The sequence below is a fragment of the Manis pentadactyla genome, chromosome 3, assembly GCF_030020395.1.
Source record: "Manis pentadactyla isolate mManPen7 chromosome 3, mManPen7.hap1, whole genome shotgun sequence".
Taxonomy (NCBI): Eukaryota; Metazoa; Chordata; class Mammalia; order Pholidota; family Manidae; genus Manis; species Manis pentadactyla.
In genome coordinates, this window is record NC_080021.1 from 115,671,001 (window position 1) to 115,743,089 (window position 72,089).

The 72,089-nt window shown below is 36.7% G+C and overlaps 1 protein-coding gene across 4 annotated transcripts; it reads left to right on the top strand.

Moving 5' to 3' along the window:
• The first annotated feature begins 3,511 nt into the window (after window positions 1–3,511).
• MTPAP (mitochondrial poly(A) polymerase) lies at window positions 3,512–48,401 on the top strand. 4 transcript variants are annotated; one of them, XM_036912257.2, is made up of 9 exons: window positions 3,543–3,730; window positions 15,769–15,941; window positions 16,684–16,917; window positions 17,954–18,178; window positions 29,729–29,940; window positions 30,541–30,767; window positions 45,797–45,889; window positions 45,975–46,048; window positions 47,677–48,401. In XM_036912257.2, exons 1-9 carry the CDS (start codon window positions 3,577–3,579, stop codon window positions 48,037–48,039), a joined length of 1,755 nt encoding a protein of 584 aa, XP_036768152.1. In that variant the 5' UTR covers window positions 3,543–3,576; the 3' UTR covers window positions 48,040–48,401. The 4 variants fall into 4 exon arrangements, with proteins under 4 accessions (XP_036768153.2, XP_057354323.1, XP_036768154.1 ...); XM_036912258.2 differs by lacking the exon at window positions 15,769–15,941 and having other exon boundaries at window positions 3,512–3,730; XM_036912259.2 differs by lacking the exon at window positions 17,954–18,178 and having other exon boundaries at window positions 3,542–3,730.
• The last annotated feature ends 23,688 nt before the right edge of the window (window positions 48,402–72,089 follow it).

A 72,089-nucleotide genomic window follows, 5' to 3' on the forward strand; every position in this document is an offset into this window, starting at 1 on the left:
TTAAATAAGATGATGCAATTGGACACAGCACAATACTGGCCCAAAGTAAGTTCAAAATCAATGTAAGCTATTTTCATTAGGATAATGAGACACCAGCAGCATTGTACGGCTTCACGGTGGCTTTGCATGAGTGCTTTGCACCATGTAAAACCACCAGTTTTCAGCAGTGACCCCGTGTGGCCATAGTAGAAACAGCATCAGCAGAAAATGGGTGTATGTTTGTCAGAACATCAGATACATGTTTCCCTCCTCTGGTGTTTGTTGACAGGATTGTGCTGGGAATTCTTGAATGATCTGAGATAGACAACTCAGGAAAGGGACAATGGATGATGTCAATCTGAATATGGGGCCAAGCTATTGCTCTGAATATTGAAAGAGGATCTCCTTTACATCTCATAGATATTTATGAACTGGTGAAACAGTTCCACCATTTCTATGGAAACAGCACAGGACCAGTTGATCTCTCTACATAATATAGCCATGTGAAATCACTTTGGCAATTTTATAGTACCTTTAAATCCTGGCAAACTTCAAGACTGAATTTTTTTTAGTGAATGGTTGGGATTGGCATGTTGTTGATATCTTAACTGTAATACATTGAAGGCCTCCTTACTTGGAATTCTGGAGAAGTTGGGGGGCCTATGGTTTAGAAATAAAACTGAAGGGATTACATAACGAGCACATTGTTTGTACAACTTGCTTGCCAGATGATGATTGTACATATTTCATAAGTTTCATTTTAGAGATCATGTCAACCTTAATTCCATGTTTTCTACAATCTAGTCATAAAGATTAAATAAAATGTAATTTTAAAATAAGCTTTTACTTTCTTAGGTGAAGGAATATCTAGAACTATAAAGCTACAAGTAACAGTTGTAAATTACTATCAGTAGCAAAAGCATAAAGACCCAAATATATGGATGTGAATGGTCAATTTGAGGTATAATAAATTTATAATATATAATTATAAATCTTTATATGATTTTTAAATAGTTTGAGCATATTTAAGAATTTACATAATAGCATCATTAACAAGTTGTATAGAATATCTAAAGCATTTCTCACCAGAAAAAAGTACTTCCTTTTTTCCTCTATATGTACATGGTACAAAATTTAAAAGGTACAAGAGGTAGACAGTGAAAAATCTTTCTTTTTCTCCTGATTACTAGACACTCAGTTCAAATCCTCTGATGCAAACTATAGATCTGATGGCATCTTACATTTTAATCAAAGTTGAATTACATTTTACTAAAATCTCTAAAATAAAATTTGGGATTATATTTTTAAATGTTTAAAATTTTAAAGGTACAAATGGTATAAACAATCTTCTTCTCATACTTGTTTTCCAGTCTTTTAGTTCCATCTCTAAAATCAACCAGGTTTTTGGCTATCTTTCCAGAGATCATCTGTACACATACAAGCAAATGTATGTGTGCATGCATATGTGTGTGTGTGTGTGTGTGTGTGTGTGTGTGTGTGGTGTTCTGACTCTTGATTGTTTTACTTAGCAATTTTAGCAATGTATCTTGAAGAGAGTTACAGGTAAGGAAATAGAAAGTCTCCAGATTCATTAATGTTCTAATCTCTTGCTATAAGAAATCAGCTGGAAGATTGAACAAGAGTAGCTATACAATGAATTTCTAGAAGTAGAATCGCTGGATCAAAGGTTAAATGCACTTGTAATTCTATATTACAATACTAAAATAGTACTGCTGAATTATCTGAAGAGCGTTTTTAAGAGGTTGTTGTTAAAGTAGTTCAAAGGAGCTCAGACATAGTTTTTATTTTAATTTCCATTGCAAATCTTGCTCTCATCAATAATGGAAAGAAACTTTAGTCTAATCTCAGTCCAGATTATCTCAATTCCAAATTAGTAGAATACTAATTAATTCTTTAAGTCTTAAAACATGTGAAATTGTAATGTCTGTTTTCTTTAAGGGAGCAAGTGGAAGAAAATGACTATCAAACCAAGTTGAAATGAAAAGTGATAAGTTTATGAATATATGCCCTATTCCTGGACAAGAAATTTTATTTTGTTGATAATTCAATATATTGTAAACCTACTCTTTTTTACTGCTGGGGAGACAAGGATGACTGAGGCACAGTCTCTCACATCAAACAGCTCACCATCTTGAATGCACGGTGCAGGTATTTATCACTCTTACCATTTACAGTGTCCCCCTCCTTCTCTCACATTGCACCACGCCTTTATGGGAACATCTGCCTTATACTTCTTTTCCTCTTTTAGCATTTATCACTACACTGAACTTCTCCATTGATTGGTCTGTTCTCTTCAGCAGAGAATGGACTCCCTGAGAGCAGAAACACTATTTACTCTTGATATATACCTTATGTAACCTTAAGGTACTGGAGCATAATTTTAATGGACTATGTCTTAATTGAATTCTAAGTCTGTGTTATGGTGAAAAAAAGAGCTGTAAAGTAGGTAAGTGGTTACTTAGGACTGGGGGGGAGTGTCACGATGAGAAGGTCATGGCTAATGGGCACAAGGTTTCTTCTGAAAGTGATGAAAATGTAGTAAAAATGATTACTTGTGATGTGAGAAATAATAAGGGAACCCTTACTTGAGTGGAGTTAGGGAACTGGAAGGGGGAGCAGGGTACAACTTCATGTCAGTTACAGGAAGGAATCATCAACTACAGGCCCCAACTGGGATGTACATTGCATCTCCTATAAGAAACTGACCCCTGCAACTCAGCCAATGAGAAACCTTCATCATCCTGAACTCTTACTTTTGTCAAGTGGACTGTCATTCAAAACAACTCCTCCCAACTTCCTCCCTCTCCATAAAATTATGTTCCTCTCCTTTGTTAGTAGGATTTGTCTATGGTTTTCCTGTAGCTTGAATGCTCTAAATGGCAATTCTCTGCTATTCCTGAATAAACCAATTTTCTTCTGGTAAAATAACTGATAGTTTTGTTTTTAAGGTTAACAGTGAAAATACTAAAAACATTGAATGGCACACCTAAAGGTGTGAATTGTTCAGTATATTAATTAAATCTCAATACACTTGTACCAGGGAAAAGAAAAACTCTGTTATCTTGGAACCTAGTTTAACTCCTATCTCTGCCCTTCACTGACTGTGTACCTTCAGGAAGGTTACTTTATGAATGTTTAGAAATGCTCTGTATGTTTAGTCTCCCCATTAATAAACGAAGATAATACTAGTTACTACAACACAGGGTTGTTGTAAGGGTCATTACATGTAAAGCACTTAGAACAGTATCTGATAAAAACTATCCTTCATTAGTTTATAGATTGCCATGTATTCCTTCCTCATGACCTTTGCTCTCTGGTTCTATTTTCATGACTATTTAAAGACTGGTGACATGCTTGTTCTATTGGAGGTCTTCTTTTAAAGAACTGTGGGAGACTGGGGATAAAACATGTTTGAAAGCTCAGGCATTTGTATTGGGAACTCAATTGATTTTCTTCTAGTATAAACGACCGCTTCTTTCGCCTAGTTTGACCCTCTTGGCTTTCCATTCGTTTCGCCTCAGCGCGCATGTGCAGAAGTCTGGTGCCCTTTCTCCTCGCGCTGCTTCTCCTTTCACAATGGCTGCTCGCGGTGTGGGCCTGTTCACCCGTTTACCCCTATGTGCTCAGAGAAGTCAAGTCCTGCGTCCTGTGCAAAGGTTTTCTACTTGCCCAGGAACAGTGGCCGCAGACGTCAGGAGAGAAGAGCGGTCCTCAGGGAGCTTGGAGACAGGTGATGGCGCTGTGTCCTCAGTTTGCTGAGCGGCCGGTACCCAGCGCGGGCGGGGGGAGGGGAAAGAGTGGGACCGCGGGCGAACTCGTGGCCCGTGGAGACAGCCAGAGGACCTTCGGCCAGAGGGTGCCGCTGTGGCCCGCCCTCCTCTGATCTCGCTAGGGGATCCTAGGGCTGCCCCTCTTGCTCCTGGTGGTGGTGGCGTGTGTGACGTTTCTTTCTTCGGTGGCTTCTGTGTGTGATAATAGATTTGTTTTAAATCTTAGTGAAGTTCGCCAAGAACATAATTTGCTAGTATTTTACAATTTGGCAAAATAATGTTCCCAATTGTAATAGTGATGCCACAGGTCAGTCAGTTCACGTTTCCAAATGCATCTTTATACTCAAACGTTGTTGGTACAGGCCGAAGGCTTTTTATGAATAACAGGTTTTCTGGCTCTCAAATGTAGGGTTCAGTCTGAAGTTAGTGTCGTTTACTTTATGCTTTTGTCCATTTTGAGCAAAATCAATCTGGTAACAGGTTGCATCCACTGGAGCAGGTTGTTGTCTGACAGATGTTTTAAATTTGTATGCTGCTTTGTGTATTGAGAAACCCACTGTCACTGAACCCCTCTCTGGCTCCAAGAGTTGTGTGTGCCCCTTGTTCACTATTATTAAAAACAATTGAGCAAGAAATGTATCATTGCCTGCATTTTAAAGATGTAGAAAGAGGCTCAAAGAGCTAAATACCTTGTGTAAGGTCACATAGCTGAGCTAATTTAGACCTCGTGTCAAGCTATTAAGCAAAAGGTATTGATATCTACCATTTCTTGGGGCATAGTTTTAAGAGATGAAATTATTTCTGGGAGCAGGTCTAAAGTAGGCTAAACAAGTAAAGTATTTCCCCTAAAATGAATATTAGGGTTGCTTTCCTCATCAGTCTGTATAAATAAAGACTCACTCACATTGACAAGGAGTGAGAAAAGTTACTTAACATGACATTTCATTGAAATACTGACTGGTTTGTATTTAGTAGCTTTTAAAAATTCTAAAGTTGCTCTGCCAAAGAAGCTATTGTAATTTAGCATCCATACAGTGGTTTAAATTTGAGAGTCTTTCATATGCTCTTTGAGAAACAAAGCTCTGTGAAGTAACTAGATACGGAAGGGGGAATTGTTAATACTGAATTTTATAGGTGAGTAAACAGCCTAGTCCAAGGGGAACAGCTAGTTCAAACTTAATCAACTATTGAGTGGCAAAGATAAGAATAAAACCTTCTGATTCCAGGGCTATACTTGTCACTTTAGTAGAGCTGTTTTTTTCTTAGGTAATGTGTTTCATTTTGTAAAATTAGGATAATATAACTAGCTAAATATAAAGGGATTTCTAAGGGGCCTAACAAGTAGCATAATCTTCACTGGAAGTTCTTTTCCATTTTTAAAAGGAGAAAGAAAAATGTTCTCCATTTTTATGCATATATATTATTTATATATTTATGCATATGTTTTAAGCATATAATTTTGTAATTGGAAGGAACTTGAGAAATACCTATTTTGGTTTTTCACTCAGTGTAAGAACTCAATGCTAAACATTCCTAGTAACATTTTCAATTAACACACTATTTAATAAATTGGCCAGTTCCATTTTTTGGTCAGGCTCTAATGGTTGAAAAATGTTTTCATCTACTAATTTCCCATTTCCATGTTAGTCTTAGTTTTGACATAGCTTTCATATGAGTAGTGGAAAAAACCCTGATTTAACAATAAGAATATGGAGTGTATTATTCAGGACTTTGGTGCAGGTGGCAGAAATGAACTCAAATGAGCTTAAGCGGGAAAGGGAGGATATACCAACCCATGTAACCAAACTCCAGAAAGACAGAGCTGCTTTAAAGTCCACGGATGCTTGTGGTCATTGTGAGATATTGCTTTCCTCAGTTATTGTTTGGTGGCCTCATTACAAATTCTTCTGCACAGGGGTGTTGATGGTAGGGGTGTGGCCATCAGCAGCTCCATGTGCACATGCTTGTAGCCTTCTCCAAAAGGCAAGAGTGAAATAAATCTTTTAGCTGAATTTGAAAAGTTCTAAGAAAGAGCTTTTGATTGATCACATCCCTGCCCTTTGGACAAGAGGGGCTGTCCAAAATAGTCTGATAATCTTGTCCCATCTGATGGAGTGAGGGCAAGTGTGCCAGGTAGGATACCTGTATTGACAGCCCCACCACAACCAGACAGAGTAGTTCTCTACAGGCAGGGGTGGGCTGTCCCCAGAACCAGCGGGGAGTGAGGGTGATGGCAGGCAACTAGACAGCAGCTAATCTCTACAGGAGGCTACCCAGCTTTTTAGATGGTTGACTCTGCAGTTTTTTCTCCAACAATCTGCTGTCTGTCTCAAAGATGTGGAAGAGAGTGTATATGTGAAGGTGCTTGGAAGACTGTAAAGTGCTGCTCAAGTAGGAAGTTCTCTCTTAGATTTGAAGACAGCTTGCAGGTTCTCAGTAGCTTTTTTTTCCAGGCTATAACTCTCCACTTTATCTACAGTGATTCTCTATCAGAGTTTCTAGACCTTTTATCACTCCACTCTGGATGCTCTCTGGTTCATTAATCTCTCTCATATCCATTATGTCCAGAGCAGAACATACACTCTATATGTGGCATGACCGGTAAATCGTAGAGAAGTGAGTGCTCTTGCCCTCTGAATTTGGATTTTTATGAACATTTGTTTTAATAAAGTCTGAAATTTTATATATATATATATATATATATATTTTTTGTATCATTAATATACATTTATATGAGCAACGTTGTTACTAGATTCCCCCCATTAGCAGTCCCCACCACATACCCCATTACAGTCACTGTACATCAGCGTAGTAAGATGCTATAGAATCACTACTTGTCCTCTCTGTGCTATACTGCCTTCCTCCCCCACCCCCACATTATGTGTACTAATCATAATGCCCCTTTATCCCCTTACCCCTCCCTTCCCACCCATCCTCCCCAGTCCCTTTCCCTTTGGTAACTGTTAGTCCATTCTTGGGTTCTGTGTGTCTGCTCCTGTTTTGTTACTTCAGTTTTTCTTTGTTCTTACACTCCACAGATGAGTGAAATCATTTGGTACTTGTCTTTCTCTGCCTCGCTTATTTTGCTAAGCATAATACCCTCTAGTTGTATCCATATTTATGCAAATGGTAGGATTACTTTTCTTCTTATGGCCGAATAATATTCCATTGTGTATAGGTACCACATCTTTGTCCATTCATCTACTGATGGACACTTAGGTTGCTTCCATTTCTTGGCTATTGTAAATAGTGCTGTGATAAACATGGGGGTGCATATGTCTTTTTCAAACTGGGCTCCTGCATTCTTAGGATAAATTCCTAGGAGTGGAATTCCTGGGTCAAATGGTATTTCTATTTTGAGTTTTTTGAGGAACCTCCATACTGCTTTCCACAATGGTTGAACTAATTTACATTCCCACCAGCAGTATAGGAGGGTTCCCCTTTCTCCACATCCTCGCCAACATTTGTTGTTGTTTGTGTTTTGGATGTTGCCCTTTCTAAGTAGTGTGAGGTGATATCTCAATGTGGTTTTAATTTGCATTTCTCTGATGATTAGCGATGTGGAGCATCTTTTCATGTGCCTGTTGACCATCTGAATTTCTTTTTTGGAGAAGTGTCTGTTCAGATCCTCTGCCCATTTTTTAATTGGATTATTTGCCTTTTGTTTGTTGAGGTGTGTGAGCTCTTTGTATATTTTGGATGTCAACCGCTTATCGGATATGTTATTTATGAATATATTCTCCAATACTGTAGGATGCCTTTTTGTTCTACTGCTGGTGTCCTTTGCTGTACAGAAGCTTTTTAGTTTAATATAGTCTCACCTCTTCATTTTTGCTTTTGTTTCCTTTGCCTGTGGAGATATGAAGAGGTTGTTCATGTTTATATTCAAGAGAGTTTTGCCTATGTTTTCTTCCAACAGTTTTATGGTTTCATGACTTACATTCAGGTCTTTGATCCATTTCAAGTTGACTTTTGTGTATGGAGTTAGACAGTAATCCAGTTTTATTCTCTTACATGTATCTGTCCAGTTTTGCCAACACCAACTGTTGAAGAGGCTGTCATTTCCCAATTGTACATCCATGGCTCCTTTATCATATACTAATTGACCATATATGCTTGGGTTAATATCTGGACTCTCTATTCTGTTCCACTGGTCTGTGGGTCTGTTCTTGTGCAAGTACCAAATTGTCTTGATTACTGTGGTTTGTAGTAGTGCTTGAAGTCAGGGAGCTTAATCCCCCCAGCTTTATTCTTCCTTCTCAGGATTGCTTTGGCTATTCGGGGTCTTTTGTGGTTCCATATGAATTTTAGAATTATTTGCTCTAGTTCATTGAAGAATCCTGTTGGTATTTTGATAGGGATTGCATTGAATCTGTAGATTGCTTTAGGCAGGATAGCCAATTTGACAATATTAATTCTTCCTACCCAAGAGCATGAGATGAATTTCCATTTATTAGTGTCCTCTTTAATTTCTCTTAAGAGTGTCTTGTACTTTTCAGGGTATAGGTCTTTCACTTCCTTGGTTAGGTTTATTCCTAGGTATTTTAATCTTTTTGATTCAATTGTGAATGGAATTGTTTTCCTAATTTCTCTTCCTGCTAGTTCATCGTTAGTGTATATGAAGCAACAGATTTCTGTGTGTTAATTTTGTATCCTGCAACTTTGCTGAATGCAGATATTAGTTCTAGTAGTTTTAGAGTGGATTCTTTAGGGTTTTTTACATACAATATCATGTCATCTGCAAACAGGGACAGTTTAACTTCTTTCTTACCAATTTGGATGCCTTTTATTACTTTGTGTTGTCTGATTGCTATCTAGGACCTCCAGTACTATGTTGAATAGAAGTGGGGAGAGTGGGCATCCTTGTCTTGTTCCTGACCTTAGAGGAAAAGCTTTCAGCTTCTCGCTGTTAAATATGATGTTGGCTGTGGGTTTATCAAATATGACCTTTATTATGTTGAGGTACTTGCCCTCTATACCCATTTTGTTGAGAGTTTTTATCATGAATGGATGTTGAATTTTGTCAAATGCTTTTTCAGCATCTATGGACATGCTCATGTGATTTTTGTCCTCCTTTTTGTTGATGTGGTGTATGATGTTGATGGACTTTCTAATGTACCATCATTGCACCCCAGTGATGAATTCCACTTGATCATGGTGTATGATCCTCTTGATGTATTTTTGAATTCAGTTTGCTATTATTTTGTTGAGTATTTTTGCATCTGTGTTCATTAGGGATATTGATCTGTAGTTTTCTTTTTTTGCGGTGTCTTTGCCTGGTTTTGATACTGGAGTGATGCTGGCTTCATAGAATGAGTTTGGAAGTATTCCCTCCTCTTCTATTTTTTGGGAAACTTTAAAGAGAATGGGTATTATGTCTTCTCTAAATGTCTGATGAAATTCAGTGGTGAATCCATCTGGTTCAGAGGTTTTGTTCTTGGGTAGTTTTTTGATTACCGATTCATTTTCATTGCTAGTTATTGGTCTGTTTAGATTTTCTGTTTCTTCCTTGGTCAGTCTTGGAAGGTTGTATTTTTCTAGGAAGTTGTCCATTTCTTCTAGGTATCCAGTTTGTCAGCATATGGATTTTCATAGTATTCTTTAATAAATATTTGTATTTCTGTGGTGTCTGCTGGATTTTTCCTTTCTCATTTCTGATTCTGTTTATGTGTGTAGGTTCTCTTTTTTTCTTAATAAGTCTGGCTAAGCGTTTATCTATTTTGTTTATTTTCTCCAAGAACCAGCTCTTGGTTTTATTAATTTTTTCTTCTGTTTTATTCTTCAGAGTATATTTATTTCTTCTCTGATCTTTATTATGTCCCTTCTTCTGCTGACTTTGGGCCTCATTTGTTCTTCTTTTTCCAGTTTCAGTAATTGTGAATTTAGACTATTCATTTGGAATTGTACTTATGTTTTTAAATAGGCCTGGATTGCTATATACTTTCCTCTTAGAACTGCCTTTGCTCCATCCTACAGAAGTTGAGGCGTTGTGCTGTCATTTTCATTTGTCTCCATATATAGCTTGATCTCTGTTTTAATTTGGTCATTGATCCATTGATTATTTAGGAGCATGTTGTTAAGCCTCTATGTGTTTGTGAGCCTTTTTGTTTTCTTTGTACAATTTATTTCTAGTTTTATACCTTTGTGATCTAAGAAGTTGGTTGGTTCAATTTCAATCTTTTTGAATTTACTGAGGCTCTTTTTGTGGCCTAGTATGTGGTCTATTCTGGAAAATGTTCCATGTGCACTTGAGAGGAATGTGTATCCTGTTGCTTTTGGGTGTAAAGTTCTGTAGATATCTGTTAAGTCCATCTTTTCTATTGTGTTGTTCAGTGCCTCTGTGTCCGCACTTATTTGCTGTCTGGTGGATCTGTCCTTTGGAGTGAGTGGTGTGTTGACATCTCCTAGAACGAATGCATTGCATTCTATTTCCCCCTTTAATTCTGTTAGTATTTGTTTTACATATGTAGGTGCTCCTGTGTTGGGTGCATAGATGGTTATATCTTCTTGTTGTACTAACCCCTTTATAATTACGTAATGTCCTTCTTTGTCTCTTGTTACTTCCCTTGTTTTCAAGTCTATTTTGTCTGATACAAGTACTGCAATACCTGCTTTTTTCTCTGTATTGTTTGCATGAAATATCTTTTTCCATCCTTTCACTTTTAGTCTGTGTATATCTTTAGTTTTGAGGTGAATCTCTTGTAGGCAGCATATAGATGGGTCTTGCTTTTTTATCCATTCTATTACTCATTGTCTTTTGATTGTTGCATTCAGTCCATATACATTTAGGGTGATTGTCAGTAGGTAAGTACTTATTGCCATTGCAGGCTTTGGATTCGTGGTTATTAAAGGTTTAAGGGAAGCTTCTTTACTATCTAACCGTCTAACTTAACTCAGCTTCTTTACTATCTAACCGTCTAACTTGACTCAGCTTCTTTACTATCTAACCGTCTAATTTAACTCACTTATTACGCTATTATAAACACAGTCTGATGATTCTTTATTTTTGTCCTTTTTCTTCCTCCTCTACTCTATATGTTAGGTGTTTTATTCTGTCCTCTTTGCATTTCCCTTGACTGAGTTTGTGGATAGCTGATTTCATTTTACCTTTAGTTAGTATTTGGTTGGTCTACTTTCTTTGCTGTGGTCTTATTTTCTCTGGTGACAGCTATTTAGCTTTTGGAATATTTTCATCTAGAGCAGTTCCTTTAAAATATATTGTAGAGATGGTTTGTGGGTCCCTCAACTTTTGCTTATCTGGGAATTGTTTAATCCCTCCTTCAAATTTAAATTATAATCTTGCTGGTTACAGTGTTCTTGGTTTGAGGCCCTTCTGTTTCATTGCATTGAATATATCATGCTATTCCCTTCTGGCCTGTAAGGTTTCTTCTGAGAAGTCTGATGATAGCCCGATGGGTTTTCCTTTGTAGGTGATCTTTTTTCTCTGTCTGGCTGCTTTTACTACTCTGTCCTTGTCTTTGATCTTTGCCATTTTAATTATTATATGTCTTGGTGTTGTCTTCCTTGGGTCCCTTGTGTTGGGTGACCTGTGGACTTTCATGGTCTGAAAGACTATTTCCTTACCCAGATTGGGGAAGTTTTCAGCAATTATTTCTTCAAAGACACTTTGTAGCCATTTTTCTCTGTGTTCTTCTTCTGGTACCCCTATAATGCAAATATTGTTCCATTTGGATTGGTCACACAGTTCTCTTAATATTCTTTCATTCTTAGATATACTTTTCTCTTTCTCTGTCTCAGCTTCTCTGTATTCCTGTTCTCTGATTTCTATTCCACTTACAGTCTCTTTCACCTCATCCATTCTGCTCTTAAATCGTTCCATTGTTTGTTTCATTTCTGTTATCTCCCTATTGAATTCATCCCTTCTCTTGAATATTTCTCTGTAGCTTCATCAACATGCTTATGACTTTTATTTTGAATTCTTTTTCAGGATCATTGGTGATTACAGCCTCACCGAACCCTCTCTCTGGTGTTTGAGGGATTTTGGACTAAACAAGGTTCTTCTGCCTTTTCATGGCGATGAGAGTAGTCGTCGGCAAGTGGTGCATATGTCAGCTGGGAGAACAAAGTCCCTTCCTGCTTGCTGGTCTCTTTGCCTATCTCCGCTGTCTGTGCCGGTTTACCGCACTCAGGGAGCAGCCTCTGGGTTAATCCCCTAAGCTGCTGTGGGCGGGGTGGCCTTTGAGAAGGCCTAGGACAATGGCGGAGGTCGCAGGCCAGCAACACATGTTCTGCTACAAGAGCAAAGCCCTTTTGTGCTTCCCAGTCTCTGTGCCCATCTCCTCTGTCTGTGCTGATCAACCACACTCAGGGAGCAGCCTCTGGGTTAATCCCCTGAGCTGCTGTGGGCGGGGTGGCCCTCAGGATGGCTTAGGGCACTAGCGGGGGTCGCAGGCAAGTGGCGTATGTTCTGCTGCAAGAACCAAGCCCCTTCGTGCCTCCTGGACTCTGCGCCGGTCTCCTCTGTTTGTGCTGGTCAACCGCACACAGGGAGCAGCCTCTGGGTCTCGGCTGGTTATCCATGCACAAGGAGAAACCTCTGTGCTAAGCTGTGTGGTTGCTGTAGGCAGGACTGCTCCCTGGCTGTTCTGCAGCAATGGTGGGTCAGCCAGTTTGCTTGCAGCGTTGGTGGGGGTGAAGGAACAGCAGGCTGCTTATTGCCGTGAGGGGATTTGAAGCTGCGTTGCCACCCAGGGGTTAGGGCGCCTGGAGTTCCTTAGTTTCCCGCCTGCTGGGCTGAGTGTGCCAGGACAGTTTTGTCCACCTGTTAAACCCTTTAAAGACTTTTAAAGCGCCCACTTTTCTTTTGTCCCAGCGCAGCTGGCTGTCGGAACCTGTTTGCAGTCTCAGTCTCAGACCTTGCTTTTCCTCTCCTCCAATATCCAGTGCACCATGCAATGTGTGTCTGTGCTCCCGGGGCAGATCCCCAGGGCTAGTTATTTAGCAGTCCTGTGCTTCCACCCCCTCCCCACTCTGATTCCCTTCCTCCTACCAGTGGAAGGTCCTACTTGGGTCCTACTGGGTCACAGCTTTGTATCCAACCCTTTTTTGTGAGATGTTGGGCTCTCGCAGATGTAGCCTGGCTCGTGTCCTGTATCTTCTGGTCACTCTTTTAGGAATAGTTGTATTTGCTGTATTTTCAAAATATATATGGTTTTGGGAGGAGATTTCCGCCACCCTACTCATGCCGCCATCTTGAGAATCCAGTCTGAAATTTTATGTATTTTATATATATATTTGTTTTCTCCTTATCCTCATCCCAGATGTTAAGACATTCCTTTGACTCATTGTGAACTTTCATCAAATCAAACTTTAGGCCTCTTTTATACAGCTAATGCTGGGTTAATTTTTCTATCATGTGCTTGTGTCTTTGATGTTTTTAATTCTAAATTCAGGATGGTATTTAGTCTTATTTTTTTGTGTTGGTTTATGCTTACCAGATGACACTATGAAGAGCATTGGCAGATTTTGAGTCTGTCATTAAATACTAGCACTTACTAGTTTTTACCTTCAACTTCGTGTCATTTGTAGATTGATAAGCCTTTATGAGATAATAAACTTAAACCACCTAAACTTTTTGTCCCCTCCTTCACCACTGTCATGTCCATATCATTCTTACCTACTGTTTGTTGTTCAAGGCCAGAGCTGTTAATGCTTTAAATTCTACCTGTCTCATCTCCTTGAGCAGAATTCTCCATCTTTTATCAAATTTCTGTATTTTGTTCTCAAATTTAGTCCCTCCTCTTCCCCAGGAATCTTATTGCAGGCATATACTTGCATAAAAGTGGTATTTGCTTACAGACAATATTACATTATTGTTTGTAATAGTGAAAAAAGGTAAATCACTTCAGTACTTACCAGTAGCAGATGAGCTAAACTATGATTAATATGCAAGAATACTTACATAGTTACTTAATGAGGTAAATATATACTGACTTGGAAAGATATCCCCAATGTCTTAAATTTTTTAAAGTGTATAATAAAAGAGAATTTGTAGTATGATTTCAGTAATTTCAATTGTGTAAAAAAAATTAAAAAGGCTTATCTATGGAGAAGTGCAAACATATGTTTATATAAGCCTTGAAAATGTCTGGAAAGGTACACACCAAACTTAATGGTTGGGTATTAGAGGGAGAGAACTGGGGAAGGATTTATACTTTATATAATTTAGCAGTTTGACTTTACTTTCACAATAAACAGTTGGACAGAAGTCTAGACTCAGTAATAATCGGAGACAAGATGTATATGGTGGTTACAACTGAAGAGTGGGTGAGATGGTCTAGGCAGATCCTATACCATTAATAAGTAAGGAAATAGGGACTAATTGGAAGGTCTCTCAGATTGGGATCAAAGTGAATAATAATAGTTCCGGTACTCAATATGGAAGACAGATATTCTCCCATATTGGTAAGTAAATGAAACACTGTGAATTAGATTCATTCTGGTAATACAGGGTGCTGTGGAGTTTAGACTTGGTCTTGAATGCAATAGGGAAGCTATTGAAGAGTTTTAAGCAGGAAAGTCAAAGAATAAGGCTTTTAAAGACAGACTTTTATGAAGATCACTTTGGCAGCAGTGTACAGAGTAGCTTGAGAAAGAAAAGACTAGAGTGGATGAGACCAGTTTAGGAATCAGGTTATTGCAGTGATAGAGGCCTTGAAATGAGAGACTGATGTTAAAGGGGTGCATCGGAAGAGAGATGTGGACACATATTTACAAGAAGTACTTTCAGCATCTAGTACAGTGAATGTGGAAAAGATACCCATTTGTTTGATTAATTGTTAGAAATGTGGAGCAGGTAAGGGCCAGTAGTTCTCTGATGTGTCATTAGAGACTTGCCTCTGGGTTGGTGCTACTGAGCAGAATTTAGGGTTCAGAGGGCTCTTGCTGTCATTAACCTACGTTTCTCTAATTTGTCCATGAGGATGTCATGAGTTTGCTGTAAACAAGATACAGTGTATTTGCAATTTTTCCTTGATCCTCAGTTTTATAACCTTTGGAAAGAAAATGAGGCCAAGAGCCTTCATTGATTTCCTTATATCAGCTACATTTTCTATTCTATTTAACCTTTTCGGAATTTTGTTGAGGGTATTGGTGTCAGACATGGTAGTTTATAATCTCCAGAATCCACTATTTGACCTTTAAAAAAAGCACTTTTAAGCCACTCAAGTAGACGTTAAATATCTTGGAGGAAAAAATGAGTTGCTAACATCAGTTGGGCATTAATCTCTCTTAGAACTTGAATGCTTTTCTTTTTCTGTATAGTTAGTTTTCCTTTCCTTTGTGGTCAGTGGCTTATTAATATTTCATTCTTGACTGTCACACCTCTTGTCTTCATTTCCTGTGATTGTAAAACTCCTAACCCCCTGGTTCAGTTTTTAATGAAAAAAAATTACTGTTTCTTCAGTGAAATTGTCGTGAGCTCTTTATGGACAGCAACGAGGTTTTAAATTCTTTGATTTCCTTGAGATACAGAGCACATGATAGTTGGTAATTTATTGTTAATTGTTTGGGTCAGATGAAGGCCCTTGACAAAGTAGAACTGTAACAACTAATACTTTAACACATTAAACTTCTAAACCCATTGTCTCATTACACTCAGGCTTATAAAAATTTCTTCTAGGCTTTGGAATGTTATAGCTTGCACAGATTTTGTATGTGTGTATTTGAGAGAGTGTTAAATGAGTGATTTTACTTTCTTGGTTTTGCTTTTACAGTTTCGTAGAGCAAGCTCTTTTCAGCTCTGTGTGTTTACTATAGTGAATCAAAACAGCAAAAGTGACAGTGTTAATGAGAGTTATAGATGAATGGTAAAGCGAAAATTGGAAGAGTATAGTGTGACCCTTAAAAAGGAAGAGAAGGAAGATGATGAGATTTGGATAAAGTTAGTTTTAGTCAGCTATAGAATCTTTATTTACTTATCAAAATAGGCTTTAAATTTTACATGTGTGTGTGAGAAATGTTTTTGTCTCATTCAAAGGCTCTGAAGACAGGACTCCCAAAAAGAGATTCTCTGAGGTGCAAAAAGAAAGACGAGAACAGGCTCAGCGAACTGTTTTAATACATTGTCCAAATAAATTCAGTGAAAAAAAGTTTCTCAAATATTTATCTCAACATGGACATATTAAGAGTCATTTCTTCTATGAAAGCTTTGTAAGTATTTGAAACACAATCTAACTTAACATTCTTGATTCTGAAGGATAGAGGACCCATTAGTTATTTACAATATGGTAAAGTTAGATTGTCTTTTGGTGTACTACATCTTTCTTTATCTAAATTTCCTTAATAGTTTTTTTTGATATAACAAATCCTTATAGCAGTATTACAGAATGCTAAGTAATTTAGATTTAGAACATTTTAAATAGTTCCGTTATCTTAGGGATAAAGGCAAGTGTGAGGGAATTTTTGTTTGTGTTTTAATTTTCTATTTCAGCTTCTTAACTAATTTGACTTTATTAATAGTGTTCTTTTTCTTAATCTGCTTATAATGATTAAAACCAATGCTTGTGAAGATTAAAGATGGCGGCATGAGAGGTAAGACAGAGAACTCCTCCCAAAACCACATATAATATGAAAATACAGTTAATGCAACTAATCCTAAAAGAGTAACGGGACAGAAGTCTGTGCCAGACTGCATACATGTGGAGAAAGTGCAGACCTCACGAAACAGGACTGTACATCAATGATACCTTAATTAAAAATAAATAAATAAAGTGTTGAAGACTAAAAAAATAAATAAAATAAAACCAATGCTTGTGGTAGAAGCATATCATTTGTAAAATTTTTAAATAATTATTTTTAGCATATGGCAATTGTTTTGAAATAGCAACTAAAATACTATATTAAATATATCATTCTGAGATATGTTCTGCTTTTTCTTATGTTTTTGATATAGGGTCTTTATGCTGTTGTAGAATTTTGTCAAAAGGAAAGTGTAGCTTCACTGCAGAATGTCACTCGTACTCCAAGCGTGGACAGAGAGTGTGCAATTCCATTCAGATCGCGTTTCTTCAATTTAAAGCTGAAGAATCCATCAAGCCAGACTTCTGAACAGCCATGTGTACAGTGCAGTAATCAATCACCTCCTTCAAGCAGGAAACTCTTTGAATTACTTTGTTGTGCAGAAAGTGTAAGTTTATAGGTATACTTACCCAACTTCTCAACTTCCACAACTAAAAATAGTGTGTGTATGTATGACATTATTTTATATAAGTTCTTATTATAAAATATTCACATAACAGAATATGTTGAGTGAAAAGTGAAAGTTATCTTCCCCACTCCCTGCCCCCATGCCCTGTCTGCACTCATGAGTAGTGACCACATTCTTCCCAAGTTTTGGGCCTTTGGACTATTCTGGTTTCCTTTTTCTTGTCAACATATTGATATACAGTTGTACCTGGCATTCTTCTGTAAATTTGAAATACCTTTTTTCTGGTTTTCTCTCTTCTTTCTGCTCTAATACTGTTTATATTAGTTTGGGTTTTTCTTACTCAGACTTGTCAAAGGTTTAGCTAGTTGAGTCATCCTTCCAAAGAGTCGGTTCTTTGTCTTATTTACCAGAGTACTGTTTTTTGGTTTGATTTCTAATGTACGTTTCCTTTCGTTTTACTTAGTTTTCTTGAGCTGATTGCTTGAGTTCATGTATTTTCAATATTATTTCCAAACCTGGTCATTTGAAACTATGGTTTTTATCTTTAATATTCCAGTGCACAGTTCTAAAACGTGATGACTTGAACACAAGTCTTCTGGTGAATATACAGGCTTGTTTTTCTGAGGAACATTTCTTGAAGCATTGCTTATTTCTAGTGTTTCTTGCCTTTAACATTGGTTCATATCTTCCCCCAAATCCATTTAAAACGTCTAGCTTTGTGGTTGTTTAGACCTCTTCTGGAGCATTTTAGTATTTTCATTTTCCCAAAACAATACTTTATACTCTTGCTTGAGAAAAGTAGTTTTAATTCTAGCTACCTTTTATTTTGCTTGTGTCATCATTCCTCATGTTTTTTTAAAGGGTATGTCTAAAAATCTACTTTGAAGGCTGAAGGGAAAGAACTGTATTTTTAAAGTGGGTCTCCAAAGCGTCGAATCTCTAAAAGTCAAATGACATTTATTTTATATGACTTGTACATTTTCTATATTTTGTTGTTTTTGTTTTGGCCAGCTAGGTAGATGATCAGCTAAACACTCTCTTGAAGGAATCCCAGTTAACAGAGGAGAACACTAAGCTCCGGTATCTCACCTGTTCTTTTATTGAAGATATAGCAGCTGTGTATTTTGCGGACTGTGCAGTCAGACCCTTTGGCTCTTCGGTGAACAGTTTTGGAAAATTAGGATGTGATTTGGACATGTTTTTGGATCTAGATGAAATTGGAAAATTCAACACTCACAAGGTAATTATATTTCTTTAGATCACTAAAGTTAAGATATAAAAGAAAACGAAGTGTTTATAGACTTAAATTTGTGATCATTTTTTGTCAGTATTCTATACAGATATGATAAAATGATTGTTCTTATCAGGAGTTCAGAAGTTTTTCATTTAGGCCAGGGTTACTTATTGTGTTATTCAAGTAATCTGTATCTTAACTAACTTTCCTTAGCATTTTAGAAAAATTTTTTTAAGTTTTTTATATTGAGGTACATATAATACAATCCACATATTTTAGTGTACAATTTGATGAATTTTGACGTGTGTACTGTTCAACTAATTTTTAAATTTGTGATCTGGTTATTGAAATACTTTTAAAAATCTCATGATTTTTGGTTTTGTTAATTTCTCAGAATTCTTTTGATTTTTGTTTTATTCAAAGGCCATATTAGCTACATACTGTATGATTATTATGTCTTCTTACTGGGTTGTTCATTTATCATTAAGCTATGTCCTTCAGCTTTGTTAGTGATTTTTCCTCAAATTCTTTTCTGTTTGTTAAGATAGCCACTTGTTATTTTCCTCACATACCTTCTTCTGTATGTTCATTTTTAGTCTTACACATTGCTCTATTTTGGGTATATCTCTTATAAATAGCCAGTCACTGAATTTTGTGCTTTAATTCCAATCTGTGAGTCTTTGAGTTCAAATATTTATTTACTACTGATAATTTTTGGTTCATTTCTACTTATCTTCTATTTCCTATTTTCTATACTTTAACTTTTCTTTCTTTCCCTCCTTCTATTGGATTAATGCTTTCCTTATTCCTTCCCTTTTCTCTCCACTTTTCTCCTCTTATAGTTTGGAAGTTATATATTCCACTTCGGTTCTTGTTAACGTGCTGTCCAACAGAGTAAAGTTAACCAGTATCTCTTCCATCCTCCCAAACAATATTAGGGATGCTTTTATCAGTGTTGAAAGGCTTCTGTGTGTTGATAAAATGTTAGGTTTTTATGACAGTTTTTTCTTGTATATTTCAAACTAGTTATCAGTCATCTCTGTGGATTTCCACTTGACACTTCAAGGTTAACGTTTTGAAAACAAAACTTACCCTCATTTTGCAAAAATGCTTTGTAAGTTTTTATCAAAAGCCTTATGTATGTTTCATATGTCAACTAGCGGTATTGTAGCACTTCTGATGTTTACTATCTTCTTTAATTCTGTTTCTAAGTTATCTTTTGTATCTACCCTTCATTTACATCCTCAAAACTATAGCTACACTGTCCCTTGTTAACTCTTGCTTAGGTTATTGGAAGTATCCTGCTTTCTGCTTATTTCTTGTCACATACATGCCTTGGTTTCCAACCTTCAGTGTGTGCTGGAGTTGTCTTAAAACACAGGTTGGGTCTTCTTACAAACTTAGAATTTTCTCTTCAGCATAGCGTTGAAATGATCTGACTCTTGATTAATTTTAGTGATTGTTTCTCATTATGTATCCTCATACATGCAGTTTCCTAATCACATCACTTAATTATCAAATTATAGGGCACTTTTAGAGTATGGATAATGACTAAACATTGTTCTGTTTCTTCAGTGAGGAGTCTCTTTACCATCATCCCCTGATCATCACTCCTGTGCAGCTTTGAAGGCTTAGTTCTGATTCCAGCTTCTTGAAACTATCCTTGATTTTCTTTCTCTCCACGCTGGTCAGAATTAATTGCTTCTTTTTTTGTAGTATCTTGCTTGTATTTCTGTTTCCACATTCTTCCTCTGTTATGTTTAGTCATTGTATGTGTCTTCCCTCCACGCCAGTCAGAATTAATCGCTTCTTTTTTTGTAGTATCTTGCTTGTATTTCTGTTTCCACATTCTTCCTCTGTTATGTTTAGTCATTGTATGTGTCTTCCATTATATCTAAGCTTGGGAAGGGCAGGAACCATACCTGTTCTTTTTCTTACCCCATATAGTGTCTAGCATACTTAAAATGTTCATATAATTGCTGAATTAAATCTGGCTAAGAAATACAAAGCACATCAAAGGGAAATGAATCATTCTTACTAAGATAACGTACTTGAAATTTTGTTAAATTCTTGGTAGGGACACTTAAACTGTGTCAGGCTATTTTTATTTTAAGTAAGAGACTTGGCTGAGTAATCAAGGAGCATAATAATGTATTGTAATGGTTAAAGCGTAGCTCTGGAGCCAAAGTTCAGAGTAGTAATTTTTCTACTTACCTGTGTGAGCCAGAGTAATACTTGCCTTCTCTGTCAAGTATGTTACTTACCTTCTCAAATTTCCTAGCTAGAAAGTTGGGCTTGTACTCTAATTCCCATCTCATAGAGGACTGATGGAGCTAATATACATGAAACACTCAGAACAGTGTTTGGCACATACTAAGTGCTCATATGATGGCTGCCATCAGAAACAATAGTATTAGTTATTTTATTATTATTATTATTATTTTATTTACAATTTTTAAAATTAAGGTATTATTGAGATACATTCTTATGGAGGTTTCACATGAAAAACGATTTGGTTACTACAGTCACCCCTATTGTCAAGTCCCCCACCATACCCCATTGCAGTCACTGTCTATCAGTGGAGTAAGATGCCACAGAGTCACTACTTGTCTTCTCTGTGCTACAGTGTCTTCCCCATGGTCCCCCCCACACCATGTGTACTAATCATAATACCCCTCAATCCCCTTCTCCCTCGCTCCCCACCTGCCCTCTCCCACCCCTCCCCTTTGGTAACCGCTAGTCCCTTTTTGGAGTTTGTGAGTCTCCTGCTGTTTTGTTCCTTCAGTTTTGCTTCGTTGTTATACTCCACAGATGAGGGAAATCATTTGGTACTTGTCTTTCTCTGCCTGGCTTATTTCACTGAGCATAATACCCTCTCTGCTCCATCTATGTTGCTGTAAATGGTAGGATTTGATTTCTTCTTATGGCTGAATAATATTCCATTGTGTATATGTACCACCTCTTCTTTATCCATTCATCTACTGATGGACACTTAGGTTACTTCCGTATCTTGGCTATTGTAGATAGTGCTGCAATAAACATAAGGGTGCATATGTATTTTTGAATCTGAGAACTTGTATTCTTTGGGTAAATTCCTAGGAGTGGAATTCCTGGGTCAAAAGGTATTTCTACTTTTAGTTTTTGATGAACCTCCATATTGCTTTCCACTTCCCATGAGAGGTGGAGGAGGGTTCCCCTTTCTCCTCATCCTTGCCAGCATTTGTTGTTCTTAGTCTTTTTGATGCTGCCCATCCTAAGTGGTGTGAGATGATATCTCATTGTGGTTTTAATTTGCATTTCTCTGATGATTAGCAGTGTGGAGCATCTTTTCATGTGCCTGTTGGCTATCTGAATTTCTTCTTCGGAGAAGTGTTGTTATCTACCACCCATTTTATAATTGGGTTATTTGTTTCTTGGTTGTTGAGGCATGAGCTCTTTATATATTTTGGATGTTAACCCCCTGTCAGATATGTCATTTACAAATATATTCTCCCATACTGTAGGATGCCTTTTGTTCTGCTGATGGTGTCCTTTGCTGTGCAGAAGATTTTAGTTTGATGTAGTCCCATTTGTTCATTTTTGCTTTTATTTCCCTTGCCCAAAGAGATCCATTCAGGAAAAAGTTGCTCATGTTTATATTCAGGAGATTTTTGCCTATATTTTCTTCTAAGAGTTTTATGGTTTCATGACTTACCTTCAGGTCTTTGATCCATTGCAAGTTTACTTTTGTGTATGGGGTTATCCATCCAGTTTCATTCTCTTGCATGTAGCTGTCCAGTTTTGCCAACACCAGTTGTTGGAGATGCTGTCATTTCCTCTTTGTATGTCTGTGGTTCCTTTATCATATATTAATTGACCATATATGATTGGGTTTATATCTGGGCTCTCTAGTCTGTTCCATTGGTCTATGTGTTTGTTCTTGTGCCAGTACCAAATTGTCTTGATTATTGTGGCTTTGTAGTAGAGCTCTAAGTCAGGGAGCATAATACCCCCAGCTTTATTCTTCCTTCTCAGAATTGCTTTGGCTATTCGGGTCGTTTGTGGTTCCATATGAGTTTTAGAACTACTTGCTCTAGTTTGTTGAAGAATACTGTTAGTATTTTGATAGGGATTGCATTGAATCTGTAGATTGCTTTAGGCAGGATGGCCAATTTGACAATATTAATTATTCCTATCCATGAGCACAGAATGTATATCCATTTATTGGTATCTTCTTTAATTTGTCTTATGAGTGTCTTGTAGTTTTCAAGGTATAGGTCTTTCACTTCCTTGGTTAGGATTATTCCTAGGTATTTTATTCTTTTTGATAAAATTGTGAATGGAGTTGTTTTCCTAATTTCTCTTTCTGCTAGTTCATTGTTAGTATATAAGAATGCAATGGATTTCTGTGTATTAATTTTGTATTCTGCAACTTTGCTGAATGCAGATATTAGTTCTAGTAGTTTTGGAGTGGATTCTTTAGGGTTTTTTATGTGCAATATGTCATCTGCAAATGGGGACAGTTTAACTTCTTCCTTGCCAATATGGATGCCTTTTATTTCTTTGTGCTGTCTGATTGCTGTGGCTAGGACCTCCAGAATATGTTGAATAACAGTGAGGAGAGGGCATTCTTTTCTTGTTCCCGATCTTAAAGGAAAAGCTTTCAGCTTTTTGCTGTTAGATATAATGTTGGCTGTGGGTTTGTCATATATGGCCTTTATTATGTTGAGGTACTTGCCCTCTATACCCATTTTATTGAGAGGTTTTTTCATGAACGGATGTTGAATTTTGTCAAATGCTTTTTCAGCATCTATGGAGATGATCATGTGATTTTTGTCCTTCTTTTTGTTGATGTGGTAGATGATAATGGATTTTCTAATGTTGTACCATCCTTGCATTCCTGAAATAAATCCTACTTGATCATGATGAGTGATCTTTTTGATGTATTTTTGAATTCAGTTTGCTAATATTTTGTTGAGTATTTTTACATTTATGTTCATCAGGGATATTGGTCTGTAATTTTCTTTTTTTATGGTGTCTTTACCTAGTTTTGGTATTAGACTGATGCTGGCCTCGTGGAATGAGTTTGGGAGTATTTCCTCCTCTTCTGCCTTTCAGAAAACTTTTAGGAGGATGGGTATTAGGTCTTCACTAAATGTCTGATAAAATTCAGTGGTGAAGCCATCTGGTCCAGGTGTTTTGTTCTTATGTAGTTTTTTGATTACCAATTCAGTTTCCTTGCTGGTAATTGGTCTATTCAGATTCTCTGTTTCTTCCTTGGTCAGCCTTGGAAGGTTGTATTTTTCTAGAAAGTTGTCCATTTCTTCTAGGTTATCCAGTTTGTTATCATATAAGTTTTCATAATATTCTTTAATAATTCTTTGTATTTCTATAGTATGTGTCATGATTTTTCCTTTCTCATTTCTGATTCTGTTTATGTGTGTAGACTCTTTTCTTCTTGATAAGTCTGGCTAGGGGTTTATTTATTTTGTTTATTTTCTTGAAGAACCAGCTCCTCCTGTTGTTTATTCTTTCTATTGTTTTATTCTTCTTGCTTTTATTTATTTCTTCTCTAATCTTTATTATGTTCCTCCTTGTACTGACTTTGGGTCTCATTTGATCTTCCTTTTCTAGTTTCATTAATTGTGAGTTTAGACTGTTCACCATGGGATTGTTCTTCTTTCCTGAGGTAGGCCTGTATTGCAATATACTTCCCTCTTAACACGGCCTTCGCTGTGTCCCACAGATTTTGCAGTGTTGAATTATTGTTGTCATTTGTCTCCATATATTGCTGATCTCTGTTTTTATTTGGTTATTGATCCATTGATTATTTAGGAACATGTTGTTAAGCTTCCATGTGTTTGTGGTCTTTTTAGTTTTCTTTGTGTAATTTATTTCTAGGTTCATACCTTTGTGATCTGAGAAGCTGGTTGGTACAATTTCAGTGTTTTTGAATTTACTGAGGTTATTTTTGTGGCCTAGTATATGATGTATTCTTGAAAATGTTCCATGTGCACTTGAGAAGAATGTGTATCCTGTTGCCTTTGGGTGGTGTTCTGTAGATATCCGTTAGGTCCATCTCTTCTAATACGTTGTTCAGTGCCTCTGTCACCTTACTTATTTTCTGTCTGGGTGATCTGTCCTTTGGAGTGAGTGGAGTGTTGAAGTCTCCTAAAATGAATGCATTGCATTCTATTTACCCCTTTAATTCTGTTAGTATTTGTTTCACATATGTAGGTGATCCTCTTTTGGGTGCATACATATTTATAATAGTTATATCCTCTTGTTGGACTGACCCTTTTATTGGTATGTAATGTCCTTCTTTGTCTCTTGTTACTTTCCTTGTTTTCAAATCTATTTTGTCTGGTACAAGTACTGCAACTCCTGCTTTTTTCTCCCTATTAGTTGCATGAAATATCTTTTTCCATCCCTTTACTTTCAGTCTGTGTATGTGTTTGGGTTTGAAGTGAGTCTCTTGTAGTCAGCATATAGACGGGTCTTGTTTTTTAATCCATTCAGTGACTGTCTTTTGATTGGTGTATTCGTACTGTTTACCTTTACGATAATTATCGATAGGTATGTACTTATTGGTATTGCAGGCTTTAGATTCATGGTTGCCGAAGGTTCAAGGGTAATTCCCTTACTATCTAAGAGTCTAATTTAACTCACTTAGTATTCTAATAAAAACACAACCTAAAGCTTTTTTTTTCCTCCTTTTTCTTCCTCCTCCATTCTTTATATCTTAGATATCATATTCTGTACTCTTTTTCTATCTCTTGATTGACTTTGGGAGTAGTTGATTTGATTTTGCATCTGCTTAGTAATTAATTGTTCTACTTTGTGTGGTTTTATTTTCCCTGGTGACAGCTATTTAGCCTTAGGAATATTTTCATCTATAGCAGTCCCTCCAAAATGCACTGTAGAGGTGTTTTGTGGGAGGAAAATTTTCTCAGCTTTTGCTTATCTGTAAATTGTTTAATCCCTCCTTCAAATTTAAATGATAATCTTGCTGGGTAAAGTATTCTTGGTTCGAGGCCCTTCTGTTTCATTGCATTGAATACATCACGCCATTACCTTCTGGCCTGTAAGGTTTCTGTTGAGAAGTCCAATGATAGCCTGATGGGTTTTCCTTTGTATGTGATCTTTTTTCTCTTTCTGGCTGCTTTTAATAGTGTGTCCTTGTCCTTGATCTTTGCCATTTTAATTATTATATGTCTTGTTGTTGTCTTCCTTGGGTCCTCTGTGCACCTCCATGGCTTGAGAGACTATCTCCCTCTGCAGATTGGGGAAGTTTTAAGTGATTACCTCTTCAAAGACACTCTCCCTTTTCTTCTGGTACCCCTATAATGCAAATATTGTTTTGTTTGGATTGGTTGCACAGTTCTCTCAATATTCTTTCATCCTTAGAGATCTTTTTTTTTCTCTCTATGCCTCAGTGTCTTTGTATTCCTCTTCTCTAATTTCTATTCCATTTACGGTCTCCTCCACTATATCTAATCTTCTTTTAAATCCCTCCATTGTATGTTTCATTTCTGATACTGTATTCTGTAATGATTGAATCTGTGCCTGGAATTCTTCCCTGAGTTCTTGAATATTTTTCTGTACCTCCATGAGCATGTTTGTGATTTTTATTTTGAAATCTCTGTCTGGAAGATTGATGAGTTCAGTTTCACTGGACCCTTTTTCTGGTTGTGGGATTTGGGTTTGATCCAGGTTCCTTTGATGTTTCATATTTGTATGTGATGCCCTCTAGTGCTCAGAACTCTACTTTCTGGAGCTGCTCAGTCCCCCTGGAGTGATGTCAGGTGTCGCGGGGGAGCCGCGCTGGTGCCCTCTTCCATGAGGTCTGTTCTCTTCTCCAGTTGTATACAGTCTGGCACAGCCTTCTTTCCTGTTGCTCTTTCAGGATTAGTTGTATTAATTATATTTTCGTATTATATGTGGTTTTAGGAGGAGGCCTCTGTCTCACCTCTCATGCTGCCATCTTTAATCAAATGGATTTTCCATGCCACTATTAACCAGTTTAAGGTGAAGCGGTACAGTTTCTGCCTCCCCGGCCGCCAGGCTGCAGTCGGGAGGAGTTATTTTAATACTATACAAATAGGAAACACAATGTTTTTTCTCTTCGATATCAGGAGCAGTTGGAAACTTAGTTGGGTCATAGATGTTTAGAAAATATAGAGTTATTTAGAATAGATATTTTAATATAACAATGTTCTATTCTCACTGAACTATCTGCATTTATTTTGTATACAGGCTTAGCATGTGAAGTGTTATAAACATGTAATTGAAATGTGTGCATGTTTAAAATTATATAATAGTTTTGCTTATAGAAACAATAAAAATGAAACAATGAAAAATGAAGGGTCTTTTTAAATTCATCTAATTCATAAAACTGTTTCTTTGACTACTTTGTGCAGTCTCAATGCTCCTTCCTCTACCTCCTAGTACTCTGTGTGTATGTCTGGTTTCTACCTTGGTTTATAGTTCTGCATGCTTATTTATCATCCCAGGTTGAGGGGAGTTAGCAAGAGTGTTAGAATTTTTTTTTGCCTTACAGTGCTGTTTGGCAGAGCCTGTGTACCACAGGCACTAAACAGATGATTTGCTAATAAATAAATGGAAGTTATTTATAAACCAAAATCATAAATTTTCATAAGTTTTTTAATGTGTGAAGGATGCTTACATGTGAAATGTGTCATATAACTTGTAACAATATCATTTTAGCGCAAAATCCTAAGCTGAAATCTGACTGCTCTTTCTTCTGGTTTTCCTTTTTCTAATAAGGGTCTATATCTTAGAAGATTGGTGTAATAGAAGTAAAAATTGGTTGCTAAGCCCTGTTTTATCAAAATTGTTACTATGGGCTCAACATGCTTAACTCATGTTTTGTCTGTATTAGATATTGGTATAATACTAGAGTGATTAGGAGGAATGTGCAGTAATAGTTTAAAAATCTATCTGAAACTAAGTACTATAGGTATAGCAAAATTAATAAAAATTTTTATTGATTTAGCTATCTGAAGAGTTTTTCTACATTTTGTTTGATAGCAGAGAGTATTTTTGTGAGGGACTTTTGCTCATAATAGATGTGTTTTTCATGACCTGCATCTTCCATACCTATAGTGTTTTAGTTCTCTGCAGATTCCATTTATCTAATCCTCTGATGTGGTTCTCAATCTCTTGCTTCTTGGGTAAGATGGAATTAGGCTCAGTTATCCTATTTCTCTATTAAGGAACTCCATGCTTTATATTCATTGGTTGCCCTTGTTTGCATTCACCCTTTTCATATAAATTGGTGTGTATTTAAATTAAATTGGAATGGACTAGGGAGCCAAAAGTTATAAAGATGTTTAACAAATGGGCAAAGCTTGATTTTTTTGAAGTTTTAATGTTGTACAGGAAGTTCATGTTTGTACTCCCATCAATTGAACAGTTAATTAGTAAATACAAATCTGTCTAGATGACAGACATCACTAGAGAAAATACAATGTGTTTATTTGTGGGGATTGTTTGTATATAAAAAAATATTTTTAAACGCATTTTTTTCTGATTATAAAGTAACAAAAATGGGTAATGTAAGTCTCTCTGATGGTCCTACCACCTCCAGAGATAAGTACAGTGAATAGTTTAATGTATTTTTTTGTGTATTTTTTCCAAAAAAACCTTTATAGGTTATAACTTAACCTGTGCAGATTATAACTTGATATTTTTTCCCAGTTAATAGTGTCCTGGCAATTCAGTCTGTTATATCCTCTCTGCAATCGCTGCAGAATAAATAGTCCGTTGAATAAATGTGCCATCATTTATTTAACCAGTCCTTATTTGTTAAACAATTAAGGTGATAATTGCACCTATCCCTTCTACTGTCAACTACATTAGTTAATATTCTTTGGTTGCACATGACAGAAGGCAACCCAACTAGCTTAAAATAAAAAAGTGGAGGAAGCATCATAGAACCCAGGGTCAGAAATGTGGACAAGTCTTAGGAAAGGACTAGAATGAGGAAGTGTGAGCTGTCAAGTACCCGTGAACTGTTCTGTTTTCTCTCTGAATACTTGCTTTATCTTTGTCCTCTTACTCCCTTTTCCCCACCCGCATTGATTTCCTTTACATTTTTGTCCTTGTGGTGTGGAATGTGCCTGTCCCCAAGCTTCTGAGTTATACATTTCAGCCTAACAGCTGCCTCTGAGCCTCAGTTCCAGCTCCCAGTGGAGAGCTCTGGATGACTAAGTGGCACACTCCCGCAGTGCTGACACCCCCCATCCAGCCCCACCCTGAGACACTCAGCTGGGAGTAACGGTGTGGCTCTCCACCATCACCGGTGGTATTGGTGTCTGGATCCTCACAGTACGAGTGAGTTCTGAGAAAGGCTGAGGGTAGGGGCCCTTACTAAGCTAGACAGAGCTTCCCAAAGGTGCGTACCGCACAAATAATACTGCAGTGAATGAAACAGCTTTGTAAATATGCTCAGTTATGCAAGTACTCCTTTAGGATAATTCCCTAGAATTTTAGTAGCTAGTCAGAGTGTTATACCTTTAAAGTTTCAGTAGTTTTAAAGTTATCCACAAAGTTTGTCCCACTTTACACTTCCAGTGACACTATATACATGTTCCCCTATACCCACCAATGCTTATTCTGTCAGCCATTTTGTCTTTGACAGGCAGATAAATGAAAAATTTTATTGCTGTTTTATTAATTTCTTCAATTTTTAGAATTGGGTGGGTTTTCCTCCCTTTCATTTTTGCATATCCTTCATAAATTAGGGGAATTTGCCCTTTGTGTGACATAAGTATTATTGCCTTACTTTGTCTTTTATTTAGTAGTGAATATATGCTTTTCCTCAAGATGGTTTTAATTTTTATGGAGTCATATTTCTCTATTGTGCCTTCTGGAATTTTGTATCTTGCTTAAAGAATCTTTACTCTTAAGACTGTAAAAACCTTCATCTATTGTTTTCTGGTACTTCACTGATTAAACGTTTTACATTTAAAATCTTTGATCCAGGTTGAATGTACTTTATAGTTTTAGGATTAGAGTAAGGATCCAGTTTATTTTTCTAATGATCACATGACTCATTCATTGAATAGTGATTTTCCCCCATGAATTTGCTGAGTTCATGTTATTAAATATTAAATTCCTATATATAATTAAGTCTGTTTATACCATCCAATTTTCTTCCATTGATTTGCTGTTCTTAGACATGTACTCCCCTATTCTAATTACTGTGGGTTTATAGCATCTATTAGAATGGAATGGCTAACGAGGAAGGGGAAAGTGTATATGTTCACTCAGTTTATAGTCAGTGGCTCTACATGTAATGCTTTACGATTGATATATATATATGTTCATTATTAAAAAACCAGGGATTTTTCAAGTTAGTGCTTTATATCCTGGAGAAACAAAAGACCCCTGAAGATTTCTGAAATCTGCTTTTGTCTGTGATTGCATGAAAATCTCTTTGGCTTTTTTTTTTTTAATGGGGGGACAGAAACGATTTAGGCATCATTTTAGAAGTTTATTTAAGAAATTTATTTTTATAGAAAGCTCCTATTTATGAATGTTTTTATTATTCAGACCTCAGGAAATTTTCTGATGGAATTTCAAGTGAAAAATGTTCCTTCAGAAAGAAATGCAACTCAGAAGATCCTGTCTGTTTTAGGAGAATGCCTTGACCACTTTGGCCCTGGTTGTGTGGGTATACAGAAAATACTAAATGCTCGGTGTCCTCTTGTGAGGTTCTCACACCAGGCCTCTGGATTTCAGTGTGATTTGACTATGAACAATAGGTATGATGTCTTAAGTTTATCATTTTAAATATGAATATTGTAAGGCATTAGCAGTTTTTCTTGTACAGAAACAGTGGCTTTGGACTCCTAGAATTACTTTAATAATAATTAAAAAAATTTTTTTACAATGTTAATTTTTAAAAGTTAAAAAATATTAAAAAAAAATAAGTAGAATGTTTTCCTCATCTGCCAAAGGACTAGATAACTAAGGTGTGAAACTGAGGTGTAAAGCCTTTCATTTACAAATGCATTGTAAACTTTATTGACAGTTACCAAAAGAGCACTTACTTTTATGTAAGTGTGTTTCACTTTTATTTAAGTCATGTTAAGGAATGTTGATTTAAAAATTCTAAGTTTAAGAACTACATTGTGACTACCAACATTTAAAAGGACATTTAAAGATAATGAATTTGATATTCAGCTATTCTCATTAAATTTTATATTGCAAATAATTAATGCTTTTGATTATCTGATTATGGTGTTCTGAATACATTTAGATATAGTAAGATATTTAGATATGTTTCCATGTATGTGTTTTATTTTATCCTAGGGTCATAATTTTGGGGTTTTGAAGTTATTTTTTATTTTTATTTTTTGAAGGATTGCTCTGAAAAGTTCTGAACTCCTTTATATCTATGGTGCCCTGGACTCACGAGTGAGAGCCTTGGTGTTCAGTGTCCGATGTTGGGCTCGAATACATTCATTAACGAGTAGTATCCCTGGTGCTTGGATTACAAATTTCTCCCTTACAATGATGGTCATCTTTTTTCTTCAGACAAGATCACCCCCTATACTTCCAACCCTAGACTACCTAAAAACCCTAGCAGGTAAGCCTAGAAGCAGTCTATTTTCTCTTTATGATGTTTTGAACGAACATAATTGCCATGTGTTATGAAAGCCATGTGTATTTGTTTAATAGTCAGATATGTCTTCTGTATTTTAAAAAGCTTTGTGAATCTAAAATTTAAGTGCTTTGTATTTTGTTAATGTCCACTAGAGGTCATGAGAGGGGCCTTCAGAATCTTCTGAGACGGTCGTCCTTGTGTCAGTTGGCTAGGTTGTTTATAACTGTCATGACAGTTGGAGCCTCTCCCTTAGTTGGCCAAGCCTGGAATGACCTTGAAAAAAAGATGTATCCCAGATACAGCCTTTGATTGGTTCAGTTTTGGAGTTGGCTTTCCAAATCTGTATTTCCAGATTTCTAATGGAGGTGCTAATAAAAACTTTTATAATGGTCTGAAGATCCTAAGTGTGTGCTTTTGTTAAATGTTTATAAGCAATGTTAGGTAAATTATTTTAAAATTTGTGCATATTTAAATTTATATTGTAAATAAATGACATTTTGGTAGACTGCTGGAGGAGATACTAAAATAATACAGTTCTAATAAAAGATAATAAGGGATACCCTAAAAATGCAAATACATTCTATTTTCTACCCATCCTATACATTGCTGCCAGATAATTCTTTTAAAGTACATCCCTAATTCTTCACTCTTTAAAATAATCTTTAAAGAGATTTTATTCTCTATGGAATAAACCTCAAATGGTTTGCTTAGCTTGGTGTTTCAGAGGGTCACTTCAACCACTATTCCTCTTCACATTGTTTTTTCATGTGAAACCTTCTTAAGAGTGTGTATCAATAATACCATTAAATAAATAAATAAATAAATGAACACACATACACAAATAAATGTAAGTAAGTAAGTAAAAGATACTAAATTTGCTGGTTTAACATAGCCAGTGTTATTTTTTAAACATGGTAAAAAGAAATTTTCAGGCTTTTTTGCAGTTGCTTCTCTGCACATAACATGGTGTAGGTATGAATTGCCAATAAACACAAAGCAAATTTGATAGAATTGTTTCTGCTTTTTAATCTTTGGTTTTTGACGTTCTAGTGATATCTCAGATTTGCTATACAAGAATTTTTCATAGATGAATGTGCATTAAGGATGTACAGATTATTTTGAGGAGAATTTATCAAAATATTTTTTTCCTAATTTTTGTATTTTTGAAAATTTATGTTTTTTTATATTTCATGTTTTCACAAGTGGTCCCATGTTGATGTATATGCAGCAATATGTGGCTAAGAGTAAAAACACTGTTAAGCTGTGAAACAGCCCCAGCAGTCTTATCACTAAGACTGAGTCCATGTTCACTAGCTAAGTGACTTCATCTTGTGGAGATTTTATTTCTTCTGACTGTGAATATAACTTCTCAGATTCAAGAAGACATATGCATATAGATGCTATCAGCTTGTATATTTTTAGAAAGAAAAGTACTATTTTGTTTGTTAATAAAAAGCAGCATGAATTTCAGGATACCTCCTAGCAGTTCTAGGACTTTGTCACCCAGGTTTGGAGTAGTGTTTTGTTTAGGGCCTCTGATCTTTTTCTTTCTCTCTTCTTGCATTCACTCCTGTGTGCAAATGAGGAGCTTCAGCAAACTCCTTGTTGTCCCTCAGATATTTGGTACTTCTTCACACCTGAAATGGCCTTCTTCCTGTCTTCTCTGTTTACATAGAGAATAAGACTAAGGCAGGGAAGAGAGACAGCAAACAGCTCACAGGCTCGTTTGTTAGGTCTTGCCTCGCTATTCTGCTGCCTTCTTCCCAGGAGGTTGGTGCTCTGTTGACTTCCAAGCAGCTGGCACACACACTGCATTGTAACAGCCCTTAGATTGCTGTAGTTCTTTTATCTACCTGCCTGGGCCAAGCTTTTCTAGGGCAGGCTGTCTTTGATTATCAGTCTCTGCAACTTCCATTCTGGCATAGTACTGGGTCCATAGGCCAAGTTCAGTAAATAGATGTCAGATGATTGGATGACCATTTTGAAACTGAAGTCTATTTGTACTGAACATTGTGGCAACTTTGGTTGTTCTTGAATTTCTGTTTCTGTGTGTTTTCTGGTAATTGTCACTACTATGCCTTACGTATCTCTTACTTTCTTGTGTGTTCTCTCCTTTTTTGGCTATGCTACCTTTATTGTATTTACTTCTTTGCTCAGTGCGTTTATATAGCACTTTTTCTTACAAACGGTTGTTTGATTAGAATTTTTTCAGAATCCCTGTACTTCCCTATGACAAAGTAGAGGTTAGAGGAAGAAATGACTAGGGAACATATTAGCACTCATGCAGAGACTCCAGCATGGAAGAGAGCTTTAATTGGTAGCTCACTGTGACCCACTGACAATTCATTGAGTGCTAAGTATGTGCCAGGCACTTGGCTACAAATCTTATGCTACATCTCAATTCAGTTCTTCCAGTAAATCTGAAGAGACAGAACAGCTATTTTCATTTTATAGGAGATGAAATTGAGGCTTTGAGAGGTTATCTAAATTTCCTGAGGTAACTGAAATATAATACACATGGAAGTGCACATGTATGTATATGCACAGACTGAACACACCCATGAAAGCACCACCCAGATTGAAGGGTGCCAGCTGTACCCTTCCGGTCACAGAGTACTCCAGAGATACTCTTGTAACACCAGAGACTAATTTTACCTGTATGTCTCTTAGGTAAAAGATATATATAGTGTATACTGTTTTGTGTCTGGCTTTTTTCCTTTCAACATTATGTTTAGGAAATTAATTTGTATTATTAGAGTATTTGTGGACCATTTGTTTTCATTGCCACATGGTACTGTTATATGAATATACCAAAGATTTTTTTTTTAATTCTATTTTTGAGAGATATTTGTGTAAAATGTAGTTTCTGACTATTACAACCAGTTGCTAGTATGATGATTCTAGCACATTTCTTTCGATGAACATTGGTACTCATTTCTGTCAAGTATAATGTAGGGTTTGGGTTTTTCAGCTTTTACAGACATTGCATCTTTCAACGTGTGAACTCCCACAGGCATTATATACAAGTCCTAATTGCTCTCTGTTTTTGCTAACATGTGGTACTATCTTTTCTCATGAGAGCAAATCTAAATGCATGTGTTATGGCGGCATATCATGGGGTGTTATGGGTTTTCCTTCCCCAATGATTAGTGAAGTTGACCACCTTTTCATATACTTATTAGCCATTTCAGTATCTCTTTTGAAATTTCTGTCAGTCTTTCCTACTTTCGTACTGAATTATCTGTCTTTTCCATATTCATTTGTAGTAATTATTTATATATTCTGTATGAGTCCCTTGTCACATTATGTATGATTGTATATGTACATCTTTACAGCTTAAGTAGATGGACACTGTGGTTCCTTTTTCACTTCTGTTAAATTTTTTATTAAGGTATTATTGATATACACTCTTATGAAGGTTTCACATGAAAAAACAATGTGGTTACTACATTAACCCATATTATCAAGTCCCCACCCATACCCCAGTGCAGTTACTGTCCATCAGAGTAGTAAGATGCCACAGATTCACTATTTGCCTTCTCTGTGCTACACTGTTTTTCCCATGACCCCCCACACCATGTGTACTAAACATAATACCCCTCAATTCCCTTCTCCCTCCCTACCCACCTGACCTCCCATACCCCTCCCCTTTGGTAACGACTAGTCACGTCTTGGAGTCTGTGAGTCTGCTGCTATTTTCTTCCTTCAGTTTTGCTTCATTGTTATACTCCACAAATGAGGGAAATCATTTGGCACTTGTCTTTCTCTGCCTGGCTTATTTCACTGAGCATAATATCCTCCAGGTCCATCCATATTGTTGCAAGTGGTAGGATTTGTTTCTTTCTTATGGCTGAATAGTATTCCATTGTGTATATGTACCATATCTTTATCCATTCATATACTGATGGACACTTAGGTTGCTTCCATATCTTAGGTATTGTAAATAGTGCTGCAATAAACATAGAGATGCATATGTCTTTTTGAATCTGAGAAGTTGTATTTGTTGGGTAAATTCCAAGGAGTGGGATTCCCTGGTCAAATGGTATTTCTGTTTTTAGTTTTTTGAGGAACCTTCATATTGCTCTCCACTGTGGGTGAACTAGCTTACCTTCCCACCAGCAGTGTAGGAGGGTTCTCCTTCCTCCACATCCTCACCAGCATTTGTTGTTCTTAGTCTTTCCAATGCTGGCCATCCTTACTGGTGTGAGGTGATGTCTCATTGTGGTTTTAATTTGCATTTCCCTGATGATTAGTGATCTCCCTTTTTCACTTACTTAAGGGTGCCTGATAAAAACTGTGATTTTTAAAGTTCAGTTCTATCATATTACATATACACATAGTTGAAGAGCAAAATACTCGATAAACTTAGTAACAATAAGTCACCCTCTGAGCCTGTGCCTTCCACTTCTTTTGCTTCTCCTTGTTGGCAACCACTTATAATTCTCAGCCGACCTTTTTGATATTTAAAATCATATTTCTAAAATGTTTTAGTTTCTGTTTCTTGATTTTAATTTTATTTTATTGAATGTAATTGACATACAACATCATGTAAACTTCAATTGAATAGCGTAATGATTCCATATTTGTATATATTGATAAGTAAGTGATCACTGTGTTTCTTGATTTTTAGTTTCAGGCACTGTCTGTGACTTCCCTTAACAGAACAGAAGAACTCTTCTTCCTGTAGCCTCTATCCCACACACCTCTCTTCCATCCGTCATATTGTGACTATAGCTGCACATAATTTTGCTGTGCATTCTCACACTATTATGGCTATGTGGATGCTGTTCATATCCAACCCATGGAGTAAACAAAAATTAAATTTCTTGCAATTTTTAATATTATTTTCTTTTTGCTTAGTTTTTTATGTACTTAAAATTAATTGAATCTTGAAGTTGCTTCTAGTTGTCTAAATAAATCTTTTGTAAAAATGCTAAGAATCATCAAATATTCCATTAGCTCATTCTTCTTAACCTAGCCTGTGTTTCCTCCAGTTTTTCATTTTATTTCATATTTTTCATTTTATTCATGAGTTTAGTCTAATGTTAGAGACCTTCTTTCAGGTATCTGATAATCTTTGATTTTTCTGTTCATGTTTGAATTAAAAACTAAAAGGCTAATCTGAATGTCTGCCCTTGGGTGGGCTTGTTGACTGTGAGTTTCATTGTGGCGTAATTTGGCTGGATTGTTTCATTGTGGAGAACGTTAGCTGTCCTTATGTGTGGATCATCCCTGTTGAGCTGGTCAGATTCCCCAGAGATGACTGAGTCTTGAAGGAGAGGCCTAGTTACCAGCATGCTGTAACTCCGGTGTTTATTATGCTTGTGTCCACTTCTTACTGTTTTTAGAGCAGTTTTCCCACCCTCAGCTGCGTCTCTTATCTCCCAGTCTAGAGATCCTTTCTTTTGCCTTCTCCAGTGTAAAATGAAAGTTTTCTGTTAGGAAAGAAGAGATCTGGGGAAAGACTTGCTTGTTTAACCACCAAGTTCCCATCTTGGTGCTTCTAGTTCCTGAGCCATCCGGAGCTCTGCCTTGAATACCTCTTTTCTTCTTGGCTTTCTTTGCTGCTGGTTTAGGGTTCAGTGTTTTCAGATCTCCTGAGTCTTTGCTAATTATCTATCTGTTTTTCAGTTAAAAAATTTTTGGTTGCTTTTATTTCTTCTGTTCTCCACCTTAAGCTTTTATATCATTTAGTGTCATTTTAGTGGTGTTTTGGTAGGGGGTGAAGTGAATGCTTGTGTCCATTTCACCCGCTTGACCATCTTTGCCCCGTAGCATGCGTTCTTCACCAGTATATATATAGTCTGCTTCCCGAGAGGCTGAGTGGTAGTGGAGCATATGGCATGGTGGGAGGAGCAGGTAGGGCTTCCTTTGTCCATTGATTAGCATAGGTATCAATAGTTAATAGTCTGTAAGATGTGCACGTGTCAAGAATAGAATCTAAATGTGAGTCACATATGAATTCAGTGAGCTACCAGGAAATAAAGCTACTCTGAAGCATGAATATAACTGTGACACTCAGGTTTTTCACAGGGTGGGACCCAAGTACTTGCGAAGCAGTTTCTTGGATGTGCATTTTCAAAAATCCTTATGGCTGAGTAGATTAGAAGGAAGGAAAATGGTGGTGTGTCTAAGTGTGCAAGGCACCCCTAGTCTGCATAGTATTCAGTCAGCCTGCATTAATTGGTAGAGCAGAGTTGGCTATTAGCTTCTCTCGTTTAATTAAACCTACTGGAAGGTTTGGGTCTGTTAGTACTCAAATAGCAGCTGAGTGTAGTTAGTTACATTATTTGTAGCTCTTCAAGTTTCATTCCCATAAACTCATCTTAAAAAAGGTAGAACATTTTAAAGGATTTGTTACCAAAGAGAAAAATAATAGGCCTTCATATGAACTTGATGCCTCTTTTGCCCTTTTGCTCTTTTGCTCTTTTGCCCTTGTTATACCCATCTACTTAAAGTTGCTTATTAGAAATGCATGTGGCTGTGACAGTGTTGATCTGTTCTTTTGCCCAGAAACCTAAATGACTCTATAACCTATAGATATGATTATACTGTAGCCCGAGTAGTTTACTAATATCAACTATTGCCAATAGTGATCTCTGTGATAAATTATGAGTTATTCTAGTACAGTATTAGTTCCTTTGAAAATGTGGGTAACCTTATCAAGGACAGACCTGTGAAAACATTACTCAGTGACTTTCATCTGTTACATACATTGTGCTGGAAACAGTAATTGCTGTACCAATCAATGAGGCTATGAAGGCTTCCAAAGGAAGCAAGGAAATCAAATTTAGTAAATACATGAACTTAACTTTTCATACAGTTTTAAAATTCACTTTTAAGGTGAAGGAAAGTGTGATCAAATTTCTATTACGAGTTAAGTAAGGTGTTTACATGGCTGTTTTCCTCACAGCAGAGATTTGTATTTATATGAATGTTTGCTGATGTTTCAGTCAATACTTTTAAGAAGAAAGTCAGTGGCACAGGATTAAACTAACAATTACAGGTTGAGAGTCATTTTTCCCAGGTGGCTCTCCAATAGAACCTCCTGTGATGGTGGTAATGTTCTGTGTAGCACTGTCACTTCTGGCTGGTAGGTACTTGAAATCTGATTAGTGTGACTGAGGAACTGAATTTTTTTTTCTTTTTTTCTTTTGTTTTTATTCATTTTATTATCATTAATCTACAATTACATGAAGAACATTATGGTTACTAGACTCCCCCCTTCACCAAGTCCCCCCGCCACAATCCCCATTAGAGTCACTGTCCATCAGCATAGTAAGATGTTGTAGACTCACTACTTGTCTTCTCTGTGTTGCACATCCCTCCTTATGCCCCCGCACATTATACATGCTAATCATAAGGCCCCCTTTCTTTTTCCCTGTCCTTAAGCCTTCCATCCCACCCCTCCTCCCCAGTCCCTTTCCCTTTGGTAACCGTTAGTCCATTCTTGGGTTCTGTGATTCTTCTGCTATTTTGTTCCTTTAGTTTTTCTTTGTTCTTATACTGCACATATGAGTGAAATCATTTGGTACTTGTCTTTCTCCGCCTGGCTTATTTCACTGAGCATAATACCCTCTAGCTCCATCCATGTTGTTGCAAATGGTAGGATCTGTTTTTTTCTTATGGCTGAATAATATTCCATTGTGTATATGTACCACATCTTCTTTATCCATTCATCTACTGATGGACATTTAGGTTGCTTCCATTTCTTGGCTATTGTAAATAGTGCAGCGATAAACATAGGGGTGCACCTGTCTTTTTCAAACTGGAGTGCTGCATTCTTAGGGTAAATTCCTAGAAGTGGAATTCCTGGGTCAAATGGGATTTCTATTTTGAGCTTTCTGAGGAACCTCCATACTGCTTTCCACAATAGTTGAACTGATTTACATTCCCAACAGCAGTGTAGGAGGGTTCCCCTTTCTCCGCAACCTCGCCAACATTTCTTGTTGTTTGTCTTTTGGATGGTAGTGATCCTTACTGGTGTGAGGTGATATCTCATTGTGGTTTTAATTTGCATTTCTCTGATGACAAGTGATGTGGAGCATCATTTCATGTGTCTGTTGGCCATCTGAATTTCTTCTTTGGAGAACTGTGTGTTCAGCTCCTTTGCCCATTTTTTTTTTTTTTTGGAGGGACCTGCAGTGACTTTTTTTTTTGAGAGGGCATCTCTCATATTTATTGATCAAATGGTTGTTAACAACAGTAAAATTCTGTATAGGGGATTCAATGCACAATCATTAATCAACCCCAAGCCTAATTCTCAACAGTCTCCAATCTTCTGAAGCATAATGAACAAGTTCTTACATGGTGAACAAGTTCTTACATAGTGAATAAGTTCTTACATGGTGAACAGTGCAAGCCTCTACCCATTTTTTAATTGGATTATTTGCTTTTTGTTTGTTGAGGTGCGTGAGCTCTTTATATATTTTGGATGTCATTTTATTGGATCTGTCATTTATGAATATATTCTCCCATACTGTAGGGTACCTTTTTGTTCTATTGATGGTGTCTTTTGCTGTACAGAAACTTTTCAGCTTGATGTAGTCCCACTTGTTCATTTTTGCCTTTGTTTTCCTTGCCCGGGGAGATATGTTCATGAAGAAGTCGCTCATGTTTATGTCCAAGAGATTTTGCCTATGTTTTTTTCTAAGAGTTTTATGGTTTCATGACTTACATTCAGGTCTTTGATCCATTTTGAATTTACTTTTGTGTATGGGGTTAGACAGTGATCCAGTTTCATTCTCTTACATGTAGCTGTCCAGTTTTGCCAGCACCATCTGTTGAAGAGACTGTCATTTCCCCATTGTATGTCCATGGCTCCTTTATCATATATTAATTGACCATAAATGTTTGGGTTAATATCTGGGGTCTCTATTCTGTTCCACTGGTCTGTGGCTCTGTTCTTGTGCGAGTACCAAACTGTCTTGATTACTGTGGCTTTGTAGTATAGCTTGAAGTTGGGGAGCGAGATCCCCCAAACTTTATTCTTCCTTCTCAGGATTGCTTTGGCTAGTCAGGGTCTTTGGTGTTTCCATATGAATTTTTCAACTATTTGTTCTAGTTCATTGAAGAATGTTTTAGTAATTTGATAGGGATTGCATCGAATCTGTATATTGCTTTGGGCAGGATGGCCATTTTGATGATATTAATTCTTTCTAGCCAAGAGCATGGGATGAGTTTCCATTTGTTAGTGTTCTCTTTAATTTCTCTTAAGAGTGTCTTATAATTTTCAGGGTATAGGTCTTTCACTTCCTTGGTAAGGTTTATTCCTAGGTATTTTATTCTTTTTGATGCAATTGTGAATGGAATTGTTTTCCTGATTTCTCTTTCTATTAGTTCATTGTTAGTGTATAGGAAAGCCACAGATTTCTGTGTGTTAATTTTGTATCCTGCAACTTTGCTGTACTCCAATATCAGTTCTAGTAGTTTTGGAGTGAAGTCTTTAGGATTTTTTATGTACAATATCATGTCATCCGCAAATAGTGACAGTTTAACTTCTTCTTTACCAATCTGGATTCCTTGTATTTCTTTGTTTTGTCTAATTGCCGTGGCTAGGACCTCCTGTACTATGTTGAATAACAGTGGGGAGAGTGGGCATCCCTGTCTTTTTCCCAATCTCAGAGGAAAAGCTTTCAGCTTTTCACTGTTCAGTATGATGTTGGCTGTGGGTTTATCATATATGGCCTTTATGATGTTGAGGTACCTGCCCTCTATACCCATTTTGTTGAGAGTTTTTATCATGAATGGATGTTGAATTTTGTCGAATGCTTTTTCAGCATCTATGGAGATGATCATGTCGTTTTTGTCCTTCTTTTTGTTTATGTGGTGGATGATGTTGATGGATTTTCAAATGTTGTACCATCCTTGCATCCCTGGGATGAATCCCACTTGGTCATGGTGTATGATCCTTTTGATGTATTTTTGAACTCAGTTTGCTAATATTTTGTTGAATATTTTTGCATCTACGTTCCTCTGGGATATTGGTCTGTAATTTTCTTTTTTGGTGGGGTCTTTGCCTGGTTTTGGTATTAGGGTGATGTTGGCTTCATAGAATGAGTTTGGGAGTATTCCCTCCTCCTCTATTTTTTGGAAAACTTCCAGGAGAATAGGTATTATATCTTCTCTGTATGTCTGATAAATTCCAAGGTAAATCCATCTGGCCCGGAGGTTTTGTTCTTTGGTAGTTTTTTTAATACCACTTCAATTTCTTTATTGGTAATTGGTTTGTTTAGATTTTGTGTTTCTTCCTTGGTCAGTCTTGGAAGGTTGTATTTTTCTAGGAAGTTGTCCATTTCTTCTAGGTTTTCCAGCTTCTTAGCATATGTTTTCATAGTAATCTCTAATAATTCTTTGTATTTCTGTTGGGTCCATCGTGATGTTTCCTTTCTCGTTTCTGATTCTGTTGATGTGTGTTGATTCTCTTTTTCTCTTAATAAGTCTGGCTAGAGGCTTATCTATTTTGTTTATTTTCTCAAAGAACCAGCTCTTAGTTTCATTGATTTTTTTCTATTGTTTTATTCTTCTCAATTATATTTATTTCTTCTCTGATCTTTATTATGTCTCTCCTTCTGCTGACTTTAGGCCTCATTTGTTCTTCTTTTTCCAGTTTTGATAAATTGTGACGTTAGACTATTCATTTGGGTTTGTTCTTCCTTCTTTAAATATGCCTGGATTGCTATATACTTTCCTCTTAAGACTGCTTTCGCTGCATCCCACAGAAGTTGGGGCTTTGTGTTGTTGTTGTCATTTATTTCCATATATTGCTGGATCTCCATTTTAATTTGGTCATTGATCCATTGACTATTTAGGAACGTGTTGTTAAGCCTCCATGTGTTTGTCAGCCTTTTTGCTTTCTTTGTACAATTTATTTCTAGTTTTATACCTTTGTGGTCTGAAAAGTTGGTTGGTAGAATTTCAATGTTTTTGAATTTGCTGAGGCTCTTTTTGTGGCCTAGTATGTGGTCTATTCTGGAGAATGTTCCATGTGCACTTGAGAAGAATGTGTATCCTGTTGCTTTTGGGTGTAGAGTTCTATAGATGTCTATTAGGTCCATCTTTTCTATTGTGTTGTTCAGTGCCTCTGTGTCCTTACTTATTTTCTGTCTGGTGGATCTGTCCTTTGGAGTGAATGGTGTGTTGAAGTCTCCTAAAATGAATGCATTACATTCTGTTTCCTCCTTTAGTTCTGTTAGTATTTGTTTCACAGATGCTGGTGCTCCTGTGTTGTGTGCATATATATTTATAATGGTTATATCCTCTTGTTGGACTGAGCCCTTTATCATTATGTAATGTCCTTCTTTATCTCTTGTTACTTTCTTTGTTTTGAAGTCTATTTTGTCTGATACTAGTACTGCAACACCTGCTTTTTTCTCCCTATTGTTTACATGAAATATCTTTTTCCATCCCTTGACTTTTAGTCTGTGCATATCTTTGGGTTTAAGGTGAGTCTCTTGTAAGCAGCATATAGATGGGTCTTGTTTTTTTGTCCATTCAGTGACTCTGTGTCTTTTGATTGATGTATTCAGTCCATTTACATTTAGGGCGATTATTGATAGGTACGTACTTATTGCCATTTGAGGCTTTAGATTCGTGGTTACCAAAGGTTCCAGGTTACTTTCCTTACTATCTAAGAGTCTAACTTAACTCACTTAGTATGCTGTTACAAACACAATCTAAAGATTCTTTTCTTTTTCTCCTCCTTTTTCTTCCTCCTTCATTCTTTATATATTAGGTATCAAATTCTGTACTTTTTGTCTATCCCTTGATTGACTTTGAGGATGGTTAATTTAATTTTGTATTTGCTTCGTAATTAGCTGTTCTACTTTCTTTACTGTGGTTATTACCTCTGGTGACAGCTATTCAACCTTAGGAACACTTCTATCTATAGCAGTCCCTCCAAAATAGACTGTAGAGATGCTTTGTGTGAGGTAGATTCTCTCAGCTTTTGCTTATCTGGAAATTGTTTAATCCCTACTTCAAATGTAAATGATAATCTTGCCAGATAAAGTAATCTTGGTTCCAGGCCCTTCTGCTTCATGGCATTAAATACATCATGCCACTCCCTTCTGGCCTGTAAGGTTTCTGCTGAGAAGTCTGATGTTAGCCTGATGGGCTTTCCTTTTTTATGTGATCTTATTTCTCTCTCTGGCTGCTTTTAGCAGTCTGTACTAATCCTTGATCTTTCCCATTTTAATTACTATGTGTCTTGGTGTTGTCTTCCTTGGGTCCCTTGTGTTGGGAGATCTGTGGATCTCCATGCCCTGAGAGACTATGTCCTTCCCCAGATAGGGGAAGTTTTCAGCAACTACCTCCTCAAAGACACTTTCTATCCCTTTCTCCCTCTCTCCTTCTTCTTCTTCTGGTATCCCTATAATGTAAATATTGTTCCTCTTGGATTGGTCACACAGTTCTCTCAATATTCTTTCATTCTTAGAGATCCTGTTTTCTCTCTGTGCCTCAGCTTCTTTGTATTCCTCTTCTCTAGTTTCTATTTCATTTATTGTCTCCTCCACCGTATCCGACCTCCTTTTAATACCCTCCATTGTGCTCTTCAACGATTGGATCTCCAACCTGAATTCATTCCTGAGATCTTGGATGTCTTTCCGTACCTCCAATATAATGTTGATGATTTTTATTTTGAACTCCCTTTCAGGAAGAGTCACGAGGTCCCTATCATTTAAATCTTTCTCGGGAGTTGTATTAATAATTTTACTCTGGACAAGGTTCCTTTGGCGTTTCATGTTTGTAGATGCACCTTCTAGTGTCCAGAAGCTCTGTTCTGTCACTGCTCGGCCCTTGAAGCAATGTTGGGGGTCACAGTGGTGCGGTACTGGTGCCTGGGGTAAGGAAAGAGCTGTTCCTCACCTCCCGGCTGCTGTGCCTGTCTCCACTGCCTGAGCCAGTGGGCCCGGCACACAGGTATGTTTTTGTCCCAGAGCAGCCGAATATGGATCCCTGCGTTCCACAAGCGGCCGGAATCCCAGTCTCCCCAGGAACTCTGCCTATATTAACTTTCCAACCCGGTAGTCATGGGAGTCTCATGAAAGCACCATGAAATGTAGGTTTGTGCTCCCAGCGCAGATCTCCGGAGCTAGGTATTAAGCAGTCCCAAGCCTTCCATTCCCTCCCTGCTCCGTTTATCTTCCTCCTGTCGGTGAGCTGGGGTGGGGGAGGGTCTCGGGTCACGCGGAGCCACAGCTCTGGTACGTTACCCCGCTGAGGTCTGCTCTTTTCTCCAGATTATGCAGTCTGGCGCTGTCCTCCTTCCTGTTGCTCTCTCAGGATTAGTTGCGTCAATTAAATTTTCTAATTGTATCCAGTTTTAGGAGGAAGCCTCTGTCTCTCCTCTCATGCCGCCATCCTTAATCCCTCCTGAATTTTTAATCTTAGTAACCCCATGTCAGTAGTGGCTCTTAAAGTGGACTGCGTAGGTGTTTCCTGCAGATATAGGAGAAAAACGGGGTGAGAGAGGAGGAGGAGAAAGACTTGACATCTGAACTGTTTGTTAGGTTTGAATACCTTAGGGATTTTGAAAAAACAAAGATCTGTTTTTCTTCAGAGGATCTTTTTTCCCTTCAAGTTTCAATACTTTCTGTACAAAATCTTTTCAGTGAAGAATAAGACATAGAGTTGCAGTGTTCCTTCGCTGTACATTCCTAGAACTAATGTGAGTCTCTTTTTTCCATGGTAGTAATACTTTAATTGGAAATATGTTTCTGGAAAAAGACACAGCACACAGCAGGTAAAAGAGCATCAACGTATGTGACTGGCACTGTGTCAGAAAAAATATAATCTTGATAATTTAAAATATTAAGCATGTGCCCATGTCCCATTAAAAGATAGGTCTAAGTGGAACTTACTGTATATAAATTATCACAGTACTATAAATTATATAGTAGAGCACATAAAATTTGATAGTAAAATTAATGTTAGAATCTAGAATAATTTTTGAGAAATTGTATCAGTAACACAGATTTTAATAAAAAATACCAAAAATTTTTAAAAAGGTGGGGGGAAGAAGTTTGAAGGAACCTTCCTTATCTCTTTCTAATTTCTATATTTAATCCTCCTGCTGGGGATTGTAGGCATTGAAAATCAAATATCAGTGATTATTCGAGTTGTTGGTTATATGCCTGCTTTTAGCTAGTCACAGCTACTGTGGGCTAGACCAGGGGAAGGGGCAGTAATGTGTAGGACAGTGACCTTTGTAGTCCCAGACTGGGGTATGGAAATAGGCAGCATGCATATGATCAAAATGCAGTCAGGTGAGTACTAATGGAGCATGGAGCAAAAAGGACAGAGCCCCAGCTTGGAGTCATGAAATGCTTTCAGGTGAAGTGGCCCTTGACTAGATTTTTGAAGACTGAAACTTTGCCTGTGTCTTGTATGGTGGAGATAGTTTAGAATGGGCAAGAATTTCATGTGGCTGTGTATTTATCAATAATTAGTGAAATTACTTCTAAAGATACAAATACTGTTAGAAAAGGTAAATGTTTTAAGTGCAGTGTGCTGTTAAATTTGTTCTGAATTCCAGTCAGTACAGAGTACTCCATTTTAGAAATTACTTGAAGTTTTTCAAAACTCTTAGAGCATTCAGTTTGTGTCATAGAAGAATTACTGAAAATATATGCATAAAAGGATGGTAAGAGTGGAAGTGGAGATCCAAATTAAATATTATTCATAAAATTACTGCTGCAATTTGAGTTGGTGAAAGTTGGGAACTATCTATATTTTCATTTATAATTAGAAAACTGATTACCTCAAAAGATAGATTAGGAATCATTGGGTTGTTGATAGACAATTCTGGTATTGCACAGTAAATGTAATGCTTATTTCACTGAGCTATAATTTATCTCAAATCTTTTTTAATGGAGTTTTAAATCCTAATAACCACATATATAATAATACAGTAATAGGACACATTAACCTTTAATTATAGTTTCCTTTACTGAAGTAGGGAATATCTTTAAAATATCATATGAAATATTTTCCATTTCTGTTTATGTAAGATGCAGAAGATAAATGTGTCATAGAAGGTCACAACTGTACTTTTATTCATGACTTGAATAGAATTAAACCTTCAGAAAACACAGAAACACTAGGTAAGTATTTTCTTTCTTCTTTTTTTGTTCCTTTTTGGATTGAATCAGGCTTTTTTCTTATTTTCCTTGTTTTATTTTCTTGCAGAATTACTCCTGAAAGAATTTTTTGAATATTTTGGAAATTTCACTTTCAATAAAAATTCCATAAATATTCGACAGGTAAATAATGTTTTAATATTTGATGATTATCTGGTCCTCTACCATATTAATATTTAATTAATTTTCAAAGCAATATAATAAATGTTACTACATTAAACTCTGCAGTAATACATACTAATAAGGACATTGATGCCTAGAGGAGCTATAGAATTTCTCTAAGATTAATTACTAGTTATGGAAGAGGAAAAGCCAACTCTTTCAGTATCTAATACTGTATCCTTCAAAATGTGAAATAAATCCTGAAAAGTTTTCTGGAAAGCATAAGTTCACCTGCAGTTCTTTTTAAACTGCTTTTGTGTTCCTATGGAAGAAATCAGATACATGGTTCCAGAGACAGGTTTTAGTGATTCCCTCCATTTGAGCCCTAGGATTTAATTTAGGCAAGTGAATTTATGATTTTGATTCGTCTGAGTAGCTGGAAAAGTAGATACTTCTCTAAAAAAAATTAGAGTATAACTCTAGGCAAAAATTGTTTATAAGTGGGATATATATGAGATAGCTGTCTGTTTGGGTTTATTCTGTTTAGCATTTAGATACTTGGTGACAACCTTTATAAAATTGGCTTCATAAAACACATATCTTTTTTTTTGTTTCTTCACCTCTTCTTGTTCATTCTTCTCTAACATCCTACTCAGGGAGATTTTGTTTAAAACAAAACAGTATAGGGAAGGGAGAAGGAAGGGACACAGAGCTCTGGAATGTAGTCTAATAAAGAATTACATTTCATATTAGTGAAAGATGACTGAACATGTGAAGTTGTTTATCCTCTTTGAACTTATTCCCCTATGGCTCAGAGATGATGGACAGGCACGACCCTTGCTGGACTGTGGCATGAAAGAAGTTAGGGAATAAACAGGTGCTGCTCGTATGGAGAATCTTGGCCATTTGTCTTGTAATATTTAAGTAATATTTGTGATATCGTTTGAAAAAGGAAAAGGTTATGTAGGCTAATGGATCACTGCTGTTCATATGAGTCATAGCTTGAGCTGTTTATTTCTATGAGATGTTTGTTGTCTTACCTGGCAAAATCTTACTTAAGTGGATCTTTAGAAATGTAATAGGGAACTTTTAATTTAAAGTTTTGAAATGAATACTGAGTAATCCTTTGTCTCTTCTCTTCCTTGCTGATCTTATTCTTGGAAACATTACTTACTACATCTAACTTAAGTATTCTAACTTTGGGTGCTTCTATTCCCACTGTATATATTTAGTAAGTCTTAAAAAGAAATGTATTTTCATCTTATTTTCTGCTGGTTTTCTTTTTCATTTTTTTTCCCCTTCCCAGCTCCATCCTGTTAGGTAAAAGTTTCATTATTTTAAAAATACTTTTATTAGTTGATTTAGTCCAGACACCTCTCATCTGAGCATCATCATCCATAGCTCATAAATGTAATTTATTTGTCTCTACAGAATACTCATAAAACTACAAGGGAAAAGAACCAAGTATATGCACACTTGCATACAAATGAACAGTATGCATATATATCTGATTCCCTTGTGAAAGAAATTCTTTACTCTGTAAAGTTAATGTTAATATCTTACATGTTTTTGACATTATTAAACCAACTGTTCTTATACCTGAGCCCTTCATATATTTATGTTTTTTTCTTCCTTGTAATAATCTATAGGGAAAGGAACAAAACAAACCTGAATCTTCTCCACTGCACATTCAGAATCCTTTTGAAACTTCTCTCAACATCAGCAAAAACGTAAGTCAAAGCCAACTGCAAAAATTTGTAGATTTGGCCAGAGAAAGTGCCTGGATTTTACATCAGGAAGATCAAGATGGCCTTTCCCCATCAAGGAATCAGCCCTGGGGGCTGGCAGCCTTGTTGTTGCCTTCTGTAGCAGGTAATATGTCTTTTGCCAAGATGAAAAGGAAGAAGCCTGCAAGTGAAAGAATTAAAAGCTTGTTGGAATCTTTAAAAGGAGGCAGTACAGAAAATTCCACAAACACCAATGGGAAAGGAACAGTTACTACTCAGCCATAATGGCTACTAATTTGCTTTAAGAACGGGTTTTATCCTATATAAATGATCTTTGGACCACCTGGAACGACCAGTCTGAAACTTCACAGATCTCGGTCTTCATGATCTTCTCACTGGGCGCCTTTACCAGCTCTGCAGTTCTGGCGTGCCCCTGGCACTGCATTAAAACGTCGGCCACAAGGAACAGATGGAAGAAGATTGGAATGTATTTTAGATAAACTGTACCAAGAGAGGGGTAAAAATCAGCTTTAGAATCAAACTGTTGTTGATTCCATGTCAGTTCCTGAGTGAAAATGATTTAAAAGGACTTCTGAATATGTACATATGTAGTTACTGAATACAATAAAGCTTCAAATTTTGCAATACTCTTCAGTCTGTGTTTTTTTATTCTTCAGGCAGAGTACTCTTACATATAAATTTAAACAAGTTGGTGCTGATTTCCAAAAATCTTCATGTTTTTAAAAGATAATGAATGCAGATACTTCAGCCACTACGTTCTTGGTATTCTAAGCCATGTATATATATAGGTACATTTTGTTTTAAAGTATTGTTTAGTTTTCCTATTTTTTTTTAAAAAAACATGTTTTTACTAATATGTGATATTCCCAATTCCTTCACTTCTCTTTTGAGGACTCTTTTCTCCCTGTAAGAAATAGATTGGAATGTAATTTCCATTACATGCCCTATAGAGTAACTTTCAGTTTAAGAGGCAAATAGCATAGTATTTGGAAACATGTTGCTAATTTAAGCCATACTGGCTTTGAGGTAAATTACTCTGTCTCTCCGAGCCCCAATTATTTAATCTGTAAAATGGGGATGATAATAGTGCCTACTTTGCCGATTTTTGTGAAGATGAAGTGAGGCATATAGGAAAGGGCTGGGTGAAGAGCCTGGCACACAGTACATGTTATTTCTCTAGCTATTTTAGTGTTTGTGGCACATAATAATACTATTCTTGCTACTCAAAATTTAGGGTTTGTAGTGGTTTTCAAAATAGTTTCCCATCAAAACTTTAGGTCAGAAGTTGTAATGAGCTCTGCTTGGGGTATTTTGGGAAACTCACTAATAGGAATTGTTGTGAAGCAAGTAAGTTCTGTGCCATTTTGGTGGTTTCTCGTCGGAAACCAACAAGTATCAGCATTCTTTTATGCAGATGGGATCTTTCAAGTAATAGCCACTTTCATTTGTCCTGTAATTAGGTTTATTCTGTTGGTCTAGAAGTCTGTAAATAAGAATTAAAAAGGTTTAAAAAGCATAAATATTTTAGAGTTTCTAAATGAAATGTTTTTCTGTTCCCAGATAAGTGACTGGACATTTTTAAGTTGGTGTTAAGTCTAAAATAGTCATCTATGCACATAAAGTATACATATGTATTAGTGTTTTCTTTTTTGTAATTTATAAAACTTTGAAACTAGGTCTGTTTTACTTTTCAGAATGAGATTTAATTATGTGATGAATTTTATTTTTTTTATTAAGGTATTATTGATATACACTCTTATGAATGTTTCACATGAAAAACAATGTGGTTAGTACATTCACCCATATTATCAAGTCTCCACCATACCCCATTGCAGTATATATAATGAATTCTAATCTGCAGTGATCTTTTTTCTTTTTTTTTGATATTGTTAATGTACAATTACTTGCACATTATGGTTACTAGACTCCCCCTATTATCAAGTCCCCCCAACATACCCCATTACAGTCACTGTCCATCAGCGTAGTAAGATGCTATAGAATCATTACTTCTTTGTATATACTGCCTTTTCCATGTTCCCCCCGCTCCCCGCTACATTATGTGTGCTATTCGTAATACCCGTTTTTCCCCCTTATCCCTCCCTTCCCACCCATCCTCCCCAGTCCCTTTCCCTTTGGTAACTGTTAGTCCATTCTTGGGTTCTGTGAGTCTGCTGCTGTTTTGTTCCTTCAGTTTTTCCTTTGTCCTTATACTCCACAGATGAGTGAAATCATTTGATACTTGTCTTCTCTGCCTGGCTTTGCAATGATCTTTTAATATAAAGTTTTAATTCTAGTTAACTGAATATATACTAGAAACAAATTTAATGTTTTCTCATAAGTTTCCTGTATTACATCCCAAATTTTTAAGATAGTTTTCATTACATCTTAGGGGTAATCCTTTGTCATTGCCAGTTCTTAGTTAAAACTAATTGTAGCAGTAAGGTAAGGAGGAAAATTTTTTTAAGGATTTTCTTTTCTAGCTTCTACTAGGCTTTCTTTTCACTCAGTAGCTTTCACCTAATGAGTTTTATTCAGTATGAAAGTAATTTTGATATGAGCCTACCTAGATGTTGATTTCAGGTATACATCATTCCAGATTTTATAGCCCACTAGTATAATTACTGGATTTATTACCCATCCTTAGGAACTTAGAGAATTGGCCAGAGACATTCTATTTAGAAACAATGTATAATCTATCTCATTCACAAACCTTTAAGTATCACTCAAGAGAAGGGAAGAAAAAGACAGTTGGACTGCCATTTACTACTTGCCACTTTCTTTTGCTCTAGGGCTATAGTCAAGTGAGAACAATTTGATTGTTTTAGATCATTTCATATTCCTAGAAGTTCCTTGACCTTAAAAGTACAGCTCTATTCAATTCCTTACAGCCTGCTGGTGACACAATGGGGACAAGCTACATTTGCATGTATAATTTAAATCAACACTAAACGTGCAGCAAAGCCAGCAGAAAGAGCAATCAACAGATGCAACCTGTCCAGTAGCAACTCTGCACTTAGAACAGTTTGCCATTAAGTTGGTGAGTAGCTGTCCTTCTGTCTCGATTCAGTCACTTCTGAAGCTGTAGGAGTGGAACATTCAAAATGCTATAGAAATGAAGAAACCATTTCTGCCTGAGAAGTTCGGAAGGAGCTTTATTGAATAAAGTAGGGTAGGTCTTGAAGGGATAGAACGAGGAAGTGCCATAGGAATTATCATGGGAAAAGAGGACAGCGTAAGTAGGAGTCAGGAAAAAGGAAGGGTGTTTGGAGAACTGACATTTCACACTGGCTGGGATATAGTTTTTACTGTGATACCCAGAAGAGTTAAGGTTGGTGTAAAGACTGCCAATGGCAAGTCAGGGAGGCTAAGTATATTTTCAATGGTAAACAAAGGCTTTTGTGTAAGTGAATAATATAATTAAAGCAGTGCTTTTAGGTGATTGACCTGTTAATCTCTTGACACCAAGTAGTTTTAAATCACTATTTTTTTTCCCTCAAATTTGAGTACCATAGTTTCCATGATTAAGTTAGATAAAAATTTGGCTGTTATATTCTCCATAAAGGTCCAACAGCTGACTCCCATATACCTCAGAAGCATCTTAATATTTAAAGGGAAGTAGTGTTTTAAGTATTAAAGCCATCATCAGGAAATAATGGTTATGACATAATTTCATGCAAAACTTTCTTAATGAGGAATTCTTTGTAATACATATTTGAAAAGGAATGAAAAATCACTTTTCACCTTGGGATAATTTTGGAAAATTTATTTTAAATACTTGAAAGGCTTATTTTGCTTTACATGCTAAGTTCAATTATTTGTAGATACATATTCCAAAGAATATAAACATTACAGTGTTCCTCTGGAATTCCCATGGAGCAGCTCCCAGAAAATGTCTATTTGAGATAGAATCTTTAATCTGTAATATCTATGATACAGGATATATAAAATCACCACAAATGATTAAAAAATACCCTATTCGTATTTTAAATGTGACCAACTACTTTTAAGAGTTCTGTGGAGTCAAACTGGATTTAAACGTATTGTTCACTTTTTCTGTCTACTCTTAGATGTATACATTTAAACTTTGTATTTCACAGCCAAGTTTCTAAGCTCTTAGAGTGTGGTGCTGAGAAATTTTAAAGCAGATAGTGAAAAGATAACTTGGACCAATAAATGTTACATTGTGAAGAATACATAGTATGGTAAAATGCCTAATTTGGAATAGGTCAAGTCTAAATTAATGAAAAATGTAAATTATGGATTGTTATTTTTTCTGGGTTTATTTAAAGTATGGCACATTGAAAACTTACTATAATGGATGCTGTCAAATAAACTGGAGCAAATTAATGAAGACATTAAAGAATCAATCTGCATTATAGTCTGTTACCAGAATTCTTTAGCATATTAAACTTGCTAGGTACTATGAAACTTACTACTTCTGAAGCTTTTCCTATTACAAAGCTATTGGTACTCATCTTGGATTAATGCAGTTTAATGATTAGGGTCTTATTTAATCTTTGCGAAGTTCACACATGGAGTTGGAGAAATGTTTTCTCTCAGAAACTGACAGTAAAAGGTGGATTATGAAGCTGGCTAATGCTTTGCAATGAAATTTGAAACTCAAAGCCTGATTTTTTTTTACTTTGTCTATAAAATGTGTATTATAATTCTCTCTGTATACATACCAATATAAAACTAGCACAGGCTTCACCTTGTCGCCTTGTTTTTCTTCTTTAGCAATTAATTTTGGTGATGTGGAAGGGCTGTTTATTAATGACATATGTGATAGTGTCTCTTCATTCTTCCCCAGAAGCACCTTTGTGGTTTCCGTGCTTGATTTTGTTGGTATTACTAGTTTTAAAGTTCAGTTATCAGTATTGAATGGTTTCCTTCAACTTGATATGTAATTGAGTATTTTAAAAAGAAAACCATAGCACCTTTTGCATATTTTCATACTTAGTTCATTTACCTTTTTTTTTTTAAAGAAGTAACTACACAGAATAACGAAGAGCAGTAGACTTCATTTATCTGTTGTTAAGAGGAAAGATGGGTTCAGATAAACACATTTTTTTCAGATTATGTTGGTTTCCATAGGTTAGCACATAAACCCATTTTTCAGGCTATGTTGATTTCCAACATCATCTCTGGGCAGATGACGAATCATCTTGGTCCTGCTCTCTGGAGCTTCATCACTGTTGTGCACTGCACTTTGTGCTCTGTTATTCCTTGCCTTCAATCAGCCTGTGTTAAAGTAAAATTATGTTTTTCTTTAATAATGTGCTAACCTCATAATTTGTCTTTTTCTGTTTTTAGTGCCATTATTCTCTGCCACATAGCTCAAACTTTGGGATCATTTTAGACTCCTTTTACCCCCCTGGTTTGATCAGTTTGTTTCTGATAGCTTAGTTCATGTCTCTATTACCACTCTCCCAATTTAATGCAATAATTTATTAGTTCATTTCCCAACCTAGTGGTTTCTTTCTCTCTCTCTCTACCCATTTAAACCATCAATTTTCAAAGGAGTAGAATTCAAGAAAGTATGTTTTCATGGTAAATCAATATTAAATTATGTGTTTATTTATAGTAATTCTAAAGATACTTTGGAATTGTACAAAGCTTTAAGGTCATTTTAAAACATCAGTGAACATTTTTGTACAAGCATACAAAAAAACTACTCTTCAAGGGATCTCATAAGTAAAAAGCACAGGATTTTTTCTTCCAAAAGATACTCTGTTTATAAACTCTGCTGTCTTTATACCTTTCAAACTTGTGTAATAATGACAATCCCAAAATCCTCGTGCAGTGGAGAGTCATTCAGTAAACATACCTATGTTTACCATGTAGCAGCACCATAAATCAATACACACTACTTATTAAGACATAGGAAAGGTGAATTGCTGAAAAAATTATTTTTGTTCTTGACTAGAAAGGCTTAGTATAAAGGTAACAGTTTTGCTTACATGTATTTATCAATAATAGTGATGTCAATTAAAATCCTGTAAGGATCTTCAAAATCATCAGAAGTATGTATGGAAGAATAATCAAGAATAACTAGGAGGAAAAAAAAAATTTAACTTGGCAAATAAAGTTAAATATAAGACAAAGAAATTAAAACAACGCTAGTGGTTTGAAATAGACAAATCAATAAAGCAGTCCAGAGATACATTCAAGATACATGTGGAAATCTGATAATATGAGAAAGGGCAGTTTCAAGTCAATAGAAAGCTGGATTATTCAGGAAGTTGTCTTGGGACAACTGGTAGGAAAAAAGTAATTTGATGCCATTCTCACTCTTATACCTAAATACATTCCAGGTGGATTAGAATTTAATTGTGGAGGGAGAAAAGGAAAAAGCATGAAGTACTAAAAGAAACCATGGATGCACTTAAGAATATCTTGATAAATGTGACTAAAATAGAAATTATGCCACAGAACAACCATAAGCAAAAGGAAAACTTCTGATATTAATGAAAAAGGGCTAGTTTTTCTAATAATTAGTGAGTTCTACAAATCTATAAATAACAGGCAAAAACAAAGACAAAAGGTAGATCATAGAAGCAATTAAAATGGAGGCATAAACAGTAAAGATGACCTGGCTTACCAATAATTACGTAAAACTTCATTATAGAGAATTTTGAACACAGGCAAAACATATAAACAAAATTATAATGAACTTAAATAAATCTATCACGTTTTAACAATTAACTGACAAATTGTCTTTAACTTATATCCCAATTTCCTTACCACTTTGGTATTGTTTTAAGCCATTCCATTTAATCCCAGTCATTCTGTCATTTCATCTGTAAATATGTCAGTATCTCTGAAAGATAGGGACTTTTTCCTAACGTAATCACAAACTATTCTCAAACCTAAATGAAACAAAAACAGTAACTCTTCAATATCATTATATGCAATTAGTATTCATGTTAACAGATCTCACAATTGTTTTTCCCCGAAGTACATTTGTTTGAATCAGGATTCAATTACTGTCCACATCTTGTGTGATTGGTTAATCTGCTTCTGAAGTCTCTTGAATCTAGGTTTCTGTGTATGTTTATGGAAGATCACGGGTTGTTTATGTTAAGGAAATTCTCACATTATGTTGATTATGTCAGTGTGTGCTGTGGAGATTTTCAACAATACTCAATGACTTAAAAATATTTTTTATTAGTTACAGGAAACTTTCAGCCATATTCTTACCTGTATTTTCTATCCTTTTTTCCTCTCTTCAGTCTGGATATTACTTTCAGACCCATGTTAACAGCCTACTGATTTTTTTCTTCAGCTGTGTCCAGTTTTTTAAACCGGTTCATTGAATTATCATTTTCAATAGGTTTTCTATTCTGGATTTTTCCTTTTCCGTTCTTGAATTTCCCCTTGGTACTTAAATTTTTTTTTTTTTCTAATTTTCTGACAAGTGCTCAATCTTGTCTCATTTTCTTGTATTAAACATAGTTATTTTAAAGTCTGTGTCTGATACCCGGCTATCTCGTTTCCTTGTAAGTTTCCTTATGTCAGTTTCTCTCCTAGTACACCTAGTTATTTTGTATGTTGACATTGTATGTGAAAAAAAGTAGAGATTATTTCAGAGAGGATGGTGTTAATCTTCCTTCCGAATTGATTTACTTTTGTTTGTAAAAGTAAGGGGTACTTAGGATCCTTGATCACCTTAATCCAGAAAGGGCTTGGAGTTTTTGAAGTTGAATCCAGTTCCAGGTTATAGTTCATCTTTACTCAGTGTGGCAGGGTCACTTCTCCTTGATGGGCCTTGAACTGGTTTTTGTCCCCTTTCCTTGTGAGTCTTGAAAGCTCTGCTCAGCACTGAATTTCCTCATCAGCAGACGTCCCTATGGCCAGAGTAGCCTCCAAGGCTGGGCTACCTGTGTTAAGTTGGCTACTCCACAGTCTTGTTCTTTTTCACTGCCTTGTTAGTATTCAGATGCTTTCAAAGCAGCTAGCTACTTTTTGTTCTGCCCAGCTTTAGTTGTTTTCATCAGAGAGTTGGTGTATATTGCCTAGTCTGCCATTGTTGGAAATCTTTGAGATCTTTATGACACCAGTTTCTGATCCCCATATAGATAGATAGATAAGAAGATAGATATCATATCTTACAGGAATGATGTGTACTATTCATTTAGTTTGCCTCCTTCTAAGGTGCTCTCTCACTTGCCAGTGTGTGTTGAGCTGAGCGTGCTAGGCTTTGGGTAACAGTGCAAACACCTGTCTGGAACAAATGCCTAGTTCACTATTAAGGGAGCAGGGTGCTGCAAATGCTTTGTGCTCTGCTTCAGAAATCAGAAATTGCCAGCTTTTATTTCTGAACTGTGTTTTTCTCATAGAGGATTTTGTATGTGCCAATTCAAAGTTTAAATCTATGCCATGTGTGAATGGAGAACAAAATACCCAAATAAGAATGGTGTAAATACCTTCTTATTTCCAACCATATTAAGACACCTGAAACAACTATGAAACACAGTTTTTCTTCCAGTTTTCCAAAATATTTATCTGGGCTAAGACCAAGAATGAAACACTTTTGGCCAAAATCCTTGAAAATTTTATGATTTATAAGAGAAAATATAGAAATTCTCTTTTGGGCTTTAAGCATATGTTATCAGGATATCTTATTCATGAGCACAGAATTTTAGTGCATTTTTACATCAGTAGAATACTCTGTGTTCTGTGTTATGAGTCAGTTATTTCCCTAATGTTTGACCATTTCATATTTATAGTTTCTCAGCCTGTATTTGTTTAGGTAACAGAGAAGCAGCAATTAAGAATAGCTTCCTTATTTCAAGTTAGTTTTCAACTTGTATTTGTAATTTGCTATGTATATTCTAGCATTACTTATATTATCAAAGACTTTATAATTCAAGGCTTTAAGTATTTAATAAAATCATTTGAAAACTGAAATCATTTGATGTTTTTAATCTTGATTGCTCTGAACATGTCAAACTTGTCTTTGATTCTTCAGGGTGAAAGTTGTGGTAGGTAATATTTGAATTTAAATGTAGTTTAAAATGTTTCTTAATTCCATAACCCTTTGTACTTCCCATTTCTAAGCAATATTACAGTTGATCTTCTAGATAAAAAAAGATTTGACTATGATTAAATATGTGCAGTACCATCCTAAAATACATTTTATTCATAGATTAATAAAATATGTGCAGCATGATTTAGGAAAAGATATTTTAGGCCATTAAATTTAGTTACATAAGCTACAGTCTGTTTTAAATCTGTGAAGCTAAAATCTGTTTTGCTTTTTTATTAAAAAAGCTCTCTTTATACTGGGAAATGTAGAGTATTTGTTTTCTAAGACCATCAAAAGCATACCCAATCTCACAAATTTAGGGAAAACTTAAAATACTAGTTTAGCCTTTCTACTTAATGACAGGTGTTATCATTGTCTAATTTTCTTAATCTGCACTTAAAAATCCTCAACACTCAAATATTTGGTTTGGCTCCATGTTTCTTATAGTACTTCCTTGGTTCAAATGCAGTTCTTTTTCTCTGATACGAAATAAACAGAGTATGGTACCTGATTCGTACTTGGTAATCAATAAAGCATGGCTTTATTTTCCTTGCTCTAATTCCACTACCATTCTTAGCCCATGATTTTAAAGGTATTCAGAAATGAAATTAGTACCAAGAAAAATTTAAGAGCTCAGTGTCCATTTAAATCTTTAAACAAAGAAAACTTTAAAATTAGTGCATTTAGTTGTAGACAGAATTTGTGATGGCCTACAAGATTCCTGCCCTCTGGAATAGACATGCTGTGTGATCACCTGTCCTTGGGTGTGATCAGACCTTGAATATGAAGGAAGAGTCACTCTCTTGACTGGGTTCAATTAAATGGCAAAGGTGACGATCATTCTTTTTTGATCATTATTTCTTTAAATAAGCTGTTCTTTTGTTTCTCCTCGTTCTGAGACACCCACACTTGCTTATTGATTCTTTTGTCCTGTGGTTACTGTGGAGTTTACAAAAAAAACTCTATAGAAATGAACAGTCCATTTTAGGCTAATAGCAACTTAACTTTTGTCACCTAGAAAGGCTCCAGCGTTTTACTCCCCCCTTTTATATTATTGATGTCTCAATTGACCTCTTTACATGTTGTGTATTTGTTAATAATTCATAGTAGTTACAAATATTTTTACTACTCTTCTCCTTTAACCTTTGTACTGTAGTTGAGTGGTTAATACACTGTCCTAATACTGAGTTACACTTTTGTACATCTGTATGTTTTTCAGCTAAACCAGTGTGTTGTGTACTTTTGTATGTTTTCGTGGCACTGATTACTGTAGTTTCATTTCAGCTTCAAGAACTCCTTTAGCAATTATTGCAAGGCAGGTCTAGTGATGGTGAACTCACTTTTGTCTGTCTGGGAGAGCCTTAATTTCTCCTTCATATCTGAAGGATAACTGCCAGATAAGGAATTCTTGACTAGCAATTTTTTGAACATGTTGTTCTGTCTTCTGGCCTATAGAGTTTCTGCTGAGAAATCCTGATATTCTGCAAGCCCACTGGGGATTATATTCTTTTTCACTTCTCTGCCTTTAGATTCTTTATCATTGATTATTTATAGTTTCAATATAATGTATCTTGGATAAAATCTTTTTGTTTTGTTTTCCTTTTTTAATTTCAACTCAACTATGAGCAAACTTTTTAATCACATGATTTTTTAAATTAAGATATCATTGATGTACAATCTTATGAAGGTTTCACATGAGCAACATTGTGGTTACAACATTCACCCATATTATCAATCCCTCACCCCCACCCCATTGCAGTCACTGCCCATCAGCGCAGTAAGATGCTATAGAGTCACCTCTTGTCTGGAGAACATCTTTTTTTATTGAGGATGTTCTGTTCGCTCTGTGGACTTGTATGTCCAAATATTCCCACAAGTTTGGGAATGTCTCAGCTATTATTTCTTTAATTAGACTCTGCCCACTTCTTCCTCTCTTCTTCAGGAGCCCAGAATAATATAAGAAATTATTCTTATATTTATATTTCTGATAGAATACCATAGCTATCATAGGCTTTGCTTTTTTAAAATCTTAATTCCTTTCTATGTTTAGTGTGTATTATTTCAAAATTCCTAATTCTCCAAATCATTTATTTATTCCCTCTGGCCTGACCTGCTATAGCTGCTATTACTTTCTTCATCTCATTCATTGAATTCTTCAGCTCCAGAATTGTTCTTTGTTTTTTTTTTTAATAATTTCAATCTCTTCAGTAAAGAACACATTTTGTTAGTACGATTAGCCCTTGAATAATATGGGGGTTAGAGGCACCGACCCCTTGTGCAGTAAAAAATATACATCTAACTTTGGACTCCCCCAAAACTAAAAGCCTACTCTTGACAGAAGCCTTACTGGTAAATAGTTGATTAACACATATTTTTTATGTCATATATACATGTATTGTACTCTTATTTTAAGGTAAGCTAGAGAAAAAAAGATTTTTCAAATTGTCACAAACCTTGAAAAAATTTTCCAATATGTTCATGCTTTTCATGGGTCAATTGTATTGTTTTTTTCTGATTTCATTGAATTGCCTTTCTGAGTTTTCTTGTAACTTGCTGAGTTTCTTCATAAGAGCTACTTTGGATTCTTTATCAGTTAGATCACAGTATCCTGTGCCTTTTGGTTTGGGTGCTGGAGAACTGCCCTTTTGTTTATGTGGTGCCATATTACCTTGATTTTTCAAGGTAGTATGTGCTTCTGCTTTTGTATTTGAATTAGCAGATGCCTCCTTAACTCTTTGCCATTTCCTTCAGCACATGGAGTGTTACATTCTATGATAGTGTTATTATCTGAGGGTTTTTTTTTCCTCTCTCTGTCTTTGTGAAATTGTATCTGTTCCACTCTTGTTCCCTCTTGTGGAGATTGGAAACTTCTTTTGTTTTCCAGAAGATGGCAGTATAGCTCGTTTGTGGTCTGCTCTTGGCCCACCAACCTCAGCCAGTTTCCTTGTGGAGCTCCTTGTTTACTGGAACTTGTTCTCCCAGGTGTACTCCCAGGCCTGCATGAAGAGCTCTCAGCAGAGTAGGGAGAGGTGTGGGTTTAGTGCTCCTGTACTGGGGGTACCTGTGGACCCAGTAGGGAGATCTTTGGAGGAGGTACTCTTAGAGGCTAGAGAGTGTACTTTCTGCTGAGCACAATCCTCTTAACACCCTTTGAAATTCCTATCTGCCTCTTCCTCAATATCCTCCCTACTCCCACCTGTTTGCTCTGAGTGGGTCCAGCAGTCCCACCAACTAGGATAGCCCAACTGTCACTCACCATTTTCATGTTCCTCTGTGGAAGAGGGCATCTCTCCTGGATGAATCGGTCCTTAGGGGAAGGGTGGTACCAGAAAGTTTATCTTGCCATCTCTACTGTGACCAAATTTGTTTTTCTTTTTTCTTTTTCCTCCAGTGGTGTCCTGCAGTCTCCCTTTGGGGAAGCTGTACTTTTGCAGTTTCTCCCTTATGCAAGAGTACCTGCCCAGGACGCACTCAACTGGTTTTTTTGTCTGACAGCAGTGACAGGGGTCTATGCAGTTTTACTGGCTCTGCTGGTTCCATCACCCCTGTAGAGATTTGTCTGCATCTTACCAGCTGCACTCATGGGCAAGACTCCTGCAGGTCTCTTGGAGTAAAGTACTGGGTCCCAGAATACCCACAAAGTTCCTTTTGTTAATGTGTGGATGTTTACTTCATTGATTAAAAAGGGAAAATGTCTTATACTCCCACGTGACTGTTGGTCACTCCCTAGAACAACAGTATCTTTTAAAGAGCAGAAGTTTTAAATTTTGATGAAGTCCAGTCTATATATTTTTCTTTCATTTATCATGCTTTTGGAGTCATATCTAAGTAATCTTTACCTAATCCAAGGCAACAGATTTTCACATTTGTTTTCTCTTAGATGTTTTGTTGTTTTACATTTTAAGTTTAGTTTGTTGCATTTTGAGTTAATTTTTATATATGGTATAGTGTATGGATTGAAGTTTATTGTTTTGCTTGTAGATATCCATCAAATTGACTTTGTACCTTTGTCAAAATACCAGTTTCCGGCGGGCGGAGCCAACATGGCGGCGTGAGTAGGACAGTGGGAATCTCCTCCCAAAAACATATATATTTTTGAAAATACAACAAATACAACTAATCCTAAAAGAGAGACCAGAAGACACAGGACAACCGCCTGACTACATTCACACCTGCGAGAGCCCAGCGCCTGGTGAAAGGGGTAAGATACAAGCCCCGGCCCGGCGGGACCTGAGCACACCTCCCCCAGCTCCAGGCGGGAGTGAGAGGGAACCCAGGACTGCTAAACACCCAGCCCCAGCCACCCGCACCAGAGCGCAGACACAGTGCATGCGTGGAGGGCTGGAAACTAGGGAATCAGGGCAGCAAGACCTCTGAGCGGGTTCTGAAGCTGATGCCACTGTGACAAAGAAAAGCGAGTGCTTTTTGAAAGTCTTAAAGGGACAGGGACGTAACAGCTGGATGGAAACAAGACAGGGCACAGCCCAGTGGCTGGAAATTACAGGGAAAACCGGGCACACTAACCCCCTGGGCAACAGCTCTGAGACCCCTCACGGAGGTAAACAGCCAAAGAGCCACCCCCGTCCTTTACCCCTCCGGGCGCTGCGAAAGCAGAGAAACAGTCTAAGGCAAACCACGCCCACAGAAAGGGAGATCACTCCATCGGCCGGGCAAGACACAAAGAACCAGCCTACACGCAATTACCCAACACAAGCCACTAGGGGTCGCAGTTGTCCCAGTAAAGAAAGGCCAGTAGCAAGTGAAAAGTTTGGCCCTCCCACCTGACAGTCAATAGCACCTCTCAACATGAAAAGGCAAAAAAATATGATCCAGACAAGACTAACCCAGACAGCTTCGGCATCTGCTACATATTCCCCTGAGAAGGAACCTGGGGAGATAGATTTAGCCAGCCTTCCTGAAAAAGAATTCAAAACAAAAGTCATAACCATGCTGATGGACTTGCAGAGAAATATGCAAGAACTAAGGAAGGAGAATACAGAAATAAAACAAGCTCTGGAAGAACTTCAAAACAGAATGGACGAGATGCAAGAGACCATTAATGGACTAGAAAACAGAGAACAGGAACGCAGAGAAGCTGATGCAGAGAGAGATAAAAGGATCTCCAGGAATGAAAGAATTTTAAGAGAGCTGAGTGATCAATATAAAAGAAATAATATAAGAATCATAGGCATTCCAGAAGAAGTAGAGAGAGAAAAGGGGATAGAAAATGTCTTTGAAGAAATAATTGCTGAAAACTTCCCCAAACTAGGGGAAGAAATGGCCTCTCAGACCACAGAGGTACACAGAACTCCCATGACAAGGGATCCAAGGAGGGCAACACCAAGACACATAATAATTAAAATAGCAAAGATCAAAGACAAGGACAAAGTATTAAAGGCAGCCAGAGAGACAAAAAAGGTTACCTACAAAGGAAAACCCATCAGGCTATCATCAGACTTCTCAACAGAAACCCTACAGGCCAGAAGAGAATGGCATGATATACTTAATGCAATGAAACAGAAGGGCCTCGAAACAAGACTACTTTATCCAGCATGAATATCATTTAAATATGAAGGAGAGATTAAACAATTCCCAGACAAGCAAAAGTTGAGGGAATTTGCCTCCCACAAACCACCTCTTCAGGGCATCCTACAGGGACTGCTCTAGATGGGAGCACTCCTAAAAAGAGCACAGAACAAAACACCCAACATATGAAGAAGGGAGGAGGAGGAATAAGAAGGGAGAGAAATAAAGAATCATCAGACCGCGTTTATAATAGCTCAACAAGCGAGTTAAGTTAGACAGTAAGATAGTAAAGAAGCTAACCCTGAACCTTTGGTAACCACAGACTTAAAGCATGCAATGGCAATAAGTTCATACCTTTCAATAATCACCCTCAATGTAAATGGACTGAATGCACCAATCAAAAGACACAGAGTAATAGAATGGATAAAAAAGCAAGATCCATCCATATGCTGCTTACAAGAGACTCACCTCAAACACAAAGACATGCACAGACTTAAAGTCAAGGGATGGAAAAAGATATTTCATGCAAACAACAAAGAGAAGAAAGCAGGTGTTGCAATTCTGGTATCAGACAAAACAGACTTCAAAATAAAGAAAGTAACAAAAGACAAAGATGGACATTACATAAAGATGGACATTACATAATGATAAAGGGCTCAGTCCAACAAGAGGATATAACCATTATAAATATATATGCACCCAATACAGAAGCACCAACATACCTGAAACAAATATTAACAGAACTAAAGGAGGAAATAGAATGCAATGCATTCGTTCTAGGAGACTTCAACACACCACTCACTCCAAAGGACAGATCCACCAGACAGAAAATAAGTAAGGACACAGAGGCACTGAACAACACAGTAGAACAGATGGACCTAATAGACATCTACAGAACTCTACACCCAAAAGCAACAGGATACACATTCTTCTCAAGTGCACATGGAACATTCTCCAGAATAGACCACATACTAGGCCACAAAAAGAGCCTCAGCAAATTCAAAAACATTGAAATTCTACCAACCAACTTTTCAGACCACAAAGGCATAAAACTAGAAATAAACTGTACAAAGAAAGCAAAAAGGCTCACAAACACATGGAGGCTTAACAACACGCTCCTAAATAATCAATGGATCAATAACCAAATCAAAATGGAGATCCAGCAATATATGGAAACAAACGACAACAACAACACAAAGCCCCAACTACTGTGGGACACAGCAAAAGCAGTCTTAAGAGGAAAATATATAGCAATCCAGGCATATTTAAAGAAGGAAGAACAATCCCAAATGAATAGTCTAATATCACAATTATCAAAATTGGAAAAAGAAGAACAAATGAGGTCTAAGGTCAGCAGAAGGAGGGACATAATAAAGATCAGAGAAGAAATAAATAAAATTGAGAAGAATAAAACAATAACAAAACTCAATGAAACCAAGAGCTGGTTCTTTGAGAAAATAAACAAAATAGATAAGCCTCTAGCCAGACTTATTAAGAGGAAAAGAGAGTCAACACAAATCAACAGTATCAGAAACGAGAAAGGAAAAATCATGACGGACCCCACAGAAATACAAAGAATTATTAGAGAATACTATGAAAACCTATATGCTAACAAGCTGGGAAACCTAGGAGAAATAGACAACTTCCTAGAAAAATGCAACCTTCCAAGACTGACCCAGAAAGAAACAGAAAATCTAAACAGACCAATTACCAGCAATGAAATTGAAGCGGTAATCAAAAAACTACCAAAAAACAAAACCCCCGGGCCAGATGGATTTACCTCGGAATTTTATCAGACATACAGAGAAGACATAATACCCATTCTCCTTAAAGTTTTCCAAAAAATAGAAGAGGAGGGGATACTCCCAAACTCATTCTATGAAGCTAACATCACCCTAATACCAAAACCAGGCAAAGACCCCACCAAAAAAGAAAACTACAGACCAATATCCCTGATGAACGTAGATGCAAAAATACTCAACAAAATATTAGCAAACCGAATTCAAAAATACAGCAAAAGGATCGTACACCATGACCAAGTGGGATTCATCCCAGGGATGCAAGGATGGCACAATATTTGAAAGTCCATCAACATCATCCACCACATCAACAAAAAGAAAGACAAAAGCCACATGATCATCTCCATAGATGCTGAAAAAGAATTTGACAAAATTCAACATCCATTCATGATAAAAACTCTCAGCAAAATGGGAATAGAGGGCAAGTACCTCAACATAATAAAGGCCATCTATGAAAAACCCACAGTGAACATTATTTTGAACAACGAGAAGCTGAAAGCTTTTCCTCTGAGATCGGGAACTAGACAGGGATGCCCACTCTCCCCACTGTTATTTAACATAGTACTGGAGGTCCTAGCCACCGCAATCAGACAAAAAAAAATACAAGGAATCCAGATTGGTAAAGAAGAAGTTAAACTGTCACTATTTGCAGATGACATGATACTGTACATAAAAAACCCTAAAGACTCCACCCCAAAACTACTAGAACTGATATCGGAATACAGCAAAGTTGCAGGATACAAAATCAACGCACAGAAATCTGTGGCTTTCCTATACACTAACAATGAACCAACAGAAAGAGAAATCAGGGAAACAACTCCATTCACAATTGCATCAAAAAAAATAAAATACCTAGGAATAAACCTAACCAAAGAAGTGAAAGACTTATACTCTGAAAACTACAAGTCACTCTTAAGAGAAATTAAAGGGGACACTAACAGATGGAAACGCATCCCATGCTCGTGGCTAGGAAGAATTAATATCGTCAAAATGGCCATCCTGCCCAAAGCAATATACAGATTTGATGCAATCCCTATGAAACTACCAGCAACATTCTTCAATGAACTGGAACAAATAATTCAAAAATTCATATGGAAACACCAAAGACCCCAAATAGCCAAAGCAATCCTGAGAAAGAAGAATAAAGTAGGGGGGATCTCACTCCCCAACTTCAAGCTCTATTATAAAGCCATAGTAATCAAGACAATTTGGTACTGGCACAAGAACAGAGCCACAGACCAATGGAACAGACTAGAGAATCCAGACATTAACCCAGACCTATATGTCAATTAATATTTGATAAAGGAGCCATGGACATACAATGGCGAAATGACAGTCTTTCAACAGATGGTGCTGGCAAAACTGGACAGCTACATGTTGGAGAATGAAACTGGACCATTGTCTAACCCCATATACAAAAGTAAACTCCAAATGGATCAAAGACCTGAATGTAAGTCATGAAACCATTAAACTCTTGGAAGAAAACATAGGCAAAAACCTCTTAGACATAAACATGAGTGACCTCTTCTTGAACATATCTCCCCGGGCAAGGAAAACAACAGCAAAAATGAACAAGTGGGACTATATTAAGCTGAAAAGCTTCTGTACAGCAAAAGACACCATCAATATAACAAAGAGGAACCCTACAGTATGGGAGAATATATTTGAAAATGCCAGATCCAATAAAGGCTTGACGTCCAGAATATATAAAGAGCTCACACGCCTCAACAAACAAAAAACAAATAACCCAATTTAAAATTGGGCAGAGGAACTGAACAGACGGTTCTCCAAAAAAGAAATATAGATGGCCAATGGACTCATGAAAAGATGCTCCACATTGCTAATTATCAGAGAAATGCAAATTAAAACTACAATGAGGTATCACCTCACACCAGTAAGGATGGCTGCCATCCAAAAGACAACAACAAATGTTGGCGAGGCTGTGGATAAAGGGGAACCCTCCTACACTTCTGGTGGGAATGTAAATTAGTTCAACCGTTGTGGAAAGCAGTATGGAGGTACATCAAAATGCTCAAAACAGACCTACCATTTGACCCAGGAATTGCACTCCTAGGAATTTACCCTAAGAGTGCAACAATTGAGTATGAGAAAGACCAATGCACCCCTATGTTTATCGCAGCGCTATTTACAATAGCCAAGAATTGGAAGCAACCTAAATGTCCATCGATAGATGAATGGATAACGAAGATGTGGTACATATACACAATGGAATACTACTCAGCCATAAGAAAATGGCAAATCCTACCATTTTCAGCAACATGGATGGAGCTGGAGGGTATTGTGCTCAGTGAAACAAGCCAAGCGGAGAAAGAGAAATACCAAATGATTTCACTCATCTGTGGAGTATAAGAACAAAGGAAAAACTGAAGGAACAAAACAGCAGCAGAATCACAGAACTCAAGAATGGACTAACAGGTACCAAAGGGAAAGGGACTGGGGAGGATGGGTGGGTAGGGAGGGATGGGGGGGAGAAGTAGGGGGGTATTAAGATTAGCATGCATTGGGGAGTGGGAGAAAGGGGAGGGCTGTACAACACAGAGAAGACAAGTAGTGATTCTACAACAGGTTGCTACGCTGATGGACAGTGACTGTAAAGGAGTATATAGGGGGGATCTGGTATAGGGGAGAGCCTAGTAAACATAATATTCGTCATGTAAGTGTAGATTAATGATAAAAAAAAAAAAGCAGTTCCTGTGTGGTGACCTCCAATGAGTTCTACACAATGATATAAAGGGCCTATAAAAGTGTAGGCAAAGGGTCTGTTTGTGTTTATACAGAGGATCAAAGCCTAATTTGGCTACCCCGAAAATGAACTAAGATTCGATATGAAAAAGAACTTCCAACATCAGCACTCTCGGGAAGACTCAGACCAGAAGATGATCATCAAAAAACCCCAACAAAGATCCATGCACTGCTACAGGTGTAGATGCACTCATCCCACCAGTTCCTGGACTTGCCATGGGAATGAAGAAGGAGATATCTAAGTGGCCTGTGCATACAGTAAAACAACAAATTTGACTGGATCTATACTGATGGAACTCAACCCGGAATTAGGAGAAGTGCAAATTGTAGTGCTCCAAAATCTTACAACTACAGACTATTCACTGTTAAAAGAACATATAGGATGTGAACAGTCCCCAGGAATGGGCTGTTTTAATTTGTCTGATTTCTCTCAGACTGTTCAAGTTCAGTTGGACAATATCCACCATATCATAGATAAGTTTTCACAAATGCCTAAGGTGCCTAACTGGTTTTCTTGGCTTCACTGAGATGGCTGGTAATTACAGGTATGCTTTGGTTACGTAACTGTACTCCTATTATGTTAATGTGTGTGCGCAATTTAATTAGTAGTTTAAAACCTATACATGCTGAAGTTGCTCTACAAGAAGATATGTCAAAGAAATAGTCAATCCTCCCATGTTTTCCTCCGCCTGCTACTTCTATAGCTTTTCTTCTTCCTTCCTAATTACAACCCTTAAATAGAATTGGTGCCTCATATCGAATTTACTGAGTATCATAATTCTTCCAAGTGGTAAAGACACCTCAAGACAAATGCTGGGCATAGAAGCCACCGGGCATAAACATGCAAAGAAGTAAAAAGCTAACCTTTTCAAACAATAAGGCTTCTCTCTCACTTACCAACTTTACATTTCCCTGTATAGCCCTGAAAGATGACTGGTTAGCCAGAGATGGGTAAGATTCCTCAAGGGAGGAACAACCTAAGACAGGCACAGTCGCAGGGGGGCCATCAGGTGAGAAATTGGGGATCAACAGAGGTGAGGCTTAGAACCTCACCCCCCCTGTTCTGAGAGAAATCTTCTGCATACGTGGATGTTTTATTGCCCTTGTCTAGCTTGGATTAACACATAGTCTACAGGCACACACCTGATCATCTACATTTGCTCTCTTACAACACTAAACTATGTTTTCTACCTTTATCTTGTATCTACCTACCACTTCAGCATTTTATTAAAAATAATAATAATAAAGGGAGAAATGTGGTATCCACATATAAATCAAGTATAAAAATCAAATGAGTATTCATATTTGAACTGACTCTTTATAGTTCATAATGCATGAGCAAAACCAAAAGCTTCTGTGATGACTGCCCTTGTAATGTTCACCATGTAACTTATTCACTATGTAAGAATTTGTTCACCATGTAAGAACTTGTTCGTTATGCTTCAGAAGATTGGAGACTGATGAAAATTAGGCTTGGGGTGGATTAATGATTGTGCATTGAGCATTGACCCCCCTATACAGAATTTTATTGTTTTTAACAACCATTTGATCAATAAATATGAGAGATGCCCTCACAACAACAACAACAACAAAAAAAAGTACACACTTCCAATTGTAAAATAAATAAGTAACCGGGTTGTAATGTATAGCATAAGGAATATAGTCAAAATATTGTAACAACTTGGTATGGTGATAGCCGGTACCTAGAATTATCATGTATATAAATGTTGAATCACTGTGTTGTACACCTGAAACTAATGTAATACTGTGTGTCAACTACCCTTCAATAAAAAATAATTATCTAAAAAAAAAAAATACCAGTTTCTGTGAGTGACATCACTTAAAATGGTTGAGTAGGAAACTCTAAAACTCCATCCCTCTCCTAAAACACTGGTCAAGCTGTCCAAAACTTCCCGAATCAGTTTTTCTGGAAGTTTGGAATCTAACAAAAAAGCTTATAATATTAGGGGTGGGGGTGGGGGTGGTACCTAATGAAGAAACTGTTGAATTTCCATAAGGGAGCTCTATGGCTTGCTATTCACCTGCTTACCATCCCTTCCTCCCCAGTTTGGGGGTAGCTATGAAGATAGCAAGCTGCCTGCTGAGTGTAGCTCCCTGATTCAGAGGGAGTAATGTGGACTTACTTTCAAAGAATTGTGTTATGTGTTACTGGGTTGCAGTGATGTTCTGAAGAATCATCTCAAGAAGAAGAGAAGGGGACAGAAAGAATATTTGAACAAATGCTGGCTGAAAATTTCCCAAATTTGGTAAAAATGCTTGAATCTACACTCCAAGGAACTCAATGAATCTCTGATAGGATACACTCAAAGAGATCAGCATCAATAAACGTTATTAAACCATCAAAACCAAAGAGAGAGTTGAAACCTCCAAGCAAATAGTGACTTACAAATAATCTTCAATAAGATTAGTAGCCAGTTTCTTTAATCAGAAACCATGCAGGCTAGAAGCAGAGGATGATGTATTTAAAAAAAATACCTGTCAAATAAGAATACTGCACCTGGCAAATAAAATCTTCAAAAATGAAAGAGAAATAGGATAAAAGCTGAAGTAGGTAGTTACCTGTAGACCTGCCCAATAAGCAATGCTAATGGAACCCTTCAGGCTTAAATGAAAGGACTAGACATAACTCAAAGCCATATAAAGAAAAAACACCAATAATGGTAACTACCTGGGTAAATGGAAAAGCCAGTATTGTACATTTTGTTTGGAATTCTCATTTTATGTATGACTTAAAAGACACTCACAAAATAATTATAAATCTCTGTAGTGGATACACAATATAAAAGATATAATTTATGACAAATACAATATAAGTGTGGGGAACAGAACTTTATAAGAGTAGGTACTTTGTATACTATTGAAGCTATAGTGGTATTAATTCAAAGTAGAATGCTGTACATTTCAGATGTTAATTTTAATCCCCTGGATAACCACCAAGAAAATAAATACAAAATATACAGAAAAGTAAAGAAGTGAATCAAAATAGTATTCTAGAACAAATAAATTTAAGTAAGTGTATCCTGGCCATAGGAACCCCAGCTTCCCCACAGACAGTAATAGAGGAATTGAGGGGAAGGTGCAGCATATTAAAAGAAACAGCAAAATGGCAAAAGTAAGCACTTTATCCATAATTGCTTTATAGATTAAACTCTCCAGTTGAAAGTCAGAAATGGCAAAATGGATTAAAAACAAGACCCAACTATATTCTGTCTGCATATCTCCCTTCTCTCCAGGACCCTGCATTGCAAAGCACAGGCATCCCCCAGAGATATTGTGGGTTCAGTTCCTGACCACCGCAATAAAGAGAATATTACAATAAAGTGAGCCAAATGAATTGTTTGGTTTCTCAGTGCATATAAGTTATGGTTTACACTATATTGTAGTCTATGATATGAAGTGTATAATAGCATTATATTTAATGTGTATACCTTAAACAAAAAATACTTTTTTGCTAAAGAATGCTAACCATCATCCGATATTTCAGTGAGTGGTAACCACTGATCACAGATCACCATAACAAATATAATGAAAAAATTTGAAATATTGTAAGTATTACCAAAATGTGACACAGACACACGATAAAACGCTGTGGGAAAAATGGCTCCTAGAGAGCAGCTTGATGGAAGTTTGCCACAACCTTCACTTCGTAAAACACATTATCTGCAAAGTACACAAAAGTAAAATGCAATAAAATTGATGCTGGGGTTCTTGTTTGCGGAATCGAAGAATGAACTTATCAAACACTCAAGTTAGGAGAGCCAGGGAGAGGCTTTTCTTTAGAAATACAGTGAGAGGACAGAGCTCCTGGCTCACACCTGGAGGGGTAAGAGAGCCCTTAGTTGTGCATTGTCTAGGGGTTTTATAGGCAGTTGACAATTTTTGGGAACCGGATAAAGGGCTTAGGGGTGTGGACTTGTTAAGTAGTCCCTGAATATTTAAAATTAACTTAACACAAGAGATTTACTGCTCTGATTTCTCCCTGAGACAACCAGCATCTTGGTCTGGGAGCTTATCAAAACAAGGCCACCTGCCCAGCCCCCAAGGTGGGCTGAGTTATTGTCTGTTTGCTAAAGAGTAAGTTAAGAATTTTACTTCTTAACTTCCTGGGTGTTAAAATGCAATCTTATCTTTAAGATGGAATCCTTCCTGCCTTTTACTATGTTGTTAATGGCAGGGCTTGCTTGCCATTATTAATTGCCCAGATTACAAATCACCTCATCAGGTATGAAGGAGGAAAGACAGCACATAGGCCTGGGCCTTTTAGCATGCTAAAGTGAATCTTACACATGATTACAAATGATCAGAGTAATAAAAACATGAACTACTTTCTTTTATTTGGGGAACATTAACTGATCTCACTGAAGAATGACTCTAGAGCTTAATGTTAAATACAGGGTATTGGTAGGGGGTTTCCTTGCATGTAGTTACATTGCTTTGACTAATTATCCTGCCTTTCTTTTTCCAGAGGCCCACACCCTACTCTGACTACACCCACAGTCCCTGTCTCAAAATGAGTGTGCTTATATAATGCCTTGATTTAAGAAATGCTTGTTACTACCTGGGTTCCCCTTCTTAAGAGCCGCAGCTGAGAGGCTGAAGGCAGTAATCTGGAGAAACAGGTCTCACTTTATTTCCTTCCCATCTCTCAGGGCTCACTCCATTTTTCCTTTAGGTGCAAAGTCATGACAATACGAATACTTTTTTTTAATACAGCATGAAATACAGTTGAGCACTTTAGTTGTTTTTAGTGGGAGATGAAGTCCATTCCTTGTTACTACTCTTTGTTGGCTGGGAGCAGAAGCAATTACTTATTAGTTTTTTCATCTATAAAAGTCATATAACAGTTTAGGATTACAGTATTACAGTTTTTTAACCTATTAAGTTTGGATTTTATTAGTAGCTTTGGTTTTCACCAATTACCCTATAACTAGACTTCTGATAATCTTATAATTGTCCAAGAAAAAGTATTTCTTTGGCCTTTAAAGAAATCTTTTTAATGATGACAAATATGTTAATTGAAAAGGCTTTCTACTTTTTTTAGCATTCTATAAATGTGCTTCATACTGATCTTAATGAGTAACGCCATCTTTTGTCTTTTGTTTCCCTAAGAGTAAAAAGGAAAAAAAATTATTTTGAATGTGTTGACAAGTATCCATTGCCAGTAAGCTATTTTTCAT

Coding starts and splice junctions, on each gene's coding strand:
- MTPAP (XM_036912257.2), top strand. CDS start 3,577: ATGGCTGCTCGCGGTGTGGGCCTGTTCACCCGTTTACCCCTATGTGCT. Junction 3,731..15,768: donor CTCAGGGAGCTTGGAGACAG/GTGATGGCGCTG, acceptor TCTCATTCAAAG/GCTCTGAAGACAGGACTCCC. Junction 16,918..17,953: donor TACTTTGTTGTGCAGAAAGT/GTAAGTTTATAG, acceptor TTGGCCAGCTAG/GTAGATGATCAGCTAAACAC.